The 57,907-nt window shown below is 34.0% G+C and overlaps 3 protein-coding genes and 1 non-coding gene across 6 annotated transcripts; 2 read left to right on the top strand and 2 right to left on the bottom strand.

Moving 5' to 3' along the window:
- Positions 1–426: 426 nt before the first annotated feature.
- On the top strand, positions 427–15,833 carry LOC130641403 (C-1-tetrahydrofolate synthase, cytoplasmic-like). 3 transcript variants are annotated; one of them, XM_057448193.1, is made up of 14 exons: positions 427–464; positions 7,684–7,745; positions 9,178–9,259; positions 9,450–9,509; positions 10,040–10,093; positions 10,635–10,771; positions 11,229–11,329; positions 11,409–11,461; positions 11,826–11,909; positions 12,458–12,511; positions 13,196–13,253; positions 13,411–13,503; positions 14,351–14,436; positions 14,955–15,833. In XM_057448193.1, exons 2-14 carry the CDS (start codon positions 7,711–7,713, stop codon positions 15,021–15,023), a joined length of 966 nt encoding a protein of 321 aa, XP_057304176.1. In that variant the 5' UTR covers positions 427–464; positions 7,684–7,710; the 3' UTR covers positions 15,024–15,833. The 3 variants fall into 3 exon arrangements, with proteins under 3 accessions (XP_057304176.1, XP_057304174.1, XP_057304175.1); XM_057448191.1 differs by having other exon boundaries at positions 433–472; XM_057448192.1 differs by having other exon boundaries at positions 448–515.
- A 644-nt stretch (positions 15,834–16,477) lies between these two features.
- LOC130641402 (protein numb homolog) lies at positions 16,478–24,919 on the top strand. The gene is made up of 6 exons (XM_057448189.1): positions 16,478–16,781; positions 21,630–21,704; positions 22,333–22,413; positions 22,696–22,836; positions 23,004–23,093; positions 23,403–24,919. Exons 1-6 carry the CDS (start codon positions 16,620–16,622, stop codon positions 24,024–24,026), a joined length of 1,173 nt encoding a protein of 390 aa, XP_057304172.1. The 5' UTR covers positions 16,478–16,619; the 3' UTR covers positions 24,027–24,919.
- Positions 24,920–29,447: 4,528 nt separating this feature from the next.
- Positions 29,448–57,103, bottom strand: LOC130641401 (leucine-rich PPR motif-containing protein, mitochondrial-like). The gene is made up of 32 exons (XM_057448188.1): positions 56,732–57,103; positions 54,405–54,530; positions 53,657–53,781; positions 44,200–44,258; positions 43,682–43,771; positions 42,240–42,278; positions 41,981–42,068; positions 41,480–41,779; positions 40,499–40,610; positions 40,248–40,352; positions 39,812–39,869; positions 39,417–39,489; positions 38,641–38,728; positions 37,972–38,035; positions 37,807–37,834; positions 37,503–37,542; positions 36,981–37,075; positions 36,727–36,807; positions 36,584–36,649; positions 36,218–36,274; positions 35,984–36,094; positions 35,518–35,579; positions 35,124–35,204; positions 34,729–34,814; positions 34,561–34,650; positions 33,997–34,099; positions 33,219–33,352; positions 31,997–32,115; positions 30,838–30,924; positions 30,514–30,601; positions 29,863–30,010; positions 29,448–29,652 (listed from the first exon to the last, which is right to left on the bottom strand). Exons 1-31 carry the CDS (start codon positions 57,078–57,080, stop codon positions 29,868–29,870), a joined length of 3,147 nt encoding a protein of 1,048 aa, XP_057304171.1. The 5' UTR covers positions 57,081–57,103; the 3' UTR covers positions 29,448–29,652; positions 29,863–29,867.
- Positions 41,158–41,283, bottom strand: LOC130642433 (small Cajal body-specific RNA 8). Its single transcript, XR_008982570.1, has one exon. It is a non-coding gene; the product is annotated as a small Cajal body-specific RNA 8 (non-coding RNA).
- Positions 57,104–57,907: the final 804 nt, after the last annotated feature.

The following is a 57,907-nucleotide window of genomic DNA, read 5'->3' as shown; positions in this document are numbered from 1 at the left end:
AAATATTTAGTACAAAAAGCTGTGAGCGGCGCAGGCAGCTTTAAGAGTATAATGCCGAAACTGGTTTGGCTAGACATTAGCGAATGCAGCATAAGCGTCGAAGTCTATACGAAGTATTCTTATTAAAAATTTACTCTGGGCTATTCCAGTTTAGAAAATCGTGCCTAAAACAGGCAAGTAATTTGTGTAAGAAGAAAAAAGTCTAAAATATTAGACAAACATTATGCAGTGTGTACCAATTAGTATTAGTAGAACTGCCACTTTTGCAATATTTCACTTTAATAACATTCGTTGGCAGACTCGGTATAGCTAAACCAAACTCCGTATAGCAACTACACGGAGTATTACTCCGTATAGAAACCACACTCCGTACGTCACATATACATTTTTAAGTACATTTCGTGTTTCCAGCACATGAGCCAAAACAGCGCGCGTGCGACCGGTTTATAAACATTGCAAACCAGGTAATCAGGTAATTAAAGTGGTTGTGTTTGTAACGCCTTCTTAATTTTAAGGTAGCTATAGCTAAAGCTTTTTTAAATCTTAGCTTTGATTATTTAAAACTTTCAGCTCCTAGCTACTAAAAACACTATAGCTAGCTAGCTAGCTGCAGTTAGCTAGCTAGCTAGATGGTGGTGGCGATAAGAGCTGGTTATTTTGTAGATCAGTATCAGCGGATATTGGCTACAATGTACTATGCATTACACAGCAGTGCCATAACCTTAACACTAAAGACGAATATAGATCTTGTAGTTTCAATTTTGAATCTATCATATATTTTTGTTTATGACTTGTTAGTAGATTTGTTTTATAATATGTAGCTAGCTACAGTAGTGCGAGTAACTATATACACGAGTATTAAACTACGGGTACGAGTAATTTCTTCCGTGGGTATTCCACGAGTACGCGACGAGTATAATGCGCGTACGAGTACGTCAAAAATACTTGCACATTTTTGCTACTGTACTCACACAGTACTCGCTAGCGTGCTCAAAAGGCAAACAATATAATTAATCGAGAAACTGGCGGAGAATGCACTTGCGGCTAATGTTGGTGTTGGATTTATTGAAAAACACTATTTTTACAGTGTTATTTTCTTCTTCGTTAGTTTTCTATGTTCAGTAGTGAGTTGAAGCTGGCATTGAGATTACATGCTAACACTTTAAGCCCTGGCGTTTTGTTGATTTACGATCGAATCAGCAGTCCCATTTGAAACCATGCCACAGGGACCTGACACTCCGAAGAGCCAGACGAGTCTAAACTGATTCGCGTTATATTCTACTCAACTGCGGGAAAGTGCGCACCAACCCAAGCTATATATGATAGTCAGAACGAGGGAGAAACTCAATTGCCTTATGACGGAGTCGTAACTTTTAAGCGAACTCTTTTGCTTCTGAACAAACCAACATCACTTCTGAAAAAAATTTAGTTTGAATGATATTCATTCTTTCTTTTCTTTTTTATATTCGCTACTTTTAAACAACAGGTGCCCACAAAATATGTGAAAAAAATTAAAAATACAATTAATAAGACACCTGAAACTTTGTTCTCCCCATTGCTGCCGCTTATTTTATTATGCACACTATGATAAGATGAGAATGGATAATAAAATTATAAAAACATGAGAAAGAATTTTCCGTACATCGTTGTTACAGACGATCTGTAATAATTCACTATTTTTGTTTATTTTTATTCATTTTAACTAAGCGCATATCCTTGATACACATTATTTTTAATATAATATTTTTCATATAAGAACATAAAGCTTCATAGAAACAAAATTTAGTGCTGAAATTTAGTGCTGGATTGCTCCTTTAAACTTGTAAAATGGCGAAATGCTGATAGCTACACGATAGACTTAAAAGCTACTTATAATTTATGACAAACCTTTTTGAAGTAATTAGGGAATTCACTCAAAATCCGGGTGTACATCATTCTCACTTGATCTAAGATTTCCCTGCTGGGCACGTTTTTACTTTTGGTTACTTACAAAACAATAAAATTAAATGCGATTGGCCTAATTTAGTCTCCAGAGTTCATTGTTTAATTCATGCTTGTGAAGAAAAAGGAATAATGTTTGAATGTAGCAACAAAACATTTAGCTAGGAGAAAAAAGCATTTAGATAACAAATGTAAATAGCAAAGGGTTTCCTCCTCGGTAAGAAAGAGCCATTACAGCAACATATACATTTTTATGTAAACTAAAGAAAATTTGTTGCAACATAAAAAAAATATGTAAAATAAAATGTTATTTCTTACGACGCGAATACGAAGTAAAAGTTTTCACAATGTGTAAGGTAGCAAACAAATGTGAGCTATCGATAAAAATTACGCCAAGACGAATTCCCGTTTTTTATCTTACACTCGCACACGTACTCACAAATCATTCACTTACTGTACTCGCATGCGCAAGAGGTTATACTCGAGGGTATGGAGTAGTATACTCGCCGATTACTTGTACTCGTCTTGCACTTTACTCGGCATTTAATGTACCCGTACTCGTATACTTGTGCATAGTTACTCGCGATCGGGACTGTACATACTAAATTTTATAACTGTGTTTGTATTTGAACTGTTTTTTGTTTTGTTTTGTTTATCTGAAGATAGTTAAAATAATAATACTTTTTTTATCATTCACCCTTTTCAGTCATTCGGTGTTAGCTTTGTCATTCATGATGCAACTGCTTGGGAATTGAATCTAAAATTTAATGGAGGCATTTAATGGAGGGGATGAAAAAAATGGGGAATGGAAGTGGCTTTACTATATATCAATAATAAAACATAATTTGAAATTCTATATAATGTCAAAATAAGAAAGTCTAGAAGCTTACTTTGTGTCCATTAATTTTTGCATTGACTAAATTTGTAAATTTCACAGAAAACTTACATTGTCAAACATGATGATTAATTTTTTTACATTCCTATTTGAAGCATTGTGTAAAATTGATAATAACCATAGATAGTGAAACGATGTACACATATATTTATTACACCCACCAGTTATAATACTACACTATAAAGAAACAAATAATAAACATAATGATCAACACTAACACATGCCTCCCTTTTTCTTGTAGTTCCTAGAAAGTCCATAGTGTTTAAAATGTCTCCAACAAAAGAAGGTACACAAACTGTGTGCACAATGAAATAAAATGAAACACTTTGATAATAGTCAATTTTATAATGTCACACATCAAGTTTTCCAATCGACAGAATATTTTGTAAACTCTGACAACTAGCACCATGTTTTGTCAGACAATCAGCCAATTGTCTTTCAGTGGGTATCCATTCCACTGTACTGATTTCTTTACGAATTAGCATCTCTTTTATTGCTGCAATATCAATACGCAGTCGTTTTTCACTTATTACTTTCGTTGAATATATAAGTGAATGTAGATTTCTATTATCAATCTTGGCATTTATTGTGATTTTCTTTACGTCTTTTCTTAGCAATTCCGCCAGTAATTCAGATAGGTACAGTGCATCGTCCAACCCATCTGATAGTGCTACACTTTCTGCAGCTGTGGTACTCTTCACTACCCTTTTAATTTTGTTTGATGACCAATTTAGTATACAACAATCATTATTTTCTCCAACTAATAAAATGATATGTGCACCTGCACTAGATGCACCATCTGGCAAATTTGCATGGGAAGCATCTGTGAATACAACTAATCGAAGCTCCTGGTTGACATTCATTTTTGGATATATCAGTTTAAACTGATCAGACTTAATTTTCTTTACCATTTTGTTAGCTTCAGTGAGATGTCTTACTTCTGGACTCTGGTTGATACACATGCTAAAGTGCAAAACATCAAAACTAACATCAGGCCTGGTCTGACTGGCCACCCAATTTGCTTGACCAGTCAAACTCCGTAAACTGGCAATTTCAGTGGAATTAAGTTTCTCAAACTTATTTGCTTGACGTTTCGGCGATAGAGGTATAAGTTGCATCGAGTCAATAAAATCATTCTGGGACACTTCTATGTTACCGTTGTTATGCTGTATGTTTGAGCCAACATATTTAAAATAATTTTCCTCAATTTTCACAATTCGAAAGACATCTCTTAATTTATTAACAACCTCTTTCTCAAAAGATGTTGTTCCAGAGTGAATAAAATCGTCGACATGGATAACAAAAAGCCCTTCTAGAATATCCTCACGTTTCCAATAGAACATAGCTGGATCGAACTTGGATTGTACACATCCAAGCTTTTCAATTTCTTTTTTCACAGTAAAAAACCAGTGTAGCGCAGCATCATTTAATCCATACACAACCTTTTTAAGTTTCCAAAGGTTGCCTTGGTCATCTGCTTCAATTGGTGGCTGCAAAAATACATTTCTCTGGATATCGCATCCCTGAAGAAAAGCAGCTTTGATATCTGTGGTTTGGCATTGCCATTCTTTTATACTAGAGATTGCTATCAGAATTATCAGGGTGCTTTTCAAGGCAGTAGGCGAGTCAACTTGTAAAATTTGCTCCTCTTCAAAGCCTCTTGCAACGAGTCTAGCTTTTACAAAATTTTCTGAACCAGTTTTCTTCTCTGTAATTACCCATGTAGTAGAAATTGTGTTTTGCCCTGAATTTCTCACTTCTTCAAAAACCTCAAAATCCTTCCAGTTCTTAATCTCTTGTTCCTTGGCAGTGATAACATCTTTGTCACAATGGCGTTGTTGTGGCACTAAGACAATGTTTACTTCCTCAGTTCTTCCCTTTTCTACCTTTTCCCATTTGTCAATACTCTGAAAATCTATACAAATGGGATTTTCTTCATCTGGGTGTTTCACATTGTACCAGGAAGAATACTTCCCAGTTGCTTTGCCAGCTCTGCTGATTATCGTTGCCTCTCTCCAAATGTTGTCACCTGGTTGCTTGTAGCGAATTTCATCATTTTTCTTTGGCATACCCGTATCGTTGTCAGTCATGTTTTGGTCCAAGGTGGCATCGTCAAGTTGTACTCCGTCGTGTATAGCAGCATCAGCATGCTGTCTTTGATTAGTGCTTTTTTCGTCTGAAGATTCACGAATACAATTCACCTCACCTGAGGTAACTTTTATTTCAGGGCCAGGATCTGATTCTGTTGGCTCTTGAAATTCATGCCCAACTTTAATCAGTCTGTTGGTTGATACCCTAACATAAACATTTCCATGTCGCACAAAGACAATTTTTCCATCTTGACCTATTACAGTGCCAGGTCCTTTCCATTTGTTGGATTCGTCTCTCTTGTAAAAGACTTTACAACCTCTGTCAAATTGAGTACAATTTACCTTAATTTTATGTTTTAAGGCACGTCTGATTTTTGATGATGACTCAGCTTCTATGTATGCTCTTCTAGCAGCATGCAAAGTGTTGATATGCTTTGCAAACACTTGGTTCATTGTTGTACCTTCAAGAGCTGGCGGCAAATCTGTCATTACGTTGGGAAGATAGGAAGAAAATCCGTTCCACATTTGCAGGCAGTTTTTTGCATTTATTGCCCACACTAGAGCCGTTTCCAAAGACACAGTTGGATTGTCTGCCAGTATCTTTTTCAGACATCTGTCGACAACAGCATGGTTTCTCTCACAGATTCCATTTTGCCACGGGCTTTCAGCAGCTGTGTTAAGGACTTAAATGTTTAAGTTTCCACACATGTTTCTATAATCTTCATTAGCAAATTCGCCACCATTATCTGCCAAGAACTTCTGTGGGGCTCCAAATCCAGAACCAATCCACATTTGCATAACATTATCTATGATAGTGGATGGTTTTTTGCAGTGGTAAATCGGCTGAAGAGATCAAGCACATATAGAATGTTTACTTCCTTGTTCCACTTTTTTAAATCCATAGCTACAGTCTCATTAAATTGATTTGCCAAAGGTAAACAAACTGCTGGTTGTGGTGGTGTTTTACGGAATCTTTGACATATCTCACAAGAGGCATAAACTTCATCTAATATAGACTGATAATCATCATCCCAAACATTTGCATCACTCAGTAAGGCTTTCAATTTAGCTTGTGAAGGGTGGGCAAATTGCTTGTGTAGTTTGACAAGCGTTTTCTTTTTCTCTGTTCTGGATACATCAGCTTCCAAGGTATAAAGGCAATCAGATATTGGTATTTCTTCTTTGTCAAGCGGAATGCAATAATGTCCTGATGAGGTACTATCAAGGTCTACTGTTTTGCCCCAAATTTTAGCTTGGTCATTTTCAAAGTCTAATTTGATTTTGGCATTCTTCATTGCAGTTTTGCTCAATAATAATGGGATTTCACTATCAATCACATCTGTTTTGATTAAAATGCTTTTTCCAGCAATCTCGCATGGGGAGGTTACACTACCTCTGGATTTCTTTGTTTCTCCTCCACCAAATTTAAAGACTGTTGAACTGTCACAGTGCTGGACTAGATTAGATTCTCTAGCATCTAACGTTTCTAAGTAACAGTCCATCCAATGACTGCCTGCAACCGTAGATGTGCAGCCTGAATCAAGAACAGCTGAATTTCTTGCTTCACTAATAAGTAAACACAACTCATTTTCATTTGATCCAGTAAATAATGTGATATGCTCCCCAGAGTTCATGGACTGTCTGTGAGGACAATCTCTCATAAAATGCAAAATAGACTCACAAATTTTGCATTTCGTAGGTTTACCATTGAAACCCAATGGGTTTGTTTTAGTGTCAGTGTTTCTAGATCGAAAATGTTCATTTTCACCATGTCTAAAAATTCTCTGCGGTCTGTTGAAATGGTTATGTTGATATTTATTTGGACGATTGTAAAGTATCTCTTCTGAAGCTGAGGCTCCCCTGGGTTCTAACGCAATGCCAGAAACATCACTCTCAGATGGGATAGCTTGTTCTCCATAGAACTTTCTGAGAGCAGTTTTCATTTGATCAAATAACTGTTCTTTCTTTGAGTATTCAACACCTGTTAACACCAGTTGTCTCTCCTTGTGAGAAAGTTTTGAAGCATCAAGTAGTTTAAATGCTAAGACTGAGGAAGGCAATTTCATATCTTTTTGCATTATTCGGTTATACCTTTTTTCAAATTCCAAAACAAAAGTCTCAACTTTCTGGTTAGCTTCACGTACGTATCTATCAAATATGGTATAACGTTCGTATACCTCACTTAACTCATCTTTTTTAAAAAGTTTATCCAAATAATCAATAAGTTTCTCTACGCCATCATCGGCATTAATACTTTCCAGTTTCAGTTCATTAAACACTGTCTCTAACACCACTTGGATCATCTTCCGGAAAAGACAATGCTACTGCAACTCCCTGTTTCTTTTTATCTAAATCTGTAACAATGCACCAAGCATGTAACTCTTCACAATATCTGTCATATGGTTTGTCTTTGCTATTGAACACCGGTGGGTTTTTATAGCCACTCATCTTTAAATTCTTCAACTACCCTTTGCTACCATGTAAAATTGATAATAACCATAGATAGTGAAACGATGTACACATATATTTATTACACCCACCAGTTATAATACTACACTATAAAGAAACAAATAATAAACATAATGATCAACACTAACACATTGTACTATTAAAGTTGCAAGAAACATTAAAATGCTGTTATCGTGCATTTTTTAATTATATGATGCATGTTATATATATAATTTCCTGATAATCCACTTTGCAAATAAATTGGTTTTATAACTATCATTTTATAACTTTTTATAACTTTTATTTTAGACATAAGCTCTCTAAAAATATTGTAGCATGGCTCAGATCATTGATGGTAAAGATTTAGCAAGGTGTGTATAAACTAAATTGATTAATGCTCCAGAATGCAAAAAAGTCGAGAAAAACATCAACCAGCATACAATAAACAAACTAATTGGGAAGGAAATAGTATTTAGCATAATTATTAAAACAAGCAATCGCACCTCCGCACGCTCCTGCAACAATTGAGCAGCGTCTTCCATTACGCACCAAAAACACTTTAGTCACGTCAATAATGCGCACCTGAGATGTCTTTTGTATAAAGTAATTATTTACTATACTAATAATCAAAGAAAAAAATGACTTAAAATACGGAATTTGAATGAAAAACCAGGATTGGAAACCGCACATTTTTTGAATCCAGCAATTAAGACTTTTCAAACAAATTCATTCATTCATAGACAAATTTTTAAAGGGAACCCAAAGTATAAAATGACTTATATTATAGAGCTTAAAAAGTCTTTTTAAATTTTTTAAAAAGCTCTTTTCGTTCTCAAGATATTCACATTTAAAGAATTTCAGATTTAATTATGCTGCATGAATTATGATGTCATATTTCAATAATAGCAAATTTGGACATTTCCTTTCATCAGTAAATTTAGACCTGTTAAGGGGTGTGCATTCAAACTTTATCAATGCAAAGATATTATAAAGGTTAATTGCTTAACACAATTTTTTTGCCGTAATGACACTTGCATGCTCATCCCAGGCCTCTTATTTTTTTGCTCACGACTCAAAAACTTGGGATCTGCATGTCGGTTTGCAATCAAATTTTGTGAGTAAACATATAGGACTTATACAAGCTTTATATAATATAAGTCAATAATCTGATCAATACTTATAACCAGTGACAATTATTGCTCATATTATGTACTAGTTAGACAAAATTTTTGAGACAAAGACAGTTTTTTCCTCATTTTTTTAAATATGGAGAAAAGTATTAAACAGTCAATGTTCTGTACCTGGCAGGCTACAAAGTCATTACTTTTGTACACATGTAGGCCAGACAGGCAGCGTTCAAAAGTTTCTAATCACATTCTCTAGCAGGCCACCATATCAAAATAATCCTCACCAAGGCCCACACGGGACTGAAAATTTGTGATTATTAGCACATTTTAAGAGTTTGGATGTATAAACAAATAGCCTAAGATCCTAATCCCCAGTTCTGCTCTAAACATTCACAACTAAACTTTGATAGGTTCAAAATGTATGAATCTTATAAAAAAGACTACGTAATTACTTGTTGTGATGAAAGTAATTAGTTGTTTCAGCATATTTTGACCAAGATGTAGGTACTGTATGAAATTAGTTGTTTTGTTTCAAAATATATTGACCAAGATGTAGGTACTGTATAAAATTAGTTATTTTGTCTCAACATTTTTTAGACCAAGATGTAGGTACTGTAATAAATTTTGGTTTCATATCGATAGTTGGCATTTAAATTTTCTTTTTTTTACCTTTTAGACAAATTCGTGACAAAGTCAAGATAAATGTTTCACAGTTGAAAGAAGATACTGGTCTTACACCAGGCTTAGCAATTGTACAGGTTTGCTTATATAAGTAACTATATATGGCTGAAACCCTATATTTATTTCATTGTCATTGGGTATAATTCTATATTAATTCGTAAAATTCCTAATGTGTGTAACACTAATAAATTTTTTAAAATATTTTTTTAAATCTTGGACATTTAGATTATTTATCAGGTTATTGTTTTTACTTCTTTATTTTTATAGGTTGGCAATCGTGAAGATTCAAATGTATATGTCCGTACTAAATTGAAATTTGCCAAAGAAGTAGGTACATTCACAATTCTGTTCATAAATTTTTGCAAAATAGCAGTTTTTAGGCTGTTTTTCAAAAAAACAAAATAGCATCTTTTGCTTAATGTTCTCTAGCAGGAAAGCTGCAGGCGCTCTGATGTAGCAGATGTATAGGGCCAGTGAGGTGCATTGTAAATGTGCCAGTTGCAGGTTCTGCAATGCCGCATTCATAAACAATTGATGCACTGACTGCAAAACTCTAGCAATTCGAAATATTGGAACCAAATATGCTAGTCATATGTCCATTGTGAACATTGACAGGTTCATAGTGTGTGGATATTATATTGAAATGTGGTAAGTCATTGCTTGTGAGTGTGGTATTTAAAATTAAACTTTTATTCCAATAATTATTTATCCAATAATATTTATGGCTGTATATGCAATGTGTTGTTATTTTATTAAAACTATTTAACTGAATTTTATTGCTTTTTTATCTCAGGTTTACAATATATAATTCTTTTAGCAAAAAAAAAATGCTGAATAGCTTTCATTTATATCTTTAGTTGGGAATGCAAGCTGAAATTGTAAAATTGCCAGACACAACTACTGAATCTGAGGTGATTTTATTCTTTTTAGTTTCACACTAGGTATTGATTGCAGACTATGATGCATTCTTTACTTTTCCTTTACTTTTTGATTAAATAAAATGTGAAATAAGAAGATTCTATGTTTCTGGCTTTGCCATCACCACCACCACCATCATCATCACCACAAACATGCTCATTATAATTACTTTCTAAACAGTTGAGATTTTTCCTCTTTATTGCCTATGTCTCCCTCCCACGTAGTCAGTGACTCACTACGTGGGAGGGAGACAGCTTTTTTATATTTGCAAATCTTTCTGTTTAACTTTCTGGGCCTTGTAAGGAGAGTTTTAAGCCAGAAAAAGAACTCCACAACCTTTACTTACCCCATACACAACACGGGGCTGCCTAATGTTCAGTTCAGTGATGTTTTTTTTGGTTTTGGGAGGGGGTGGGTGGGAAAAAAACATTCAATAAATGAACTGAAAATTTCTACAGCTACACTGAATCAAAAAACGTATTTGTTACAATTATATTACTGGTACTGCTATTAACAATATTGATTTATATGTAGGTACTAAACGTTGTAAAGAATTTAAATGATAATCCTGATGTGCATGGAATTATTGTGCAATTGCCACTAGATAGTAAAAACCCAATCAATTCATCACTTGCAACAAATGCTGTAATGCCAGAGAAAGACGTTGATGGGTGAGCATTTATTGTCAGCGAATAGTGTTGTTGTGCTATGGTATTTTGAACTTTTTTGCAAAACAAATTTGGAACCGTTTAAGTACTAATTTTTAGTTCAAAATATCTGAAAAGGGATTTAAAACTTGTCTCTTGCGTGTGTTTCCGACAGTCAACTTTTTATTAATTTTAAAGTGCTTTAATGATAACGTATGACAAGTTAATCGATTGTATAAACAATAGTTCACTTCAACCAAGGTTGACCTCAAAGCTTAAAAATGCTACATAAAGTTGATTTTTTGGCGTGGATGATCTGTTGCGTAACTTTAACGTATATCTGATGATTGACAGGAGAATAAATGTAGGCAAGATAGTCTAGTCTCCCTACAGTGAGTTTTAACAATATTTCATATATGTTTTTTTTTCTACTGTCCAATGTTACTATACGATGCTATTATGTTCATCTTGCTCTTTACAGGATTAATGATATAAATGCTGGAAGGTTGGCAAGAGGAGATCTAGAAAATTGCTTTACTCCATGTACACCCGCTGGTTGTATGGAGCTCATCAAAACAACTGGTTTGTAACATTTTGTTCTTTATTGACATTTGCAGTATTTGTATGTTTTGAATGTCAAATATATTTTATTCTTCAATAGGAATGGATGTAAAAGGACAGAATGCTGTTGTGTTAGGACGAAGCAAAATAGTTGTAAGCTAATTACGGTCATAATATCTTCAATTTTTGGTACAGTAGAGTTGCTTTGTCGTTGGTTTATTTGCTGTTCTGGTAATCACTTCAGTACCCCCACTCCTATCAGTATAATTAACATAGCATAATCTGTTTCGTTAAGACATTTTACTTTTCAGAAGAATGATATCTTTGTGCAACCAAGCATACGGCTTAAAAGTTTTTTGGATTTAATTTTTAACCTTGCTTCCCCAAATTTCATACATCTTTAACTTTTATTAAGTTTTTTGTTGCAGTTCCTCTTTGTATACATTGCATGCATGGGAAACACAGCCTCTAGTGAAGATCTGGGTGGTAGTAACATATATCTCTGTTTACTATAAAGGGTTCACCAATGGCAAGTCTACTGACATGGAATCATGCGACAGTCACTATTTGTCATTCAAAAACACGAAGCCTTAAAGATGTGGTACGTAATTTTTCAATTTTTTTTTTTTTTTTTTTGCGGAGATGGTGTAGTGGTAGCGCATTCGACTTGTAATCATAAGGTTTCAGATTCGAGTCCCCACTCCAGCGGACTTTAAATGCAGTGTTGTTAGCCCATTTAGTGCCATCTACTGACCGCTAACCGGCCTGTGTGGCAGACAAGCAAGTTAGAGCAATACTATACGTACCCTGGCGGTAATGTAACGTAGTTACAGTCAGAGGGGAGGAAGAGCCAACCGTTAGGATGGAATCCCTAAGGACGTTAAAACTTCCTGTTACTAACAAAAAAGCTGTAAACTCTTCTAAAAAGCTCCTTGAAATAAAAAAACCCACAAAAAGTTTTGGATAAATAGGCTTCCTTTTAATAAGTTGCATCAGATATACCTTTGTTAAGTATAAGTATGCATAATTTAGTATTTACAGTAGGTCCATAAGAAGGACCAAGAGAGGGACTATTGATGTTTTCATGGGGTATTTTTTTGAATGATTTTCATCTTAACTTTTGAGATTTTTTCTCTGTATTGCTTGCAGGTTCGTTCAGGCGATGTTATTGTGGCAGCTGTTGGTGTTCCTGAAATGGTTAAAGTGAGTTGGCTATGAAATGCTTTCTTATTTTATCATGCAGAGTTCCAGCATACTAGAAACGCCTGATCAATTTAAAAAATTCTAGAATATCCAAAAATTTCTGAATTGTAGCTTTTTTTAAAAAATCAATTTTGGAAGATGCATATAGGTACCTTAAGGACAGAAACTTTCGCGAATCGAAGAAAAAGGTTATTTTCGGGTGAAAAAACTTTCGCGAATGAGCAAAAATTAATGTTTTAAATTTTTCTTGCTTAAGGTTGATTTTTTTTTATAACAACGAATTTCAGGGAGGGGTCTTAAATATGCTTTTTTCGCGTGAAAACACTTTCTGATTTCGCGTGAAAAACTTTTGCGTTTTGCTGTTTCGAAATTTCCAAAGGTAAGAAATTTCGCGAGAAAGGACAAAAAAATTTGAAAAACGGGAAAGTTTCTGCCCGCGAAAGTATATAAAAAATCCATAATGAAATGTTTAATAATTACTTACTTTCAAATTATGCATATAAATAAACAAAGAATTTAGTACGCGATTGGATATGTAAACTCTTTTTGCAAAATATTTAATGACCGCGGATACGGTTGTGAGAAATCCTGGTTATCCTTCACATGGCCTTTGTCATGGTCGAAATTCCAAAAAAAAAACCTTACTATGACGTAATAAAAGAAATACTATATATGTTTATGTAGGGTGACTGGATCAAACCTGGAGCTGTTGTTATTGATTGCGGCATCACGGCCATACCAGGTATATATTTTATTCCAAGTATATAATTTTTTCTTGCAGTATTCTTTGGAATAAACATTTAAACCAAGTTAAAGAACTTGCCAAAGTGAAGTTTATGAGTGTCAAGGACATCAACTTTATGAAGTATATTCATTCAATGAAATTTGTTCCTTTAAAGACGCCAGCAAGAAAAGTGGACATAGGCTTGTTGGCGATGTTGCATATAAAGAGTGTAAAGAAGTAGCAAGTTGGATAACACCAGTTCCCGGCGGTAAGCTTTTTTAATACACGTGTATTTTTTCTGTAATATTCATCAACATTATAACGTCCATCTTTATTTTACTGATTGGTTAAATACACGTTTGTTATAAGCAACTCCATTTTTCATTTCAACCTTAGTTGCTACGAAGAAAACCTTTGAGGCAGAAATTTGATTTAAGTTAAGCTCATAATTTTGGCTGTACATTTCCTATTTATGATACTAATAAAAAGACTTGTTTATTCTTTTCTTGTTTCGTCTTTTGTTTGTTCATCCAAGTTTAATTCTTGGTTGCTTTTGAAACAACGTGTAACTTAAAGGAATAAGTTTTTGTGAGAAATAAATTTCTCTATTTTGAAATTTCGCGCAATTGCTATTTGCGCACTTCACGAAATTAAGTTTTTAACAAATATTAGATCGTGTTTTCACGAATATATATTCACGGTTTTCTTCACAGAAACTTGTCGCGGGCCCATAGTTTTCGGCAGTCGTAGCTTTGTACGAGCTCCTGATTAAATCTACACTTGACCTTCTTTGGACCTTCAAGGTTGAAGATATAAGGCTCCAAAATTGAAAGACCAATTTACACCGTCCAGAAAATCTTAAACAACTTATTTACAAGTTTAGCACAACTTAGATAAAACATTACAATGTACGAGATTAAATTTTTTATTTGTTTTGAAATTTAATTTTCGCACAATCTAAAATAGCTAATTTTTCATTGGCGAAATTGCGAAAAATAATTCTTGCTAAAATTTGTTCCTTTAAAATAATAGAGTAAAAATAGATAAAATAGTAGCGATTTCAGCTTTGTCACAGCAACTTTTTTTATCTTCTGTTTGGATGAATATTATCTTAGGTGTTGGACCGATGACTGTTGCTATGTTACTCCACAACACAGCTGAAAGTTGTAAAAGATTTTCTGCTCAACAAAAAGTTTTGAAGGTTTGCACAACACAGTAATTTACTGTTTTTTAAATATATATTTTTTAATTCGCATTTCCTTTATACAGATAATTAATATTGTTACGGTCAAAGAGAAAATCTATAGTTACAGTTAAAGCTCAGCTTGCAAAGTCTCCTATAGATCCTCTTTTTTAACCGAGATATACAATAAAGGAAAAAATAAACCGGTTATTTGTTTAGAGTAAAAAAAATGATTACCTTGTTCAAGCTATGTTACGATTAAAGTTTTTAGTGGAGAAAAAAAAATTCTCCAGTTTTTTCGAAATTTACCGATACCGTTAGAGGCCATTATATTTTACCTGGACGTTGATCAAAATTAAGGCGGTTATTTTAGCATCAGGATTGACATGTTAAAGATACCTCAACTATGACAGATTTCTGCGCATTGCTGCCATTTTGATTTCTTGTAAAGTGACGGCGCCTGTATTGACAATAAGGGACTTGTGGTAGGATAGGGGGTGTTTATTTTATGCAACCCTGTACCTTTCATTTTGCAGTCTGGCTTTGGAGTTAGTGTTGACACGCTTCGATTTATACAAAGAGCTGCTAGAAGAATTCGATTTTAAAGAAATACACCATCTCGTGGTTTTGTAGCAGTAACAAAGCGAAGTTGTTCGATTAATCAAGCGTGACTTTTAAGTAAACGCTGCATGAGATGGCACAACGCATTTTCTCTCCAATTGAAAGAACTCGCTCGTTAGATTTTCTTTCTTTGTTCTTTTTTTCCCAAAAAAAATCAGTACGATGTCGGAGAAGTACAAAGAAATAGCATAATTATGTTAGGTTATTCATTAGTTTGTATTGCAACAACAGGATATTATTTTTTCCCACCTTTTAAATCTGAAAAATCGTTGTCCAATGTCGTCATTTAATTTTGCAACGTCGTCTTGGATATGACGCGCTATTTTCACACACAAGTATTTTAACAATTCATTTTTATATTTTTGTTTTTAAGTATGTATTATCGTTAGGATTGTGTTAAAATTCTTGATACATATTGCGAAGTATATACAATGGTACATTATGCGTTGTATATAATTTGGCTACGCGCATAACTTCAGGAGAGAAAAGGCGCAAAATATCCTAACCAAATATTTCACCTCGTGTTGCGGTTAAGCTTCTGGATTAGTGAAATACTCTTACTAAAAACTTGTGAAATACAATCAAACCTCTTTTGGGAACATTATTAGATCAATTGCGGCAAAACTCTCGAATGCATACATTAATCACGTGGGTGATTATTGGGCTGTATAATATTTGGTGGAACTGCAGTGTCTTTTTAGAGTAGAGTGTAATATGATTCATAATTTGTTTTTGTTTAGTTTTTAGAATTTTTGTATAGTTTTCTATGGAATTAGAAAGTTTTAAATTAAAAACGTGTTGTTGTTATTGTTTTTTCTGTTTTAGTTCCACCTATAAATTTCGCGACTAATTTTGGTCGTATGACATATCGAACAATATTGGGAACGCAGTTACATTTAGGTTACAATAGTTGTAATGATGAAGATTAGGTTTCAGTAAACACGCTTTCTGCGCCTAACTAATTAGGAAGTATTTTTGTGTCGAGCTACTACCGCGACCATTTTTCTTGCTGAATACCCGGGGTATAATGTTCTTGATACCGAAGCAATACGATTTTTAATTAGTAAAAAGAGACTTATTCTTATTTACCGATAAAGGTGGTTCAGCGACGATTCGGCAGTATTTTTAATTTAAGCAAATTCAACTATAGCTATTGCTCTCCTCCCCCCGGCGTCTATTTTGGAAAATAAATAATAATATTTTTATCCCGTTTCGTCTTTTGCCAAATTTAGAAAAACATCATAACATATTGCTAAGCAACATTATATAAACGACGTGCGATAGGTTAGTTGTTTATTACGACATGTCACCTGACAATTAGAAATCAGAACCCGCCGCACATAATGAGAAGGATGAAAGTAGCTGGAAGGCAATTTTGATTGGTTTAATACTGTTTAAGGTGAATTGATTGGCTGATCATCGCATTAGTAGTTTTGAATGTCTGCCGTCGTTTTAAGCCAAGCCATGATTGAAGACCACTAAAATCAAAATGGAGGAATAATGATGCTCATATATTTATAGTGCCGACTTTTATACAATTTTTATTTACTTTATATATATATATTATTATTAAAATCACAATGCTACGTAGTACAATAAGACGCCTTAGACGAACCTTAAGTTTCAGAAGCCGCAGCAAGCATAGAGGAAGTAGTAAGAAGGCAGGTGGAGGGACAAATCAGGACTGGGAAAGTGATGCACTAAACATCAAGCAACAAGGCGGCTGTAGTTTTAGTGTTAAAGTAGGTTAATTTTTGTTCCTAAGAATTGTCAGTTTAGGGTCTTGAAAAATAACTTTTTATCATTAGCAAAGAACTATATAGTGCTGTACAAATATGGACCTTACAAAGATTTTCTGGTACAACTTTTAGAATTTCTTTCTTTGAAAATTACCCTTTTAACATCTCGATGGCCTTGTATATGTAGCATCTTGGCTTTACAGCTTTGGAGTAAACTTTAGAATACATACCGTAAATTAATAATTTATGAAATAAAACTTTAATATTCCTGATATTTACTTGTGCACGCATCTAAGTGATAACGTAATGCCCGATGCGCGCGCAGAAATGGTAAAAATGTAAACAAACTGGGTGGAAAAGTTACCTCCATTTCTGCGCACGCAGGAAAAACACCGCACTGTGATTGAGTGTATGCAGAAACGCACCCACTCACCACTGTATCTGTGCAGCGTTTATATGTTGCACAGAATATCTTGTTTTTTAAAAGAGTATAATTTTTTGAGTATGTATTATAAAGCTGCTCCTAGCATTGTGGATTCACAGGTGGATTTTTTATGCTTCTCAAAGTATTGTCAACTCACTGAAAATTCCTTTATATGTAAAGGCAAGCCCAGATATATTTGCGTTTTTTTGTCTGATCATTCCTGAACTCGGCTAAATAAATTATGAACTTGCCCGAAGTATTCTTGAACTCGACTGAATTTTTCCCAAAATTCAAAACAGCTTTTTATGAATTCCGTTGACTTGGCCACAAAAAAAGACAACCTATGAAGTTGTGTGACTTAGTGACCTTACTAACTATAATTATTGGGAAAGTTATATCAAGTGGAACCTTTTTAAATACTCGACACCATTTTATGTTTTTTGTCAAAGTTATGTGCAGTTAATAAACACTCCTGTTTCTGGGAAATGCATGTTTAACCCACACAATCTCCTTGATAAAGAAGAAGTCATGTTGACGTAAACTCTGTATTTTCTGACTTAGTAAGTTCCCATAGGGTTCTAAGTTAAAACTTTGCTGCTTTACTACAATCAAAAATTATGTTTTTTTAATTTTTAAAATAAATGCTATCTTTTTTCAGGCGAAATTATTTTTTTTGAATTCAGAACATCCTTGTTTGCCTTGAAATCTTGTGAACAATTATGGTTTTTAAAATCAAGCCCTGGAAACTTAGGCCATTATTGAAGATATGATATGCTTACCTTCTGATGTTTTTATAAAGTATTACAACTCCAATTTTGATTCAATTTCTCTCTTTTGTTTCAAATGATAAATTTAATATTTTTACATCTGACCAATGTTTTTGTCCGCTCCCCTCAAAACAATCGCCTTCTGATTGTAGCATCCATTGGAAAATGTCCTAAAATTGATGAAAAGTAAAAATTGCCACAGTCTTTGTCTCTTATTTTTAAGACCCCCCCTTTGATAGCAGTACCAATAGAAACAGAAGAGGCTATTCTGAGTAGATAATTTCAATAAGTAATTAAATCATAGCCATAACGTTTACCTAAAGATATGAATAAATATATACCTGACACCTACAGTTCATGTAGCTATATAAACTTTCTAAAATAAAAGCAACTTAACAGATTTTCTATTTCTTAATGAATGAAACTTTAGGTTTCAAACTCACTTTTAACATCACAAATATATCAACTGAAACCAATTTCAACTAATTCTTGAAAATGACAGATGACAAGCTACAACTCCTGGAATATGGCCCTTGCACATCAGATGATGACAAAGATGACGAGGTCTTGGAGCCACAGGGAAACTTCATCAACTTGCTAAATTCACATAATTATTATAAAACAAAATAAAAAATTTGCTAAAAAACTAATTAACTAATTTTGACATATGAAAAGTAAAAAAATCTGAATCTCAAAATTAAAATGTTGCCAAAATCATGTTTTTCCTAAAACAAATTTTGTGATTATGCTTCAACTGCAAAATTGAAATGCCGCGAAATTCAATTTTGACCAGAAAAATGTGAAATTAAATTGTCTGCGAAAATTTCCTGCCTTAAAGTAACCTTTTAATCAATATATTTTGCTCATTAAAGTTTTTTATTCACAAAAGAGACGATATCATCTCCATCTTATAAATAACCATGACAGGTCAGGAATGACATGCGTTTACACGCTCATCCCTTTACACACGCCTGAATTAATTTTTCCTAGCTTCAAATATATGCTGTGTTATGAAAAGGACAATTCACGCCTGATAATTATTAAAACCACTAACCTTTTGTCTTCTATAAGACTTTCTAATATTCTTCTTCCTCAGTAATCTTTTGTTCTGATAGTCTATAATCTTTTTGATGGAATCCAACAGCTTCTCTTGCTTTCTAATATTCTTCCTTGCTCAATAATTTAATACTTTTATCCAATACTCATATGCAATTTTTCTTGTATAACCTAACACCTTCTTAGCTATATTTACGGGGTCAGTGATATTGTCTTCTCATTTTTTATATGACAATAAATACATCTTAACAACGCCTATTATGCCTATTTGCACGCCTTAACATAACTTGGTCAGGTAATCATTATCGCACACCTCTACTTTGGGAGAGTGTTGTGTCCATGTGAGTGATTTTACTCCCAACTAGATCCTAAGAACATAATTTTTATTGTTTTTTTTCTGAAGTAATGTAAACTATGCCTTAAAGTACATCATCATCATCATCATCATTCTCGGCTTAACGTCCGTTTTCCATGCTAGCATGGGTTGGACGGGGTATATTAATGACCCTCTTCCAATCTGATCTAGACTGTGTTAGATCTAAACTCAACTTCCTCTCTATCAAGTCTGTCCTTATAACCTCCTGTCAAGTCTTTCTCGGTCTGCCTCTGGGCTTTGCCCCAGGAACTATCAAGTCTCTACACTTTCTAACCCAATTATCCTCCTCCATTCTTTCCAAGTGCCCCAGCCAATTCAATCTTCTTATCTGGATAACATCTTTAATTCTACAGAGACTTAGCCTGCTTCTTAGCTCATCTGAACTCTTTCTGTCTCTCAGACTGGCATTACACATCCACCTAACCATTCTCATATCATTCCTTTCTAAACGGTCAAGATCTTCCTGCTTCACTGCCCATGTCTCACTACCGTACAACATAACACTTCTTACACAGGCCTCGTACAACCTACCTTTTACCTCAATTGACAGGACTCTGCTAGTCAATAAAGGAAGTAACTCTCTAAACTTTTTCCAAGCAGAACCTATCCTGCAAGTAACACTTCTTCCAACACCCCCTTCACTGCCCAACATATCACCTAAGTAACAGAAGTTCTTAACTATCTCTAACGAGCCACTGTTGTACATCATTAAAGCTGGAAATACTTCATTCTCTATAATCTCACCTTTGCAACGCTTGCATACAAACTGTATGCCAGCTCTTAACCTTCCACTAATACTACTGCACTTCTTATGTACCCAATGCTTGCAAGTCTGACAAAAAATTGAGTTACTACCAACCCCTTTCCTGCAAACTCCACAAGGCCACTTTCCAACTACAAGGTCACACTTGGCTGCAATGCTACTTATCATGACTTTAGACTTTGCTGTGTTTACCTCAGCCCTTTCTCTTCTAGTCCTTTCTTCCACTTCTCAAACTTTTCAACTAATTCTTCCATCGACTCTGCTATGAGAACCAAATCATCTGCATACAATAACTCCCATGGCCAACCTGTTCTGAACTCCATCGACAGCGCTTCTAAGACTAGAATAAACAACAAAGGACTAAGTACAGAACCCTGATGTACACCAACATTTACACTAAATTCATCACTAAGTGAATCGTTAATCCTGACACGACTTCTAGCATTGCTGTACATAGACTGAACCATCGTAACTAGCCACTCATCCACACCTAATTTTCTCATAGCCCACCAAATAACTTTACGTGGCACTCTATCAAAAGCTTTCTCTAAATCTACAAAGGCAAAATAGAGATTCTTTCTCTTTCCTAAATACTTTTCCTGAAGCTGTCTGAGTAAAAATATTGCATCTGTAGTGCCACGCCCTGGAACAAAACCAAATTGCATCTTATCTATATCAATTCTTTCTCTAAGTAACTTATCAATCACTCTTTCAATAACTTTCATTACTTGATCAACCAACTTCAAACCTCTATAGTTACCCCTTTCTAAGAGAAACTTAATTGTAAAACCTGATTGGTTTTAAAATTAAGAAACAAGTAAGAAAATGGTTATTCATTAACACATTTACTGATTTATTCAATGGTATATACTTTGATTAAGTAAAATTCACAAGTCAAAAAAGTCACATCTAGTTAATAGACTACTGTTTTAAAATCTTAATCGATAAGTATAAAAGCAATTAAAGCAATATAGAATGTTTGAAAAAATCACCCAAATTAAAAAGGCGGAACTAAACTTTCACAATCAAACCTACATCCAAATCTGGCAAGACACCTTAAAAACAGCCAAAAAATGAGTACTTATTCATAAGTTTTGGTACTGAGAATCAGTCCATATGTTGCCTATATATATATATATATATTATTTTATAAAAATAACATACTATTTTAGTTTAACCTTGATGATTTTCGAAATTTCTAGAGCCAAACCCATGTTTTGTGCCTTTATTATGTTTCCCAGCAAGATACTGTTTAATAAACTTATTCACTTCTCTCAATATTTTGCAAGTTAGTACTTGAAAGTAGCTATAAGAAAGACATGCGTATGAATTTGCATCAATATTGTTTTCTACCAAACACTAGACTCAGTCTGTCTTTTTTGGAAAGTCAATCAGTCAATGTAAAAAATGCTGATTTCTGAATATTGTTTTAGCTATAAATAAATTTTTGTTTTTAACATTTTAGTACCTTGGATGCTTAGAAGTATCTGAATCTAGGGGGACACAAGTATGCTCTCAAGCCGCACATCAAATGAAAATGGTAGGTAAAATACGATCTCCATGTTTGATAAGTTGCACTTATGACTGTCTGACAACTAATGTTGGTTTATATCAAGAGCTATACCAAAATTTGCCCAATTGTCTTGAAATTTTACCCTGAATAAATCTCAACATAATAAATGCTTATTCATCTTAACTTGACTTTTTTGATTTCTAAACTACAAACAAATCAGTTATGTGACTAATTAGTATTGAAATTGTTTGGTTTGCCACAACATAAATTTGTTATCTTCATAATTATTAATTACGATTGTCAATTAGGTTGTTTTCATTAGAAAAAAATTAATTTCGATGAGGATTGCTTTGTAAATAATGTCAAGATTAATCAATGTGGCATGTCTTTTAGTAACTTAATCTCTCTTTTTGTATGCTTTAGTTATGAATTAAAAAGACTGTTGCTTAATTGTTTAGTTTATTTGAAGATTATATATCTCATCTTTTCCATTCAGTAACAAATTTCGTTATACATAGAAACATCTGTTTAGAGTTTGAGATAAAAGACTTCCATCCTTAATATAACAAGAACGTTTAAAAAAAAATTCTTTGTTGTCAAAATCTGTTTGTTTTTGTGAACTTTTCTAACATGTTTTTGTCATACTTTTTATTAGAGTTCGGCTGGGAAGAAAAAACAAAGGGTGTCTTTATGGGTTACTGAGGATACGCTTCGAGTTACAGATGAAGAAACGAAGGTGTGTGCTTTAAACGTTTGTTTGTTTTTGTTTGTTTGTTTATTATATGTAACACAAATATGGTTGCTGACAGCATTGTTCCTTAGTTTAAATTGGCTACCATTTTGCTTGTGTTCTGTACAGAAAATGCTTTGTGTGTTAAAAACAGATGTTAAAGAATGCCGTTTTTAATTCACAGGAGTCCTTTGAGACTAGTGCTTTTATATTTCATGCATTTTCTGCAAATATTCTAGTTAAAATACAAAGAAGTTTTGATTTATGTGTTGTTCTTGTCATACTTAGTCATTAGTTGTGGATCAAGTCATAGAGAAAGTTTCATTCTGCACACCGGATCCTCACGATGAGAAGCTGTTCTCATACATTTGTCGTGATGGGACGTCTAGAAGATGGCTTTGTCATTCATTCAAAGGAATTAAAGATTCTGTAAGTTACCCTTCCGTATCACCAATACTGTTATTGTTGTTTCAGTGTGTTATTCGCGAAGTAGTTTGGCGTGAACGACGTTTAACAAAGTAATAATTTTTTTTAGTTTATCACAAAAAGATAGATACCATTGTTTTTTTTTATTTAATTTTCTTTATTGTCTTCAGGGTGAAAGGATCAGTCACGCAGTCGGTTGCGCATTTGCTGCATGTCTAGCAAAAAAGCAGCAACAGAATCAACAAAATCAAAATTTTCAGGTACTTTCATATTATAAAGCTGTGGTGCCACGTTTTACAACTCTTTAATCGGAAAACTCTCAAAAGTAGATGTTTTCATATTTTCTACTCATTTCTCCTCAATTTTAGTTTTACAAAATTATATGGTAGCTAAAATGCGTGGCATTGCCTTCCAAAATTTTTCATCTCAAAACAGGTTGAAAATTCCTTCCATCTCCACAACGTAAACTCTATATATAAGAGTAGCAACCCTATATAGTTTAATGACACGAGCATCTTTTATGCCCTATGTCTTCTTTTTGCCGTCATGTCTATGTGTTTTTATCACAGAGAGGAAACTCAACTCGTAAAACATTGGAAAGTCGTCCGAACGGCGTGAAACTTCCACAACAGAGCGTGGACGCACTTCAAAAATTAAACCAAGATGAATACAGTGCTAGAGTATCGAAAGCTAATGACACGTTGCAAGCGAAGACGACCACTGTAAGTGAATCAGAAACAATAGAAACCACGCCACAGTCTTCACCAACAGCGAAACAGCCGCCTCCAGCATTTGCGAGACCTCGACCCAGTGTTGGTATGGACGCTGCTGCGTTTACTAGACATGCTTCTTTACCATATAGAACAAAGAAATCTCAAGGATCAGCTACGTATCAAGCTTTAACGGAAGATCCGTTGCCGCCACGCATACCAACCACTCCAGAACCAGTCTCGCCCGGAGCGTTGGATGATGATTTGTGGTTGAGTACGCCCGCTCAACCAGTTCCACAACAACAGCATCAAGTTAATCCATTTACTGCACCTTCACAAACTGTAATGATTCAACAACAATCAGGTTTCACACAGGCTTCCATACAGCCTGTCCCTGAGCAGCAAAAACCAAATCCGTTTTCAAATAACTGGGCAAATTCCTCGACTACTAATGCCAATCCGTTTAACGAAAAATTTGTCTAACTAGAAAAAAACGTTTAAATATGTTTTTTTTCCAGCCGTTACAAACTCGAACGGCGTGGTGATATGTACGGTCAAATTCACACAGCAGTAAACTTGCAAACATCGCCTACACGTACTACCATGTAGTTTATAAAAGAAGGAAAATATTGACATAAACTCACTGGTTAGCGTTGCATAATTGTTAGGTTAATTCACTTCCGTGTTACGTGTTTTATCTTTACTTCATTCTTCATAGCCTGGTGCTTGATCTTAATGTGTTGTCTCACTTTCCGTTGACCTTAATATTATGTGTTTTTAACCTTTAGTATGGTTCAGGAACCTTTTTTTGCTGGGACTGTTTCCCTGATTACGCAGCTCTCTGTAAACATAGTATTTTTAATCAGATGAACATTTTTTGAGTTGCTGGGTTTTTACTTTCAAACATTTTACTTAAGCGAGGCACCTCTCATCTTTTGCAAATATCAGTTCGTTCAGTGTTTTTCTTTAGGAGTAGAACTTCACCAAAATTTCAGTGTTTTTTTTATGAAGATGATTCAATTGTGTATAATATTTATATCTTTATAATTAATTTCTTTTTTAATAATTTTATCACATGTATACAGAATTTGTTTGTTGTGTTTTATCGCTATTAGTTTTTATTTTTCTTGACACATGTGCTTTTATCTGTTAGATTTGAATAATCGAGTCAAAAAATCCGCGAGTTTTGTGGTCCAAACGCTACTGAGTCAACATTGTTTCTATAAAATTCGTAAGAAAGATTTGTACATGATATTCTTGGTGTTGATATGCGCTAATTTTCGCTTTCATGTCAGCACCATTTTACTTTTAACAGCGTTACTATTAATTGTATGTATAGTCCAATTTTAGAAGAATTAAGGGTGAATAAATCTGGACTACCGCTTTATTTCTTCTGTTTTAAAAAAATGTTTTAACAACCGCGTATTCATGTTAATTGAACAATTTTTTTTTGTCTTTTTGAATGTCCTTATTTAATGCAAATATCCTTCAATTTCCAGTTAGTCAAAGGATTCAAGAGTGTTATTTAGGGTGTGCAGGGTGTAAATTTGAAATTTTTTTAGGGTGACGAATTATGTGTTGAAGGTATGGTCAGAGTTGTTTTGAGTGCCTACATACATGGATAGATATCTTTGCGCCAGACCACACTTATATTCTCCTAAATACCTTAAAATGAGGACGCAAAATATTACTTTCTCCTAAAATTACTCAAAATTATTTTGTGCTAACATTTCTTGTTGTTTTTTGTTATTATCTTTTATAATAACAAAAAAATGAATATGTTAAGCAACAGAACTAATGAACTATAATGCGAAAATAACAGCTTCTGTGACATTGAAACAAAGAAAAGGCTTGATTATCAGTAACATCACTTCATTCTAAAATTTTGGCAAAATCTCCTAAAATATGTAATGATTTTAATACGTGTTTTTTCCCTGAAATTCGAACCAAAAACGTAAAATTACGAAGTTTCAAATCTGTGGCCACCCTAAGATGGATAATACACATAAATAGGCTGAAAACACACCTTCTGCTACGAATATTGCAAAGGAAAACGTTTTCATTACACGTGGTTTGTTATGGAAAGGTCAAAATTTTGTCCAAGGGCTATTTAGCGTAATGCCAATAGGCGGGTTTTTTTAGAGCAGCAGTCCAGTTAACTATTGATCACAAAGTTACCTTGTTAAGTACAACGTCCAGTTTAAATCGTTCAAAGTAAAACTTAGGCCCCGGGATTTTCATCCACGAAAAGAGAAAATTTCATCTATGCCATTCCGATGTTAACTGCCGGCCCCGGGTTATTAATGTCATTGCACTCGGAGTAAGTAAGAAAGTAGACACTGCTGTAATTCACTACTGCTGTACGCTATTGTATGGACTGTTTGGTACTAGGTATCGCACGGTACTGAGTACCATATGGCATTTACTTAAGATTTGAGATTTTTGTCCAGTTATTTTTTCGCAAAGCCTGATCTGCAGAAAATTATTTTTGCGAGCTGATATAAACAACCAAATTTTCGCAAATACAGCTTTCCAAAATTATTTTCTTATATGTGCCGCAGCTCTTTCTCAACTTTTTTAAAGAAAATGAATTAGTGAGGGCTGCTATGTTCTGATATAAAGCTTCGTGTGCACATGTGTGTTAAAAGTGATTTTTTGATTTAAAGTTGTTCCTTAGGTCCCAAATTACCAAAAAAATATGGGTGGCAAAATTTTTTGTCCCATCGGACCAAATTAGATGACGTCATCACTTTTACAGTCAGCAAAAAAATAATTTCACATTTATATGTCATATTATATATCGTTGGAAAAAGGAGATCGAGTGGATCAAAAAAAATGTAAAAACCATGTCTTCAAAACGTAACGTTCGAAAGATATTGCTATTCAAACTTTGTACAAATTACAGACCGGTAATTTACTGACCCAGCACAAAAATGACTATAACCTGCTCAATAGCGAAGTTTTTTTGTTGAATTTTAGTATGGTATTGGGTCACCCTAATGTCTTTCTGTTTGATCAAAATTTATTGTTCAAATCACTTCAAGGGATAATTTACAGACCAGTAATTTACAGACCAAAGCACGTGTTTAGTTGTTTACTTTAGTTTTGAAAAGCAAGTAGCGAATTTCACTTAGACATTTTGTATGTATTAGTATCAGTATAATAACAAGTTTTGTTTTATAATTGTTTGATTTCATAGACATAGACATAGAATTCGAATGTTCTATTTCTAGAAAACATTCTATTGTTCAATTTCATAGCTAGACTGTTTAATTTCGAAGTGTTAGTGAAGTGTAATGTGAAGTTTATAGTATAGACATACATGCATAATAATAAAATGAATAGACCGAATTAAAATGGATGTTAACTGTGTAAAAACAATAAATATGCTGGATTTTGGGAAATGTATAGTGTGTCAGAAAGATACATCAAAAAAGGTACCGCCTTACTTAAACATTTTTTCCCATTCCTGTTCTGAGTTCTGAGAGTTTTGAGAGAAAGATTTTTGTTTGATACTTTGACCAAGATGTCGTATTTTGTTTAGAATGTTGGCAACCCAAAAGAGCAGTATTTGAAAAAGTTATTATCATGTCTGGAGGAAAGAGTTAGTTGTGGTGATTCGAAGTATCTAGATTGTTGGGAAAAACTGAAGTCATATGATATTGTACAGTAATTTTCTGACGCACTTGTGAAATACTCTGTTAATTTTTTAGGATTTCGCATCAGCTTTCGCAGAACGTGTACTACAAATTTCAAGAGGATGTGATGAAATACGATTGGTATTTGATCGCTATATAGAAAACTCCTTGAAAGCACGGACAAGAAAGCATCGTACATCTGGTAATGAAGTTCGATACAAAGTATCAGACAACACCAATATTTCATCCATTAGTCTCAAGCAATTTCTTTCCCACATTGATACAAAGCAAGCTTTAACCATCCACCTGGCAAAGAAAGTGATGGAGGCTCTTTCATCATTGCATATTCGGTATATAGTGACTTATGATACTAAAATGGAATCAAATTTTGTTGATTGCAGAATACACGACCACGAAGAAGCTGACACAGCACTTATATATAATGCTATGGATGTTGCACAACAATCTCCTTTCACCAGTTGTATTGTTTACTCTCCGGATACTGACGTGTTTCTACTGCTAATTTACTACTATGAGATGTTACCAATAAATACCATTTTTAGAACAGGGCGAGGTTCTACTCTACGTGATATTGATATTCGTAATTGCTTTGAAGCCCTTGGTGCAGTACACGCGAAAGCTATTCTTGGTTTTCATACGTTCACAGGGTGTGACCAAACTGGGCGTTTTAACAAGAAATCGAAGTCTGCTTGGCTGAAGATTTTTTTACAGGCAGATAATGAGGTGGTTCTGGCATTATCGACACTTGGAAGTACTGTCGAACTTCCTAATCTGGAAACACTGGAAAGCTTAGAACGTTTCGTGGTTTTAATGTATAAGGGGAATAAATGTCCTGCAGACGTGGTATCACTATCTCAATTGCGTTGGCATTTATTCTCCAAATTCCAGTGTGATGCTGATATGTTGCCACCAACATTAGCTGCATTGAAGTACAAAATATTCAGGTGTCACTTCATTTCAATGGTTTTACGAAGCTCGCATATCCTCATTCAACAACTTCCGAATGCAGTCAATTATGGTTGGGATACAGATGAAGTCGGTAACTTATCCCCCATAATGACTGATGAACTTCCTGCACCGTTGGCACTCATCGAGTTAAGTTCTTGTAATTGCAAAACAAGTTGCATATCCAACCGATGTAAATGCCGTAAAAATAGTTTTTTGTGCACTGACATGTGTAAATGTACGACGTGTCAAAACAGTGGTGGCGCAAGCGATGAATCCGAGTCAGATGAATATAGTTCTAGTGATGATGAGTGAATGAAACATTGTACAAGCATTGCTGAAGTTGTTTTTTGTCATTATTTTCAGCAATTTTTTTAACTTTGTGAAATTGCCAGAAAGAAAGTAAACAACTAAACAGTGCTTTGGTCTGTAAATTACTGGTCTGTAAATTATCCCTTGAAGTGATTTGAACAATAAATTTTGATCAAACAGAAAGACATTAGGGTGACCCAATACCATACTAAAATTCAACAAAAAAACTTCGCTATTGAGCAGGTTATAGTCATTTTTGTGCTGGGTCAGTAAATTACCGGTCTGTAATTTGTACAAAGTTTGAATAGCAATATCTTTCGAACGTTACGTTTTGAAGACATGGTTTTTACATTTTTTTTGATCCACTCGATCTCCTCTTTCCAACGATATATAATATGACATATAAATGTGAAATTATTTTTTTGCTGACTGTAAAAGTGATGACGTCATCTAATTTGGTCCGATGGGACAAAAAATTTTGCCACCCATATTTTTTTGGTAATTTGGGACCTAAGGAACAACTTTAAATCAAAAAATCACTTTTAACACACATGTGCACACGAAATTACATAGTGGCCCTCACTAAATGTAATTTTCGTAATCCTCACATAAAAATTGATAAATCGTGAAATTTTCATAATCATACATCAAACAAACAATCTGCCACAACAGTTTTTTTAATTTTGTACTAATTAACCTTTGCTCGAATATGAGGCTTTTTAGTACAAGTCGAAAATTAAGAAGGCTTTGACCGTGACACAATGAGGCCACCAAAACAGCATTTTCACACGTCGGATGAAGTTGAAAATTACATCAAAATTCCAAAATTTAAGAAACATGTAATTCGGGAAACGTGTATTGTGTTTTTTTTTTGTTTTTTTTCGCGATTTAAACTACCCCAAATCTTCTTTCACAAACATCAAATTTCGTGAAATGGACCAAAAACGCAAAAGTCGCGAAATCTTCCCTAAAAAATTAGTATTAAAAATTACGACGAGATGTATTATTAAAAACTGTTTGTTGGTGTACAAAAAATATATTCATGAAACTGAAACTCTAACTGATGCTTTTTAAATTTACAAGCAGTTCTTGTGGACGAATCTTTTAAGTCATATGCGGTGTTCCCACGTGATGTAAAATTTCCTGCATGGTACAGACTCGCGTGTCCCAACGTTATACTTCCATTTCGAATACTGAAAATAAAAAAAAACATTTGTAAACCTGTTTGTTTTTTAATCGTAATAAGTATAAGTATCCTAAAAATAAAAACACATGTATTCACAAAAGCTGATATATTTAAAAAGTGGTTTTCTTAGTAGAAAAACTTTTAGTAATTAATAAAACGCCAAAATAGTCAAAAGGAATTCTAAGAAATTTTCCTATTGAAAAATGACAATTTCAACCTGAGCTATCGAGGCAATGGAAAATCTTTAATCCCTCTGCTTTCAATTATTGATTCCAGCATGGTCATGAATTTTTCTGTCGGTGCCGACCCCTCGTCAATCCGCTCTTGATACAGTCGTCGAATTCCGTCGACGTCATCTCTGCGATCTAAACGACAAAAATAGCACAAAATATGAGAGAATCTAAACAGCCGTTCTTTTTTATATTATAAATCCACTAGTCGTTAGCCTGTGGAAAAATCCACGGGTTCATCCGTTGGAGCTAAGCTACCATTTCGCGTGACAGACAGACGGACAGATGTATACGGGCATTATAATATAGATGAATCACGAATGAGCTAACTTATTGACTTATGTTGGTCAATGCGGTTCTTGTTTCACCATTGATCGCATTCCACGGTCCTTGTAAGAAAGCGTACTTAAATTTTGCAAAAACAGACAAATAGTACAGTTCTTTTAAATTATTAACATCATTCACTCAAGTCAGAAAACTGATTTTAAGTACAACAACAGGCGATAAAATTTCACCAGAAGTATTAAAATAAAAAAAATACAACGAACCTAGCCATAATTAAAATTTTAAAAGCCGTTAACAAAAAAATCCTGCAATGTAAAATCACCATACAAAAAATTACACAAGGATGAACTTACTTAAGGCTAACAAATAAAATGTATCCAGTGATTGATAATGAAGTCCGTTTACTTTTAGAAACTTCATGATATTTTCTATATATTCAACCTAACAAAGAAATAATGAAAGATACAGGATGGGAACAAAAATACCCAAATAGTTGCTTATTATAACTTGGTATCCAAATATGATGGGCAAACTTTTTATTACGTCACATTTCCGAACAGGGAAAACAGTTTTCTAGCGTATGCCATGCGAGCAGAAAGAAAAAAATGATACCACATCGAAATACAGAAACACCAAATCTAAGCCAGAATTTCTGCATGGTATGTGTGACCACTTACATCCCCTTCAAGTGAAGCAGTTTTTGCAACCTTGCGATATGGGTTTAGTTCAATTTCCACAGGTTCATCTGATCCATCGCCTGTTGTCTAAACGTGGTAGAAAAAATTGTCAAAATGGACATTGTAAGTTACGTATTAGTTTGTATTGTCTATTAGTTCATATTGTCTTTAATATTCTGGAAAAAACTAAGACTTTTGTCAAAATATTGTCATACCGTAATGATCCAAACAAGCGCCCTGGGCGCTTGTTAAATTTTTAGATATTTTACATGGGCGCTTAATCAAGGAAGAGCTTAAAAATGCTGGGCGCTTATAAATTTTCCTAATTTTGTTCAAATTAAAGACAACGGTAATTTTCAATTTTGTTTTTTTTTTCTGAAAATAAAAGTGAAAAAAAGATGTAACAAAAGAAAGTTTAGTCCTTCTAGGGTTTTTTAGAAAGGTTTGTAGAGGAAGTTTCCCTATTTATGTAATATAGAAAAGATGTTCAAAACATAAAATATGTTTTTTTATTCTCAATATAAGAAAGTAACATTTTCAAATAAGCGACCAGTTTCTCAAGGTAGTTTTCGATTAAGCGCCCCCTTTTATCAGGTGAGCGCTTATTCGAGGGGGCGCTTAATAAGTGTTGCACGCTTATTGAACTTTGAGGAAATTACCCGGGGGCTTATTCCAGGGGGCGTTTAAAAAATGCTGGGCGCTTAATCGGATCTTTACGGTACTTTAAAGTTGGATGATTTTTTTTGACGTTGACAAATTCTTAAGAAGTTGAACACATAGAAGGTTTCAGTATAAAGATCGCTTTCCTTTCGTGAACGCATTTTTTCCGCAGCGTACAGCGTTCAGTATCTGAGCATGTGCATTAGAACTTATTTCTAACCGCAACGCTTGTAATGTGGAAGCTTCAGAAGTTGAGACGAGTCGACATGCAAGCGAGCGATTGCAGGCGAGTCAAGTTTTTTAACAACCAATAAAAATCAAGCATATTGAACGCCGACAGTTAAACACTGGGAGAAGCGTCCATGAAAGCATTCTTTTAAGTCCGACATATATATTACTGCTACTTTTTACATTCAGACGTTTGACACTAAGAAAGATTAGATTTTTTTGTTCAAAAAAAGCTCTGATAGAGAATACTCAACCTCACTAGTAAACTTACTGGTAATAACTTTGACGCTTCCTCGATGTCACCAGCTTTTACGTACACCAAACTCAGTGCATGATCTAATCGTTTGGGTGGTACTTTCGTCAGATGGTGCTCTTTAATCAAGTCAATCACTACAAGAAAAGGTACGGAGCATCAAGAGGTTGCCAACGTAGAAGTAAGGTCAAATTCAACACACCGAACGTGTTTCTGTGAATACACACTGATGTCTTATGTGTATCCAGGGCAAAAAATGAGCAATTTTTGATCACGTTTAAGTTTTTTGGAAGACAAGGCTGGATTTATGCTCAGGGTATGCTAATTAATTTACTCGTTTTTATTTAGTAAATTTCTTATTTTGTTAATGGGTTTCATCTTGACCACGCAACATGAGCAAATACAAGAACTAGGTACTACATTTTAGCTTTATTATATTTTTACTTACATTATTACATTGGAGTTAATAGGCTCGCTTTTGTATATTTATTAGCACGGCCTTTAACCTAACCTTCATGGCGTGAATTACTTTTTTGAAAATCCACTAAAAAAACGTCAAAGGTGGACTGAAAACAATGCATACGTATTTAAAAATCTAAGGGATAATATATGCTTACAAATATCAAAATGTCACCCTCTATAGAGCTATGTTTATATATGTTAGTGGTGAAGAAATTGAACAAAGAACTTTGTATGAATATATAGTTACATTTAAACACTGGAAATTATGTAATCACACCAGAAAGGTTTTTTGTTGAATTTTCTTTCGATTTGTGGCGCCGTAGATTAGTGGTTATAGCTCTCGTACTCTGTGCGGGAGACCGGGGTTCGATTCCTCTTGACGGCGATTCAACATGGGCGAGTGAATGTTACCATAGCCCCGGGTTAACCCAAGCCATGTGAGGGAAATTGGGAAGATGGCACACTGTGTGGGCCGTTGGATGTTGCCGGGAGTTGTCTAGTAGAGCGCGGGCTCTAATTGGGTCTGCGTAGCTCAAAATGAGCATTAAATACTCTAGGACTCTCCATCTACGCCATGGCCCCTCCTGGAAATAATAGACAGGGTAAATCCCTCGATATTTGTGAGGCTAGCCATGTAAAATATGCACATCTATCCATCTATCTGGGTCTGCGTGTTTAAGATTTGCTTAAGGAGTTTATTTACATTCCAGAGAAAGTTTATTCCGCATAGGAAAAACATAGAACATTGTGAAATTTCATAACTAATTAATAATAATACCTTTTTTGACGTTTTCTGTATTTCCAGTGGGCACAAGATGTCGTAACACTATCATGAATATATCAACACGAAGAAGATTTTTACCACTGGCTATATTTTCTTTTATAATGTCAATACACTTTTCCGGCTGTTTCCTATAAAATAAATTAGACATGAGTTAAAATCAGAAAACAGTTGTAGCAGATTCATTTCAGTATTGACAGACGTTGGACAAAAAATTCCATATACAAATAACTTATGAATGATTTTCTAAAATATACTTGCTAAAATTATACCCACTTCAAAATAACCAAAATGCCAGCTTTATTTTCATGTTTCGTAACATGATTACAAGATGGCGTTAGTAAAATTTACTTTACAGGGTAGCTAAAAGGGATTTTCCTTAAATTAATTGTTCAAGAGCACCAAAATTAGTTTTTAAAAAAGTAGGAACAACTACAACAAAAACGACATTTTGCTACACAGTTTATTAGAAAGTTTAATACCAAACCCAGGAAAAGGAACTTCCTTCATAATTCCACAAGTCAAGTTTTAAAACTTTCGTAAGACTTTCGTAAACGAAAATTGAAAGGTACCAAAGGACTAAACGCATCGAAGAATTTATTTTTGCAAAAACCTAACACACTTTCTCAGTTCCGCAAAATCCAGTATTGACCTTTCTTAATACTTTAATATTTTTGTAGTTCACTTTCTTATAAAAACCTTCTTACACAGTACATATAATGTACGCGACTAAACATAATCATTCTGCATAATAGACAGAAAAGGTATCACTTACGCCGCCAAAAAAGTACGGATACGATGTAGATAGGTAAACACGTTCGGTTGAAAGTCATTCTCAATCATTTCTTTGTACAAAGACTCCACTCTTTCAGTATCCCCTGAAAGAAAGAAAAAATTAAGAGCTGCCGTTTATAGTATTATATAGTCCCTAGCAACGTGGTAGGTTGACCTTCTACGACGGTGATTATGTAAAAGTTTCACTTTACTTGAAGTGAAATAAAATCTTAAAACGAAGTGAATTACTTTACTTTTACAAGGCTTCACTTTGCCTGAAGTGAAGAAAATGTTTGAGTCGCAGCCTAGTTTTAGAATTACATGTTAACTGCACATGCGCAGTAGTACACCCTTCACCATGATTTCATTAGTATGCACAAGGCTTTTACACCTCCAGTAAAATTTCAATTCTATCTGAAAAAACGAAGGGGGAAGCCAAACTAAAGTAAGCTGATGTGATTTTAATAAACCTCGGGTAAAATCAGAATTCCATGTAAGCGCAGGTTTATCACATAGAAATATTCCTCGAGAGAGTCTGTCTGAGAAATCCTTTAATCATCAGTACCTGTGATTTCACACATGCGCATCATTTCATTGTACTGCAGAGAAGAGAGGAGGGATTCTTCTTTCATTTGGTTGAACAGATTTTCAGCAGCTAAACACATCAACACAACAGTATGACAGTCAACTTGATTCATATCATAGAAATGTTAAGATCACAATGCAACAATACCTTCAAAATCTTTACTTGCCACGTAGGCTCTCATAAATGAATTCTTTACACTTTTTCTTAGTTGCTCTTTTCCTTCACCATATTCTCTAAAAAACATTGTGAGTCATGGGCAAATGTGTAAAAAGAATTCCCTGCATATAGGCTGCTGTTAAAAAAATCCCAGTTTGGAAGACGGAAAGCATATAAATGCTAGAGGTGTTGCAATTCACCGTAAAGCTCGATCGTAAATGGTGAGCATAACAAACAGTATGTGTACACATACCATTTGTTATGCTCACCACAAATAGAAAACTTGCCTTTATATTTACAAAATACTGACATTCTTAATAATGATAGACAGATGGTAGTCATGACATCAAAATATTAGTCTTGATGAATTTTCATAATATACATACTCAATCACTTTTTTGGCACCTTCAACATCACTTCGCAGCAAGTAACTTTTTATGACTTGAGTAATAGTGCCAGGACTTGGCCTAAAAATAATACAATGCTAAAGGTCACTCTTTCAAATATACATTAATCATTAATCCTTTCCTGTAGTAATGCTCTATAATGTTACCCAGAACATTTTTTGTTACCAGTAACAAGATATCAAATCAAACGTTTGTTAAAATGCTGTGTTGCGACTCTCAGAAACATCTTTGATGCAAATATTTGACATACACATAATCAAAATGCAGTAGTTTGGACAAAAAGCTTGTTGTATTAAGATGTTAGCAGCTGAATAGATATATGTAGCAACACGATAAAATGTCCAGACGATTGTAACAATACTGGATAATTTACCTGTAATTTTTCTCTTGCATTTCCTCAAATAGTTGTATAACCTTTAACCCGTTCTCCGAATCCTGAAAGAAAAATAGAAAAATTGGATAAGCACACACGCAAATCATTTTAGGAAACTTACTTTACAAATTTAGTTCTAAAGACTCCTCAAAATAGATAGAGTAGGCTATTACACCTATTCAGGTGTGTTCCAATGCTTAATTGAACCGTTTGAGCTGATCAGAAGTTACACTTAAAGATTAGTGCTATTAAGTAAAGGTAACAAGCTGTTTTTGTTAATTCTTGTCTCATCGTAACCGACAGGCAAATTTTTGAAAAGAAACTTAGCTTTTTAGTTGCCATTTAAGACATAACTTAGTCCTTGATATACACTTTGACCCTTGTAATAATATATAATGTTTTCATGGAACGTAACCCCCTGTCTGAAGAATAACAGGTTAAGAGGTTGACAAACAATATGGCTTACCCGAGCCTGAATGTATGTTGGAATGATTTTAAAGTTTTCTGAATCTCTTCCATAGGCTGTGATCAAATACTCATAAAGTTCGTGTTTGCGGTCAGGAAAATCAGAAGACTCCTATGGTTCGAAACAAATATAAGACCTTAAAAATCAAACAGTAGGTTTATACTTTTTTAGTGTAACGGATCTGAAAAGAAAAATTGAAAAAAAAAGAAGAAAGTTAAAGATAATTTTGCCGACCTGTACTTTGTCAAAACAAAACTGAGCCGCCATGCTGTTTCCAACTGTAGCTGCCATCTAAAAATTAGAATTGACATATGTTATATGCAAATAAAATTTAGAAATATATTCTAAAATTGTCAAGAACACACTACCACTACTTAGTAGTAGGGGATTCAGGTTTTACTCAATCCAGTGAGAAACTATAACAGTTTAAATCAATTATCCGCCAAAGAGTACCGTTTAAAACTTAAACATGTTTGATCCAATGTAAACTTTATTTTTTGTGCAGAGAGAACTTCCAATGACTATGTATGGGAACAATTATTAATCATAAATTACTATTATTTCATAGGAAGTAATTTCAGATGTAACATCTTGTTTTACCTTTAACATTTGATAGTACTGGTGCACATCTGGGTCAATGCCGTGCTCTTTCATTAATCGCACAAACTAAAAGAATGACATAGTAAGATAATAACAATTCATTGGAGCGCACTGCTGAACAACAATAAAATCTTAAGTCTTACCATAAAAAATTGATCTGACATTCCATTACCATGCAAGGATTTTAACATTTTTGTGTACGAATGAGATGAGATGGGTACATCCTTCAAAAACAAAATAAAATCATTATGTATTTCTTAACATCTGTTTCAGTTTGTGATAATTAATTGTGGTAAGACAAAATAACTAATGTTGCATTGATTTGAATTTCTTGCTAATAACTTAGTGCTAATTTTGATTTGCTAAAGACCAAAATAGCCCATGGAAAGTTTCTTACATTTTCCATCAACAACTTCAAGAATTGTAATGCTTCATCTGTTTTGGGTTCTTTATGAACTACCAAGCCAGTCATTACTTCATCAATTAGCACAGCTAAAAATTGAAACAAGAGTAAGTAATAAAGAGGATCTGATACTGAATATTTGCTGGATTAATTTTCAGGTTCATTCAAAACTGGGACTCATAATATGTACCTGTGGTAATTGCAAAATCCCCCATCAAACAAATATTTTTGTAAATGAGCGATTTTCAGAAAAAACTTCTGCAAGAAATAAAGAAACGAAATTTATGTTCTTATTTTGAGAAATTTATTGTGAATTCGGAGCAAAATATTTTTTTGCTGGTCTTTTTTTTAATATTGATGAAATTCACAATAATTATTGTAAATCAGCACTAATTATTTCTCTAAAGTATTCCACACACTAGCTTTAGGTAAGAAATTGTTAAAAGTCCGCCTGAGATCCCTAAGTAAAATTGTCACAACTGAATGTCACACAAAGATAGACAGATTATAGCTTACTTATATCTGTCATTCCTCGCTGGTGCAAAACTTTGATTATCTAAACAGAAAACAATTTGACAGTTTTGGTCAATGTGCTATGACTGTTCTAAATTTAACTAAAGCCAAGTTCACACTAAAACGCTGTTTTTTGTGACATGCATTTCTTTGTTCACATTAAATTTTAAAATAACTGTGTTATATTTTTGTATCCAGTAAAACAACATGTAAATTTAAATAAATGACAAAGAAACATGCTGATATGAGCATGCTGCAATGAAACACGCTTATATGAGCATGCTGCAATGAAAAATGCTGTCGTTACCTTAGAAGCATCAGTTGGGTTAAAATCCCTAAAAGTAAAAATAAACTAAATAATAGAAGTAATGATACAGAAAAATTTGTGCTAATTGTGACTTTTGGAGTCACAATTGGCACAAGTCTTTTCCCTCCTTATTTTCATCATTTAAAATTTGTTAGCTATTCCTACCCAGTTAAAGCTTCTTTTAGCGATTTCATAGATTTAAATAAGTCTGCTGGCGATGCATTGTCAACTACAGAAAAAGAAAAATACATTTACACAATCAGATTCTAACAAAACCTAACCATCGACAAGTTACTGCAAATATCTTAAACTAACTATATATCCATTGTTTTATCAGTGATGTAACCAATTGGAATTGTGCTAAATGTCTAAGCTTAAAAAGTGTAATCTCAAGTTTAAAGTGTTTTATATTGACTGCAATAGTGACCTCACAAAGTATGGATACATCACTGTTTATGTTCCATTGCCCAATGCTTTCATTGATAGATGTATAATAAATGACTTGGTTTAAATTTCTCCCACATTAAGTGCTTATTGCATAAATTTTAATAAATCTGCATTGAAGTGCACATTATATGTAAAAAAAAGTTACAATGCAATATATGTATGTTTAACAAGACAAAGTACAGAGCTAGTAACTAATATTATCAAAAAACATTTTGAAAAAGTAAATGCGCAATGATTGACAGGCTTATCTGTAGGTGGAAAACATGGTTAGCTTGTTAAATTAAAATGCAACTCAAATCCCTTGATCAAGCAAACATTTCCAGATACCAAAATACAGTTTTTTTGTTCTATTTGAAAGTTGATAAATAAACACAAATTAACACAAACCTATATCGCCGATTTTACTCAGCTCCACATGGTCCTCTTTTAACATTGATGAAACAATGTGAAATGGTAATATTATTTTCTCGTTCTCCTAAAAGAAAATGTTTCTCCATGAATATTACTTTATCAAGAGGTAACATGACTGACCTTCCACTCTTTAGAAAAACAATTCATTGTGACTGCAGTTTGAGGCTTGAAGAGAAAATAACAATACCATATTAAACTTGGATTGGACATAATGCAGTAGCAATCATCTGTAAATTATTAAAAACTTTAGCAAAATTTCTTACTCGTATTATGCCTTTCAATTAAGTTTTTTATATATACTTAGTTTCTCCAATACAAAAGTTTATTCTTTAATATTCTTTTGTTAATTTATAGAAGACATGTGCTTCCTGCAAATGAAATAACTATAATCATGTACAAAAATAGAAAAGTCAACCTGATTTGCCAGGATGGCTATCATATGCATTTTTTAAAAGATGATTTGCAAAAGTCAAGGCGTAATAAAAAGAGATCCTGGTAAGGTGCTTGTTTCTCGTGTGATAGCAAGTTGTGTTTCGTGAGAGGAGGTCTTGCCTCAAGTCATAGCCCCTTTAGTCAACTACAAAGTGTTTCTTAGTGCAACATTTGAAATAAAACTCCACCAGTAATTTTTTTTGTAACTTTTTTAAGGTGGAGAACAGTATTACAAGTATCCTTTGTGTTGTCACTTGTTTTCAGTTTCTGGATAATTAAATGAGGATTAATTTTAATTGCTAGCTTTTTCAACATCCTACCTTAATGAGACTAATAAATGTTTTGTACTCCTCGCTTTCCATGTCATCTATGGCGGGCTGAATATTTTTATAACTAAAAGAATTATAATATTTTGCAATATATACCTAATATTAAAGGCTTAAAAAGTAAGTAAATCAGGCAACACATATGAAATTCTTTATTCATATCCATCTGTTCGCAGTTAATAAATAATTACTGAATGTCAGATCAGTTAAAATCTTTACGTTACATTGCAGTACATTAAAACATTTTATCAATAAACAAAAAGATTATTTTTTGTCTAATTTAACATGGCCGCACAGACAGTATCGTAACTAATTACTAAATTAATCCACAACAAGTTTATTGTTTAAATTCATCAAAGTTTTAACATCAAATATTAAATTTAACTTACCAGTAGTAGTCTAATTTCAACCCTTTTTCAGTGACAAAGTTGAATACTTTGACGATACCTAAAAATGTAATATTGAGAAATTTCTGGTAACCACTTTTATTTTTATTGACAAAAGAGAAAAGTAACATAACTTTCTCTCGACATTCAACAGTTGCTGAGAAAACCGATAGCTTTCCCTTATCAATCTAATTCCAGATACAAACATTTTATAGAATAGGCAAAAGGTGGCGGCAAGTTTGTTAGTTTTACAGAATGCTTTACCACAACAATTACATGTCACATTATCTTCATTGTTGCCAAGACATTTTATATTCTTTTTTAATTTCAAGGACAACTGTTTTTTCCCTCTAACTACCTGCTCCCACCAAATTTTGTATCATATAGACATACTTTTTAGGAACAAAAAGTTTCTTTAAAATATTTTTTATACACATACCATGTACATCCTTTTTATCAGCATAGTATTTCAAGATTGGATGGAATATTTGTATTTTAACTGATTTATCAGCCATAATTCTTTCCAAGACACCAATAGCAGTTTCTAAATAAATTTCAGCTTCAGTGATTTGATTGTAAACTAAACGAACTGCAAGAAGGGACACCAAGTAAAATCAAATGTTATTAACAGTTAAGAAAGCAACAAAAGTAGGAGATCAGATAATACTTCAAACAGTATCTTCTGCATACCTGGCTCATCCTTGGATAGAAAGAAATTCACAACTGAATACAATCTTGAGATCATTGATATTGAAAATCGTCTCCCAAACAATTCTATCACCTTGGTATACTCCGATAAATCCTTAAAAAATGTTTAAGTTTTAAAAAATAAACAAAACTGACCATAATGTTAAAGTATTTCAAGATGGTAGATGGACGTTAGCGAGTGATCTTATTATTACCCTCAAAGAATGGAGGACAGAAAACAACCATACTTTCTAATTAGTTTTAATGATGTAAATATTTGCTCTGAATCATGCATTTGTTATTACTAAAGCAAAATGGCAAAAGAGAGTGTGTTTAGTCAACTGCTGCCCAGTCAAAAAATGATAAAAGTAAAGTTATTTTTACTCAAAAACCACTTTCTGTAAAGATTTTTAAAGTATCATAGAGGAAAGACTTGCTAGATTTTTAGAAAAAATTGCTTTAAAGTAGGAGACAGCTGGGCCAAAAACTGCGTTTTATTAACAAAAGATATACATAGGATATAAGGGAACAACAACCCTAAATTTAACTTCTAAAAAAATTGAATAAATTTAAATAACAATGATAAATATAATGGTAGGTGAAGTCTTGCACAACCAGAAAGTGACCAAATACACAACTTGCAAAGGTAGGCTTTATAACATAAATATTCACTCCGTATCTGTCCATTGTTATTACTTAACTGCAATGGTCATCAGAGAGTGTGTTTATTCTAGGAAGTGCAAATGGCAACAAAAAAAGCTCTGTTTTTGTTTTGTATCTCACTTCCAATTTATTTGTATCTCAAACATAAAACATAAAATCACAATAAATTAATGACAACAGAAGCCTCACCAACACTATCTCAAGGTCAACAAATAACAGGCATTAACCATGTAAATAAGGTTTTTCACAGCACACTAAAACCTTTGCTTTGAATTCATTAAACAACTAAAAAGACAATAATACTTGCTACAATGAACTCACTTTTTCGGAAAATCTTAACATGCTGAAAATTCTTGTTTGAAGGTAGCGGTAGTAAGTTTCTTGTTTCGTCAATTGTTTGGTAGAGCACAACAGTAAAGTTAAAGCACTGTCATAGTCGCCTCTCGTCACACATTTTTGCACTAATGGAATTATGTCTTCATTCATGAACTCCATAGATTCTATACGTTCCCACACTTGCGGGATTAACTCATGATGTCCACCATGAGAAAGATGATCGATAAGGTTTGTGTATATATCAGCTGTTGGATACAATCTTTTATCAATCATCTCCAAGATGGCCTTATGAAAAAAAAAGAAAACAGTATAAAGATTTATTTTTAGATGTATGCATATATAGCAGCAATTACAAGAAGCAGTGTTAAACTTCTCTAATCTATACATATTTTTGATGCACAGTAACCTTTTTGGTTCCCTGGTACAAAAGCGTGAGAGGTTTAACCATTTTCCAAAACTTAATTATTATTTTTAATCCTTATTTACCTTATTTACACTTTCTAGATCTCCTCTTTCAGCGTGAGCATTTATAAGATGACCATATGTTGTATGTCTTGGTCGAATCCCACTCTCCCTGTAAAATTAAGTTATCAGTCTTTAAATCCAAAAGCAAAATCCAAACGCAGCAGAACAATGTAGCTCTGATGCACTTGACACAATAACAAAATCACAATTTAACAGGTGAGTTAAAAAAACTTGCATTTTCTAACATAGTAGTAACTGAATTTAAAGGTAAAAAGCTAACCTCATTGAACGCAGGATTTCCTCAACTCCTTCCATATCCCTACACAAAGCAGAATTTTTTAAACAGGTAACAGGCAACACAGGATTCGTTAGTGGACACATTCAGGGGCAGGGGTGATGTTTTTCCTGATGACTTTTCCCTATGATTGCAACAAGTTCTTAAATATATTTTCATAAATATTGGTTTTACAAAAATCTTCAATTTTGGAGTAAAATAAAACTTTTGAAATGCACTACAGCTTGTGTGCAGAGAAATTTTTACTGGCATTCTTATTTTTTACATTTCACCTTTTTTTTCTACAAAAGTGAGGACTGACAACACAGAGATAAATGTCCTCAAACACAACTGTTTGTTTTTAACATAGTAATATCAGTTGATACTTTTGTGAAGTTTACTAAATTTGGGAAATGAACAGTGTGTTGTAATACCTGTGTTCTGCCTGTCCCCATAGAGTAAATAATTGCTCACAATAGACCCACTAGGCAGGATACATGTACGAAGGACGGAATCAGAGGACCTACAAACCTGTGGATATTTTCTAGGTCATGTAAAACTATTGCAAATAATTTTTGAAGGCTTTTATTTTTGTTGTGCAACTACAGTATAAGAGAAGCACAGGGACCAGTCACAAATTCCATCTCATAATATAGGCGTATTGAAACGAATTAAATCATCTTATATAAGAAAAAAATTAAATAATTTTGATACCAGAAATTGTTTTTAAATTTGTCCCAAGAAAGAAATGTAATTTAATTGTGAGATGATTTAGGACAAATCTAACTGTGTAACTAAAAATAATTTTATATGACCATGTTTTTATTCAAGTTTTACAATGTTCTTTTTTTGATGATTTTAAACACAGGACATCAATGTTAAACACATAAACACATTTTTAGTTTTTTCAAATGAAGTATAAAAACTGCTTTGCTTCATACGGCCATGTGATAGCCATTATACTACAAAATACAACAATTTTTAATTTTGCTTCCAACCATTTTTCTTGTTTCTAAGGTCTTTTTCTTGTTATTTCAGAATGAAATACAGCAATTTTTAATCTTCATAGGGTCATTTTCTCAACAATTTTTAAGCTTTTAATACACATTTCTTTTAAGACGCTGTTTTTTTACTTGACTTGGCCAGCCATTTTGCATTTTTCAACAGTCACAGTGACTGCCAGGTATAAAATAATTCATTTTTCTAAGTGCTGAACTTTTGAGGATTCTGCAGTTATAATTAACATTTATGACACAAAAACCCTACAACACAACTTGGTCATTTTTAATATGACTGCTTTGTAACGATTTTGCATCAGCAAAAACAAGTTACCTTGTCTTTTAGCCTTTATCCTCTGAGGGGTATTACTAGTATTACTGGTATTTTAATTCACAATGTTTGGGAATTGCAACAATATAATGCACTGTCAAGTGATGTTTCATACGCACCCCTTTTTTGCAAAAGCTTTGACCAACCAAGCATATATATGTTCCGTCATTCTTGCATCATTATTATTCATCATAAATTCAACAATCTTCCTGTAAAAACAATTATAGAATACTTCAAAGGCCAATAAGAAAACACTTTAACCTCTGATAACAATGTTATTATTTTTTTATTACAATTAGCTGAAATAGCGAGGCTTGTACCTCATTTGGTCCATACAATATCAACATAAATAAAAAAAGACAAAAATCCCCCTAGACTTGCTTTTATATTCATATAAAGGCCACGTTACGCTAGTATATCAAAGCATATTTTTAACTGTAACAACACATATATATATATATAGTAGTTTTCAAGTTTTAAGTATCCACTGGTCATTTTGTCAAACGTTAAAATTATGATCAGATAGTACTCCTGCTGTATTCTACCAGCATATAAAATTGTAACCCGTGGCAACTAAATTTTTCTACTCTTCCTTCTGATACACATAATATTCCAAAAGATAATGTAATAGACTTACATGGCTCCTGCTGGGTCTCCTCTGATTGCATATGCTTGAATGAGTAATGAGAATGTTGTCTAAAAATAGAAAATAAACATACCCTATCCCAGGAAATTAACAATCAAAAAATTAACATGGTGGAAATTAAACGCCTATAAAACTTATAAAACAGAATTGAATTCACGCCATTTAGCTGAAAAATGACGCAAATCAGAAAATAAGTTTATCTTTATTTTAAGACTAAGTTTGTTCACCACAAGTTTCTCTTATTTTCTTTAAAATGTTTACATCACATGCCCATCGGCCTGCTTAATCACATTAGGTAAGTTAACCGCATCAAAACCATACTAAATTTTCTTTTGCGTTAATCAAACAGAAGTAAAACGATGTATGCGTGTGTGAGCTTTCTAATGTGATTGTTAGGAGAATTAAATTTCTAAACTTCGATTACAGGTTTTTAAATTAAGTATTCACTTTTTAACATCCCTGGTAATATTTTGAAATAAGGTATAACTTTTTCTTTTCTTTCGAAAAAATTTTACAAAACACAAATTTATTTAATTGCATATACCGGAAAGTTTAAATGCTAATAATTTTAGACACCCTGTCCAAAAATTTATGCAGTAACAGAATAATTTTAAATTACTACACAGAATTTGCACATAAATTATTTTTCCATCTTTTAATTGTAGAACTTGCTTAAACAAGATTTTAACAAAGCAGTTAAAACTAAAAAATGGCAATAATAATTAATACAAACGGACATGGTGGTTTGCAACACATCATTCAGTAAGAGACAGAGTAGGCTGATAACATATGAGTCAGGTGGTTGTAAGACACAGATAGATTACTTTTTGGTTAGAAAGTCAGACAAGAAAGTGGTGAAGGACGTGAAAGTTATATCGGGGGAAGAGTGTGTTTCCCAGCATAGGTTGCTGGTTTGTGATATTATCTTGAAGAGTGTCAGAGAAGCCAAGGGAAAGTACAGGCCCCGTCGAAAAGTCTGGAAGCTGAAGGAAGAGATTGTAGCAAGACAATTTAGTGCAAAAGTTCAGCAGTTAGCCTACAATAGTCAATGTGATAGTGACAATGTTAAAAGTACTTGGACTACTTTGAAGAATTGTCTTCTAGAAGCTTCTGATGATACCTGTGGGTGGACGAAAGGACCAGCTAGACATAGACAGACCTGGTGGTGGAATAATGAGGTTGACCAGTGTATAAAGGAAAAGAGGAAACTTTGGAAAGAGTGGAAGTCAGGTGGTAGTAAAACTATTTACTTAGAAGCTAAGCGTCGGGCTCGTACAGCAGTGTATAAGGCAAAATCAGAAGCAGAGAGAAACAGATTTGCAGATGTGTTAAGAAGGGAAGACCAGCGCAATGAGGTATTCAAGATAGCAAAGCAAATGAAGAAGACTAATCAAGATATTGTAGGTGAGAAGTGTATACGTAATGATGAAGGTGTTTTGGCTAGCACAGAGGAGGAGAAAAGGGTAGCTTGGAAGAATCATTATCAGAGGTTGCTTAACACTGAGTTTGATTGGGACGAGGATGATTTGTCTGATGATGATGTCGTAGAAGGGCCAGCCATGCAGATCAAGACAGAATGGGTAGTGGAGGCTATTAGGAAAATGAAGATTGGCAAGGCTGCAGGAGTATCAGGTATTGTAGCAGAGATGGTAAAAGCATCTGGATATATTGGAGTTGAGCTTATTACAAGTCTTGCTAACCAGATTATAAAGGATGGTGCTATTCCGAGTGAGTGGCAGTCGAGTGTAATAGTGAATTGTTTCAAGGGCAAGGGTGATGCATTAGAAAGGGGAAACTATAGAGGTTTGAAGTTGGTTGATCAAGTAATGAAAGTTATTGAAAGAGTGATTGATAAGTTACTTAGAGAAAGAATTGATATAGATAAGATGCAATTTGGTTTTGTTCCAGGGCGTGGCACTACAGATGCAATATTTTTACTCAGACAGCTTCAGGAAAAGTATTTAGGAAAGAGAAAGAATCTCTATTTTGCCTTTGTAGATTTAGAGAAAGCTTTTGATAGAGTGCCACGTAAAGTTATTTGGTGGGCTATGAGAAAATTAGGTGTGGATGAGTGGCTAGTTACGATGGTTCAGTCTATGTACAGCAATGCTAGAAGTCGTGTCAGGATTAACGATTCACTTAGTGATGAATTTAGTGTAAATGTTGGTGTACATCAGGGTTCTGTACTTAGTCCTTTGTTGTTTATTCTAGTCTTAGAAGCGCTGTCGATGGAGTTCAGAACAGGTTGCCCATGGGAGTTATTGTATGCAGATGATTTGGTTCTCATAGCAGAGTCGATGGAAGAATTAGTTGAAAAGTTTGAGAAGTGGAAGAAAGGACTAGAAGAGAAAGGGCTGAAGGTAAACACAGCAAAGTCTAAAGTCATGATAAGTAGCATTGCAGCCAAGTGTGACCTTGTAGTTGGAAAGTGGCCTTGTGGAGTTTGCAGGAAAGGGGTTGGTAGTAACTCAATTTTTTGTCAGACTTGCAAGCATTGGGTACATAAGAAGTGCAGTAGTATTAGTGGAAGGTTAAGAGCTGGCATACAGTTTGTATGCAAGCGTTGCAAAGGTGAGATTATAGAGAATGAAGTATTTCCAGCTTTAATGATGTACAACAGTGGCTCGTTAGAGATAGTTAAGAACTTCTGTTACTTAGGTGATATGTTGGGCAGTGAAGGGGGTGTTGGAAGAAGTGTTACTTGCAGGATAGGTTCTGCTTGGAAAAAGTTTAGAGAGTTACTTCCTTTATTGACTAGCAGAGTCCTGTCAATTGAGGTAAAAGGTAGGTTGTATGAGGCCTGTGTAAGAAGTGTTATGTTGTACGGTAGTGAGACATGGGCAGTGAAGCAGGAAGATCTTGACCGTTTAGAAAGGAATGATATGAGAATGGTTAGGTGGATGTGTAATGCCAGTCTGAGAGACAGAAAGAGTTCAGATGAGCTAAGAAGCAGGCTAAGTCTCTGTAGAATTAAAGATGTTATCCAGATAAGAAGATTGAATTGGCTGGGGCACTTGGAAAGAATGGAGGAGGATAATTGGGTAAGAAAGTGTAGAGACTTGATAGTTCCTGGGGCAAAGCCCAGAGGCAGACCGAGAAAGACTTGGCAGGAGGTTATAAGGACAGACTTGATAGAGAGGAAGTTGAGTTTAGATCTAACACAGTCTAGATCAGATTGGAAGAGGGTCATTAATATACCCCGTCCAACCCATGCTAGCATGGAAAACGGACGTTAAGCCGAGAATGATGATGATGACAAACAAATACCAATAAAGATCCAATTTTCCATTTTTTAAATATGCATAGGACACACAAGGAGCAGTAATGTTTTTTAAAAAAATGCTGTTGGTCATTTTGACTAAAATGCATGAAGAATTTCTGAAATATCATAAATCGATTGCATTACATGCCACTTTTACAAGCAGTAATGTATCCAGGGAAATTCTGACACAGGTATACTGGTATTTTAGAAATTTTACACTGGATAAAATAAAAGAAGACAGTCCTGCGAATCATTGATGTATATACAGTATGAACACATTCTTGATAAGCCGTCATTAAAGATAAAAACAAAATCCACTTTTATATAAGTGGAAACAAATATTTTGTTCTTTTTCAAACTTTTTATAAAGACAAAGATTTTGAAGGACAAAGAAAACTGTTGTTTGAGACAGAAAATGTGTTCAAAAAAACAAAAAACTTGAAAGCACTGAAGTTAATGTTTGTAGTTTTTCTTGTAGAAAGTGTTGATCTTCTATCTAGGCGATTACTAATAAGAATCACTTGGTGGTGGGTTTTTAATTGTGTTGAACCAGTATCATTGGTAATTCGTTGTGTTTAGTCAGAGTGGTGTTCAATAGTGTTGAGTTGAATCAATCACACTAATTTAGCGTTGCGTTATACACAGAAAGAACTATTGCGAAGATAACCTACAGGTTAGTCTTATATATATATTCCTATTTAACAATGGTAGCAGAGAAATAAAAGTGAAATGTCAAAAAGTTGGGTCCCCCCACCATCATTGGACAAAGAGACGAGTTACAAAGATTGGAAAAAAGAAGTGCAAATATGGCAAGCACTGACAGAATTAAAGGCAGAAAAACAAGGGCCAGCTATATTCATGGGCTTAAGAGGGAAAGCTAAAGAATCAGTTCTAGAATTAGACATTAAACAGATAAGTGCAGCAACTGGAGTAAAAGCTATTACTAACAGATTGGACAAAATATATTTAAAAGATGAGAATCAAACTGCTTACCTAGCTTATGAAACCTTTGAAAAATTTAAGCGACCGCCTGAGATGAGTATGAATGACTATCTTATAGAGTTTGAACGGTTATACCATAACATCCAAGGACATAATATGGTACTTCCTGATGGAGTGTTGGCATATAGAGTTCTACAAAGTGCCAACCTTACACCAGAGCAGCAACAGTTAGCAAGAGCAACTTTAAATGAACTACGGTATGATGCAATGGTACGGCAGTTAAAGAAAATATTTGGGGATACGGTGGCCTCATTAGGAACAAATACTGAAGTAAAGATAGAACCAGTTCTTCAGGCAAGTGCAGATACAATTGAGCAAAATTACTTCACTCAAAGAGGGGGATATCAACGCTCAAGGTTTAGAAGAGGAAGACCTGCAACTGCTTCAAATCAGAGATATGCAGGAAGAAAAACCAGACCCAACAATAGAAGAATGAATCCATCCAATCAATCTGGAAGTCCATCAAGATGCAATATTTGCCAATCTATATATCAGTGGGCTTCAAACTGTCCACACTCTTATGAGAACCAGGAACCTGAGGATGTTAGAAAAGATGACAGTCATTCTAAGGTTACGTTTTTTGCAAAAATCAGAGAAGATGAAATGCAGTCTCTGGTCGGCGAAACTCTGTCATGTGCAGTTTTAGACTGTGGTTGCACAAAGACCGTTTGTGGTAATACTTGGTATCAATGTTTTATTGATAATCTTGAAAATGATAGATTGCCCGAAGAGCATCCCAGCCAAATAAGATTTAAATTTGGAGATAGTGAAGCAGTTTGTTCTATGAAAAGAGTGTTCTTACCTGTAATTATTGGCTCAAAAAAAGTTTATCTGGAGACAGAAATTGTCCCAAACGAAATTCCTTTGTTACTGAGTCAAGCTTCCATGAAAAAAGCAGAGGCAGTTTTAGATTTTATCAACGATTCGGTTACAATGTTTGGAGAACACCATCCTTTAAAATTTACCACTACAGGTCATTATTGCATACCTTTGAACAACAACATAATAGAGATGGATGGAAAGAAACATGACCACTTGTTACCCCAGGTTGCCTTTGTTTGTGCAAGTACAAAATCAAGAAAAAGTAAGATTATCAAACTTCATCGTCAATTTTGCCATCCAAGTGCTGAAAAATTAAAATCTCTCATCAAAGCATCTAATTCCTTCTTAAATGACCAAAGTAAAGTTATGAAAGTCATCGATGAAGTATCAAACTCTTGTGAAGTGTGCATCAAATACAGAAAAAACCAAGACCGCGCCCTATTGTTGGCTTACCAATGTCATCAGAATTTAACCAGTGTGTGGCTCTAGATCTTGTGCAACTTTCGCAATCATTATGGTTTATCCATATCATAGATGTTTTTACCAGATTTTCATCAGCAAAATTGACAAAGACGAAAGACAAAGATGTAATAACAGATATTATCTTTGAAATTTGGTTAGCCCGATTTGGTCAACCAAGGAAGTTTCTAGCTGATAATGGTGGAGAATTTGTTAACAAAGTGTATGAAGAAATGTGTGAGCAGTTTAACATAGAGTTTTCAACAACTGCAGCTGAAAGTCCTTGGTCAAATGGACTATGTGAACGACACAATGGTATGATTAAGAAAATGCTGAAAAAATTATTGAAGACACAAAATGTACACACAATCGGGCACTATTCTGGGCTATAAGTGCAAAGAATTCTTTATCAAACAACAAGGGATTCTCACCAAATCAACTTGTTTATGGTAAAAATCACGACTATCCCTGCATCCTCACTGATCATTTGCCAGCTATGAATGACACAGTTTCAAGCAAAACCGTGGCCCATAACCTTGCTGTAATGCATGCATCACGAAGAGCCTTTATAGCAGCAGAGTCTTCTGAGCGTATATGAAGAGCATTGAGACATAATGTTCAGTGTTACAATGATGAGCAATATATCAATAGAGATAGAGTTTTTTATAGGAGAAAAGACAGTGAAAAATGGCATGGACCAGGCACTGTAATTGGACAGGAGAATAAGCAAGTCCTTGTAAAACATGGTGGAAGTTATGTTAGAGTACACATGTGTCGCTTGCAGAAGTTGGACCAAGTTTTGCATTCACAAAAACCTTTACAAGACACGGAAAGGAGTACTGAAGTGACAACTACACAAGTGAACAATTGCATTCCGCTTGAACGCGATGATGTTTTTGGTGAATATGTTGGTGCAGATGATTTTGACAGTAACAATACAGAAGAACCAGAAAATGAGAAAACAACAAATTTACAAACAACAAAAGAAACAACATCAGACGGTGCCTCAATGAATGAAACAACAACACACAAGATATCAACAAATGAAATCACAACCAATCAAAATGTTAGCAATTCGTCAACAGTCCAAGGAATACCAAAGTTGAAGACAAAAATCATTTACAAGCTAACTCCCGACAGTGAATGGACAAGGGGATTAGTCCACAGCAGAGCAGGAAAAGTGAGCAGAAAAGGAAAAGAAGGCAGACAGTATGGTAGCTGTTTAAATGTCCAAAATGAAGACACAGGTGAAATAAATTGGTTAGATTTCAAAAGATGTGTGAGTGACTGGCAACCTGTTGTTGAGACAAACGAAACTGAAGAAGTACTATTATCGACTCAAGCAACTGCTACAGATGAGGTCCTAAATGCAAAGTATGAAGAATTAGCCAATTGGGAAGACAACAAAGTTTTCCCCACCATAGAAGATAAGGGTCAATCTCCAATATCCACAAGATGGGTGGTCACAACAAAGAATATAGAGGGATACAAAACAGTTAAAGCTCGTTTGGTCATAAGAGGTTTTGAAGAAGAAGAGGTCAAAAATCTGACTAAGGACTCCCCAACTTTTTCAAAAGAAAGTCTTCGCATTGTACTTACGATGCTAGCAACCTATGAATGGGAATGTCACACCTTAGATGTCAAGACGGCATTTCTTCAAGGCAACCAGATTGACAGAGAGGTTATCATAAAGCCCCCAAAGGAAGCAAATACAACAGGTGTGTTCTGGAAACTAAATAAAGTTGTATACGGCCTTGCTGATGCTTCAAGAGCTTGGTATCTACGTGTGAAGGAAGAGCTAATCGGCTTGGGGTTGAGAATGTCTTTATTTGATGAAGCATTATTTTATTGGATTCAAGATGACTGCTGCCAAGGACTGACTGTAATACATGTTGATGATTTTCTATGGGGAGGATCCCATGATTTTCAAGTGAAGGTCATTTCGGCTATCAGAGAAACTTTTCTCATTGGATCTGAAGATTACTCCAATTTCAAATATGTTGGTGTCAATATACAACAATCTAATGGTTCAATTAACTATGACCAAAAGAACTATGTGGCAGGTATGGAACTGGTCAAGATTCAAAACACAACAGACAGACATCGTCAACTATCACATGAAGAACAATCAAACTTCCGATGTATATGTGGGCAACTAAACTGGATGTCATCGCAATCAAGGCCTGACATTTCATTTGATGTGTGCCAGCTAAGCACAAAACTAAACTGTGCAGTAGTTGATGATGTCATGAGAGCCAATAAAGTGGTAAAGAAGTTGAAATTGAATCCCAACATTTCCTTGAAATTTTGGAAACTTAAGCTTCCATTACAACTGATCTTATATTCTGATGCTTCATTTGGGAACCTTCAAGATGGCAGCTCTCAAAGTGGAATTTTTATTTTCCTGAAAGGTGTTGAGAATCTTATGGCACCTATCACATGGCAGTCTAAAAAGATTAAGAGAGTTGCGCGTAGCACTCTTGCTGCTGAGACACTAGCTCTTGTTAATGGTATTGATACATGCATATGGGTGAAAAATGTGATAAATGAAGTGTTGAATACTAATCTAGAAGGCATCTTATGTCATACAGATAACAAATCATTGTTTGAAGCTGCCCATTCAACAAAATCTTTGGAAGACAAACGGTTAAGGGTTGATATGGCTTCCCTTAGACAGAGTATCAATCAGAAAGAGATTGAATTGAAGTGGATTTCTACCAAACATCAGTTAGCAGACATGTTAACAAAACAAGGAGCAAATAGCACACTCTTAATGAATGTGCTACAGAGGGGTCATGAAGAATAATAGTGACCAATTAAATGTTGAGTTATGAAAATTTGAATTTTTTTTGAAGTTTTTATCTTTTAGAATTTTTATGTTTAAATTCCACACAAGTAATCACACGAAGAAAGAGAGATACATGTAGTGATGACTTAACCAAGACTAGTACAGTAGAGGGTTTTGGTGAAAAGCCAGTTTTGCCCCTAGAGCACTGTACTAAGCGAGTAGGAGTCGCTATAAATTCCTTTCAACATTCGAATAACCAACTGAACGCCAAACAGAAAGAAAATAGAGGGAGATTGTTGATCTTCTATCTAGGCGATTACTAATAAGAATCACTTGGTGGTGGGGTTTTAATTGTGTTGAACCAGTATCATTGGTAATTGTGTTTAGTCAGAGTGGTGTTCAATAGTGTTGAGTTGAATCAATCACACTAATTTAGCGTTGCATTATACACAGAAAGAACTATTGCGAAGATAACCTACAGGTTAGTCTTATATATATATTCCTATTTAACAGAAAGGTACGCACATTGCCAACTCTAAGACAAATGCTAAATACCAGTATACAAGTATCCAATGTTGTACTTTGCTTGAGAATTTCTTACATTCAAAAAACTGAGATGAACATAACTGCATCTTTTTAGTTTGAGATACTGTATATATGATGATTCTAGAATAGTTGTGCAAAAAAAAAATTGTGGATTGAACTTGCCAAATATTTATAGCAGCAGAAAATATCTCACTTTAAGCTATTGTCTAGTTTAGTGCTTGCATGTTTTAGATTAGAGCCGTATATGTCTTAGGGAATTTGACATGCTAAGGTTGGTCAACCATAAAAGTTTATTCCAGTAAAAAACAAGCATTTTAAGTATGTCAGTTAAAAAAATTAAAAAAATTTTTTACCCTCCTATTTAAACACACCAATAATTTGTAATTGTCACAATAACAGTGATGTGTTTAAAATCACAAACCGTAGAGAAGTTTATTCCAGCAAAATATACAAAACTCTATTTTCCACAAAAGCATATTCTCGTTTTATTCTTTTTCCTTTTTAATTAAATTTTTATTCAAATTCAAATTTGGTTCTACTTAATTAGAGACAAAATACTTCAACATTACTTTATTTGGTTCAGCAGAAGACTTCTCCCATACGTTGCGTAAAAATTCTAATGGTACAAAATCGTGGTTGTTTTCAACATACACAGATAATAAAGTATTCCACAGTCCTGTTTGTAATGGAACTCCTAAAATGTAATAGAAAACATTATGTACAATCTTATAAATTAAAGACAGACAAGAAAGGCAATAGTAAAGTACTTTTTTGTTTAGCATTACTACCACAGAAATAGAAAGTCAAAATAATAAATAATTTTTAGAAAGAAGGGTTAAAAAACACTAGCATGCACACAAGGTGCAAGGAACAACGAATCCAATTTACTACATCTTAGGAATCACAGTGAGTATTGTATTACTTATACTTTCATATTTAAAGCAAAATGAATGGGGAAATATAGTATCCTTAAATGTACGACTTCCTAACATTTAAATTTTTTAGCAGCATCTATTTTAGCACAGAATAAGTAAATAATGCTCTGAACTCAATTGTATTTATTTAACTTAAAAAAAACAAATTATAACCATGGTCAAACAGTGAAACTTTGCACAACAGTGAATAAGAATAATTTTACTATCTTGTGATTCTAAACCCTTTTGTAAGTCAGTAAGTAGTAAAACAGTTACGATGTTTTAGTTTTTATAACATAAATGAAAATTGCAACTATTGGCTTATTTAATTGTTCTACACTTTTTACCTCTCCCAGATACAGAAAAGCTTTTAGGCCTAGTACGTCTTAAAAAGACCTCTTACCATTTTCTTCAAGCTTTTTCCAGACATAATTCACTAGCTCATTTCTAGATGCATCAGTTTCGCCAACCATTCGAGGTCCACAAGATTTTAAAAAGGCAAATGCTTGTGCAGTAGTCAATACTTCCCCTAAAAGCAATGCAATAAATATTTTAATTTTGCGAAGGCAGTAAAACGGAATTCCGAAGCATATGCAAAGTCTGTGTGCATTGCGCTGTAATCACAAATGATAAATTGATAATACCATTAAAATTATTTCTTTGTAAAAAAAATATATCCTTTACAACGTGGATTAATTTTTGCATGAATTATATTAACAATTTATTAATATTTAGATTTATTTATTAATATTTGTGACAGCATCATTTTAATTTTCTTTCTTAAGAAATGATGAACACAGTGTCCAGGCACTTGTCAAGTCCATTAAAGTGTTAACTCTCCTAGCCTTATGCCACTTAAACTAATTTAACTCTAGACAACTCAAAATCTATTTTTCAGTTGAATTTCACTTTAATTTCAGCTTCCCTAGTGAATTAACAAACTTTGTTTAAAGCTGTATCTGACACAATTGCAGAGTTGCCGCTCTTTTTAAAGTAAAATGTGTGGAGATTTGATGACTTTTGAGAATTTTTAACATTTTTGGGGAAGATAACAACATTTTCATATAATAAATTGAGAATTTTAAGAACATTTTAAAAGAGAATTAATGAAAAAACCTATGTATATGTTATAATTGACACATTCCTACATATCACAAAAACAACATGGCATTAAAAAAATTAAATATTTATATTTTTTGTGTCCAAATTTTGTCCCCCAAAATTGATAATAACATAACAGTCACCGCCATTATTGAACGAAAGTCATACATATTGGTTCATACATATTTTATTTATTTGTTATGTCACACAGTGTACATACAGTCCTGGACTTTTGAGGTGAGAGTTTCCCCCCCTGTGCATACGCACTCTACTGGAACAGCCTTTTCAATCAGGCACCAAAAACACTTTGGTCAGTAATCAAAGAAAAAAATTACTTAAAGTTCGGAATGTGAAGGAAAAACATGTGCGTTTAAAAATGAATTATTTTTAGATTGAATATGCTGCATTGCATATTAACACCTGTTGTTCTTTTTGAATGTTACTGGCTTTTTATGTTTCAAGATGAATTCATTAGGTTAGGGCATTATTAGGTTGTATATCGCAGAAGTCACCAGTGGCATGCTTCATAAATGCTTGTCACTGGCACAGCTAAACATGAAGCAAAACTGTACAGGAGACTCAATTGTTAGAGTCTTCGCAGAACATCTCTTCTTACAAAACCGAGGGCAGGGCAATTTTTTTGCCGCTACAACTACAATATCTTCGTATTTTGCGTTGGCAATTACGTCGGCAGTCCCGAATGCTGACGCTAATTCTAAGGGCTGATCAGTGATACGAAGTTTTAATACGAATTATATGAATTACGTACAGAAATTTTGAGACATTCCTTTAATAAAGATGCAAATACATTCAATTAATCAGTAGGCCTAACAGACAACCACACTTTTCATGTGTTATCACGCACCTCAAATTATAAAAACTGAATAATCATTCTCCTCAATTAAGGCAAGACGAGTAAAATTCATCACGCACTTACAACAATCGAGGAGAGTGAAGTATCACTCAGCTGCTAAATTCATATGACCAGGACTGACATAGCTCATACAAAACAGAATTTCCCAGATTTGACATGTGAAAACAGGTAAAGAAATAAAAACTTTTAGACTGTTTGATTTGCTTTGCTTTGACAAAATCACTTTCAGTACACTTCATTGCGCATAATCATTTGCATTGTTGTTTTCAAAACTAGCAGCACCTCTCTTCTTTCAAAATATTTTAATACAAAAGATAACACATGAAAAATTTCATAATAAAATCGAAAACAACAATAAAATAGCACCTTCCTTCTTCTCGACAAAATTTAAATGAGAACAATGAGCTCGCATCCGTTGCATTTCAGGCGCAATTCGGGTGGTTTCAAATGTCCTAGGCTTTTTCGGGCGGTTACAGACAAAAACCTTGGAAAAAACGAAAAAATACCCGCTCTGCAGCCCTCACATATACGGCGCTTTCAGCGAGTCGCCACCCTCTTCACAACAGGCCATTAAGCCTTGCATTCTAAAAGTCCTGCACATAACTTTTCCAAAAAACAATGACAGATATACTATAATAGTATCACAAGCGAAACCTCAGCTAATTGTAGATTATCATAGCTTAATTTGCAGTTATATCTGCCAGAGGGACTGCCTGTGCGCAAGCTAATACAACAATAAAAAAGCCTTGACTAACCTGATTCAAGTTTTTCATTAAAATGCTTTAAGAAAGCTGACTTAGTTTTAAACCTATTGTATTTTTGTATCTTTTGAGCATCGTCGCTTTCCTTCTTTTGATTTGATGTCAAATCTTTTTCAGTTGGTCGTTCAGCATTATTTTCCAGGCTTGGTGCTGCTGCAGCTGTCTCTAGTAATCTACAAAAACTAGAGCCTTGCGTTCGTTTAAGACTGCTACCTAGTGGTTTAAGGGATAATCCTATTCCATAACTATTGGAAATTGAGCGAGCAGCGTGGCGATATCTGCAAGCTATTGCTGTAGTTGGCGATAAAAAGGAGCGCACGTTCTTCACCAACACGAACGCCATTTTTAAAGTTCCATTAAGCCGATCACCGAAATATTTCTTATAACCCATCCTCGTACCCAGAATAATTCTAAAGTTGAAAAAAATATTCTAAAGCTGAATTCCACTCTCAAAAGAACGAAAGGAAAGGAGCATGAAAAATACTTTCATTTGATTGACTATCTATTAATCTGTAATTTATATATTTTTTCCGCTCCTGTGCTCAATGAAAATTGAAATGACATGCAAACTCAGGATTAAATAGCTAGCTGCGAAAGAAAGAAGAGAAAAACGAAGAAAATTAAGAAATGCCAGTTAACTTCATTTATTCATCTGCTTCTGTCGTCGGCCTTATTTTGCAGCCGTTACTACTATTTCGGATTAAGTAATAAAATGGAAAATAAATTAGAAAGGCCTCTTTGCTTGACTAAATAACAACATTTTGATGTCACATCATACACTTAGCAAGCAAGCTTAAAATGAGCCTGTGAAAACGAGGCATATGATTAAAAACGAGGCAAAAACCTTGTTTTGAACTAACTAATTATATTTACACATTCACTTATATAGAGAAAAAGGGTCCCCAAAGGACTTCACATATGTGTGTGTGTGTGAACGTCAAAAGGCATATATAAACTAAAGCTCGATTCCCACTGTGGTTAAGTGTGTTTTAAGTATGTTTGAAATAAGATTTTAAAGCTAAAGCATAATGGGAACCACAGATAAAATAAAACCTCAGATCTAAAATTTTTGATATTGTGGTTTAAAGTTCAAAGGCGCCGACAAATGCCGAAGGAGTTTTCAACGATTTTAGGGCACATTGTGCGCACTTTCACGTTAAGACAGAAAAG

The sequence above is a fragment of the Hydractinia symbiolongicarpus genome, chromosome 4, assembly GCF_029227915.1.
Source record: "Hydractinia symbiolongicarpus strain clone_291-10 chromosome 4, HSymV2.1, whole genome shotgun sequence".
Classification (NCBI taxonomy): Eukaryota; Metazoa; Cnidaria; class Hydrozoa; order Anthoathecata; family Hydractiniidae; genus Hydractinia; species Hydractinia symbiolongicarpus.
This window is presented reverse-complemented; position numbering and strand designations above follow the sequence as displayed.

Coding starts and splice junctions, on each gene's coding strand:
- LOC130641403 (XM_057448193.1), top strand. CDS start 7,711: ATGGCTCAGATCATTGATGGTAAAGATTTAGCAAG. Junction 11,330..11,408: donor GGAGCTCATCAAAACAACTG/GTTTGTAACATT, acceptor ATTCTTCAATAG/GAATGGATGTAAAAGGACAG. Junction 14,437..14,954: donor CTCAACAAAAAGTTTTGAAG/GTTTGCACAACA, acceptor TTCATTTTGCAG/TCTGGCTTTGGAGTTAGTGT.
- LOC130641402 (XM_057448189.1), top strand. CDS start 16,620: ATGCTACGTAGTACAATAAGACGCCTTAGACGAACCTTAAGTTTCAGA. Junction 16,782..21,629: donor GCTGTAGTTTTAGTGTTAAA/GTAGGTTAATTT, acceptor TTAACATTTTAG/TACCTTGGATGCTTAGAAGT. Junction 21,705..22,332: donor CCGCACATCAAATGAAAATG/GTAGGTAAAATA, acceptor ACTTTTTATTAG/AGTTCGGCTGGGAAGAAAAA.
- LOC130641401 (XM_057448188.1), bottom strand. CDS start 57,080: ATGGCGTTCGTGTTGGTGAAGAACGTGCGCTCCTTTTTATCGCCAACT. Junction 40,611..41,479: donor TGTTAAGATTTTCCGAAAAA/GTGAGTTCATTG, acceptor ACATTTTTTAAG/GATTTATCGGAGTATACCAA. Junction 37,076..37,502: donor GCGAGGAATGACAGATATAA/GTAAGCTATAAT, acceptor TTCAATTTTTAG/CTGTGCTAATTGATGAAGTA.